The sequence below is a fragment of the Salvia miltiorrhiza genome, chromosome 2 (assembly GCF_028751815.1).
Source record: "Salvia miltiorrhiza cultivar Shanhuang (shh) chromosome 2, IMPLAD_Smil_shh, whole genome shotgun sequence".
NCBI lineage: Eukaryota > Viridiplantae > Streptophyta > Magnoliopsida > Lamiales > Lamiaceae > Salvia > Salvia miltiorrhiza.
This window is the reverse complement of record NC_080388.1, coordinates 17,877,951-17,950,039: the sequence shown is the minus strand read 5'-3', so window position 1 is coordinate 17,950,039 and position 72,089 is coordinate 17,877,951. Positions and strand designations below refer to the sequence as shown.

Genomic DNA, 72,089 nt, shown 5'->3' with positions numbered 1-72,089 from the left:
TGATTGGCGCCTCCTCCTCTTTTCTGTATTATTAAATACAGCTGTCAGCTCTCAGGAAAACAGACTGATAAAAATTAGGGTTTTGAGAGCAGAGGGAGGCGCAGGAAACGTGTGTGGCCATTCTGTCTTGGGAATTTCCATAGCTCGTTGTCCATCCAACGTTGGGAATTGAGCGGGATACAGTCGAGAAGATCAGAGCTGGAGTCAGATTCTTTCGACGCGATCATCAACAGTTTGTGCATCCGATTCTCAAGTAAGTTTTTCCTAACACCTGTGTGCAGCTGTTAAATTCATAGGAGCATATTAGGATTTAATCGTTGTATGATGAATTAATAATAATCCAAGAAACGATCATCGGGCAATCGAGTATTAATTCAATTTAATATTCCTTCACGTTGATGATGTGCTAATTATGGGTAGCTATAATAAAATCATCGTAGAAACTAAGGAAATGTTAAAGAAGAACTTTGACATGAAAGATATGGGATTAGCGGATGTGATTCTAGGAATTAAGATCCTTAAAACACCCGAAGGAATAGTCTTATCACAATCTCACTATGTTGAGAATGTGCTTAAGAAATTCAAAGCTTTCGATCTACCTCCGGCTAAAACACCTGTTGACTTAAGTATACACTTAGCCAAAAATCGAGGAGAACCCGTATCACAATCGGACTATGCTAGAATTATTGGAAGCCTAATGTACTTATCAAATTGTACGAGGCCGGACATAGCATATTCTATTAGCAAATTGAGTCGGTTTACAAGTAATCCCGGAAAGGATCATTGGACTGCATTGATAAGAGTGTTGAGATACTTAAAACACACAATATCTCATAGTATACACTATTTGAGATATCCCGCAGTTTTGGAAGGGTATTGTGATGCCAATTGGATATCCGACACTAAAGACTCTAAATCCACAAGTGGGTTTATATTTACCATTGGTGGAGGAGCAATATCATGGAAGTCTTCTAAGCAAACTTGTATAGCCCAATCTACAATGGAATCATAATTTATTGCTTTAGACAAAGCCGACGAAGAAGCCGAATGGTTAAGAAATTTCTTAGAAGATATTCCCTGTTGAAAAAACCTTTGCCTCCGGTTATGATACATTGCGATAGCATGGCTGCCATAGGGAGAGCAAAGAATAGTTTGTATAACGGTAAATCTCGACATATTCGTCGAAGACATAATACCGTTAGACAATTGATCACTATAGGAATAATGTGCATTGACTATGTAAAGTCAAAAGACAATATTGCGGATTCGTTTACTAAAGGTATTAATCGTGATCAATTGTATAACGCAATAAGGGGAGTGGGATTAAAATCCACACGTTAAGAACTTTCATAGTGGTAACTCAACCATGATGACTGGAGATCCCAAGAACATGGTTCAATGAGACAACTAAATTATGGAAGTTCAAGTTGAGCACTTGAAACTTTCAAAATCCATTCTCATAGTTGCTCAAGTGCAAAGCCTGTAGCTTGTGGTAAAGGGTAAGCCGTCAAAAGCTTTTAATGATTCATATAGCCTTATTAGGTGGAGTATGGCAGGATACTCTTTATAGGAGATCACCTATACAAGTGAAGAAGTGGGGCCGCTTCAAATTATCGATAACACTTGTGAATCCAAGAAATGGTCCAAGGCCAGAAATGGACACAACGTAAGAACGAAAGATATTAGATCTATTATTGTGTGTATGTTGTTGACTTGGTTTACACAAAAGTTGACCGGTTCAAGACATCGCGTTCACCGAGCAACAAGTAAATCCGATGGCATTACACTAAGGAAGGTTCAAAGCTAACAACTACCTATCCTGAAGCAATAATAGGTCGTCGGGACTTAGTTTTTGCATTTGCATTAATCATCATTCATGTGGGGGATTGTTGGAATAAATAGCTTATTTAATGCCCTAATTACTTTGGTAATTAATGGAATTAAATGATATTTTTGGAATCTACATGTTGAGTAGATTAATTTGGTATGTTTACTTGTTCAAATCTGTAAAGAATTGAATGAGTAATTAATGCCCGAAGATATCCATGGTTCGGACCACCTGTTTGCCCAAACAGTACACGTGGTGACGGTTAAGGACCGAAGAGACACAACGGTTCGGACCACCTGTTTGCCCAAACCTACGTGGCAGCGGTTGAGGACCGAAGAGACACGATGGTTCGGATCTGTTTGTCCAAACAGGGCACGTGGCGACGGTTCAAGACCGAAGAGACACGCCAGTTCGGACCTCCTGTATGGCCAAACAGTCGCATCAGTTCAAGGAAACCCCTGGACTACTATAAATAGAGCCTTCTAGAATGAGATTAAACATACCAACGAATTCAGATAATCAATTTGTCATATTAGTTTAGTTTACATACTCAGTCCCGAGTATCAAGCCGTTCGACCGGATAGCGAACTCCTAGTGCTAAGGACTCGTCTATCATCCCGAAACCGTTGTATCTTGGGGGCAATTACTGTAGATCCGCGAGCACAGAGCGGAAGTAATTTTGCCTTACGGAGAGAGAAATTATTATTGCCTCGGTTCTGCATCCTTACATTTATCGTCATTCTATTTTCTACACTACCAAATAACAAGTTTCTCGGAGTTCAGAGGTTTAGTTGCACACACAGTGAGTAAGAGGGGTTATACGCTATAGGGGCTACTACTTCGGGGGCCAATCTAAACCTTTTCCCTTTAAAATTTTTAACTAAAAATAATTTATAATTATTAATTATATAGATAATGACTTAACCTCAAACCTACAAACATAGTTAAACAACTAAATACAAACTACTTAAATTCCGTGCCGAAAAGAAATGCCTCAAACTCGGCAGGACAGAGGGAGTATTTATTTATTTATATAAATATATTTTTTACTATTTTTTATAAATTTAATTTTAGATTGATGTTTATATATGTATTTAAATGAAATATGATTTAAATTTACTTTTTTTAATTTTAAAATTTTTAAGTGACATGTTAAATTTTGATATATTGTCTAAATAATTGTGTGATAGTTACATATAAAAAAGATTTTATACTGTTCTTTTTATGGAATAAAATAGAAAGAATATCATAAAATTTGTATTGGTATATGCAACAATTAGTTTATATATATAAAAAAATCTTAAATTGTGATGTTGTTATCAAAATTATAGTACTTTTTATTTATATAATTTAATTATTTGTATACGATATTCATTAATTTTTTTAGGGTCGATACTCATTAAATTTAATATTATACTTATTAAGTTGATAATAATATTATTATACAATATTTTAAATAAAATAATAATTAAATAAATAAAAAATTAATTTTTTTATTAGTCGGTCGAACTAAAAAATAATGATATTTTTATATAATTTATTTAAGAAAATATATAAAATATACCTTGATTCGTGCATCGCACGAGAAAGCATACTAGTTATCTTATAAGCGAGTATTTCACAAAAATAATTCAATTATGATTTTTTATTTTTATTAGGGTTAAGGTGCAAATTCACCCTTGAAGTAGAGGCCCCTAGAGCGTTTATCTCCTCATTCTCGACTCTGGCGCAAACACCTTCTCATAGTTCAAGAAAATGGTACAATTAAACCCAGACCTCTAACGCCGTTAAATGTCTGGATTTAATTGCACCCTCTACTTCAGGGGTGGATATGCACCTTTTTTTTTTTTTTTTTTTCAATTTCGGCAACCCACCTCCGACATCAGCTTAGCCGCCTCCGTACTCATCGGTCATGTTGGCGGTGGGCAGTCGACTTGCACCTTGTCAGCTCGCATGCACCCAATCTCTTGGTCGTCGATGCTGTTGTGCGGGGCGATGAAGAAGCTGATGGCATTGCTCATGTTGGCGGTGGGCAGTCGACGACCAAGAAATTGGACGCGTGCGAATTGACAAGGTGCAAATCGGAGCCGATGAGTGCTGAGGCGGCTAAGCTGATGCCGAAGGTGGGTTATCGAAATTGGAAGAGAAAAAAAAGGTTAAGATGCATATCCACCCCTGAAGTTGAGGGTGCAATTAAACCCAGACGTTTAACGGAACTTAACGGCGTTAGAGGTCTGGGTTTAATTACACCCTTTTTTTGGACTATGGGGAGGTATTTGCGCCAAGGTCGAGAATGATGGGATAAACGCTCTAGGGGCCTCTACTTTAGGAGTGGATCTGCACCTTAACCCTTTTTATTATTATATTATTTTAATTTCATCCTTTTTTTTTCTCTCTAACAATGATTTTTTTCTCTCTCACTAAAAATTCTCTATCTAACTTATAAGCTTAATTATCTAAACATTCTGACAACTTATAATTTCTTAAAAAACTACTCTCTCCGTCCACGAAAAAACTTCCTAGGAGGAAGTGACACGAGTTTTAAGAAAAAAATGTTTAGTGTATTAAAAGTGAAGAAAAGTTGTTGAGTGTATTGGAAATGATGAAAAGTTGTTTTAATTAGTATTGAGAGTGATAAGATATAATTCAAAAATAAATAGGAAGTTTTTTATGGACATTCTAAAAAGAAAAAAATAAAAAGTTGTTTCGTAGACGGAGAAAATATATCTTATAAACTCTTGAAATATCTTACAAATTTTTTATATCATACGAATTTTTTTAAATAAGTTTAGCCAAACACTCCGGAAGTACAAATATGAAGACGAAACCAGAAGCTAAGTAAGAAAAATGAGTTTGTTTTTTAATTGAGCAAAAATCCTATTCACAAAGTATCAGAGGTGTTATTAAGGCTACATAGCCTAGTATCAGCAACATGCTTCTAATAAACAAACTTAAAAGCAATCTCCACCATGCACGTGGCAGGAATCAAGAACAGACAGCTTCACCAATAAATTCCAGCTAGCTCTTCACGCATGCAAACGCCTTTACTACAAAAGTTGAAGACCTTGTCTGTGAGTAATAAATGATGGCTGAAAATTCTCTTTTCGAGACCAAGAAAGTGACGGGCGGTTCCATCTGCAAGCCCTTCATTACGTCCATATTCGTCGGAATCATTCTGATTTGGGTTTACAGAGCAACTCACGTAATCCAAAATGGGAGGCTTGTTTGGATGGGAATGCTTGCAGCAGAATTATGGTTCGGCTTTTACTGGATCCTCACTCAGTCCCTTCGCTGGAATCGCGTTCATCGCCGCACCTTCAAAGACAGGCTCTCGCAGAGGTTTCCTTTTCTAGCTTAGTTTTATATAAATGCCTATGCCTTTTCAGTGTGTTGATTTCTTGGTTTATGAATACTGAATAGGTACGAGAATGATTTGGGTGGTGTAGACATTTTTGTGTGCACAGCTGATCCGAAAATAGAGCCGCCGATGCTGGTGATTAACACTGTTTTGTCAGTGATGGCTTACGATTACCCGCCGGAGAAACTAGCTGTGTATCTCTCCGATGATGCTTCCTCCGATCTCACATTTTATGCTCTCTTGGAAGCATCCACTTTTGCTAAGCATTGGTTGCCGTATTGCAAGAAATTCAAAGTCGAACCGCGGTCGCCACAGCCCTATTTCAGCTCAGAGTCTGCCCATTTGGAACCTTATCAGGCTCAACGTTTCGCTTCACTCAAGGTAATGGATACTCTCATATTTCGAACGGCATTGCCAGGTTTTTTTAAAAATTAATAATTGAATTTAAAGACTGCGTCGTGATGGACTAGAACGACCTTTCGCTTCAGGCATAAACCACTCTACACACATAGATATTGCCACTTTTGATGCTGCACAAGAGCTATAGGCTAAACCACTTTGCTAGATTTTGATATGGATTCCCCTTGTAGAATTGACGGAGTTAAGTGTAGTGTTCGCTTATTTTGGGATAATTGCCTCAAATGCACCAACTTTGGTTTTACACATAAATTTTAAATTTTGTCCAATTATACACCAACTTTTACCTTTTCTTTAGTCACAAATTCCACGTGGAAAATCAAGATCGTTATCTGAATCTGGGATTTGGGAGATAATCCAAAATAAGTAAAGTTTATATATTTTGGGATAAATTCCATGTCAGTTTTGATTTCAGATTTATGAGAAGATCTAAAAGAAGAAAGGCCTGCGGCTGTGTATCAATTTTAAAGTTCATGTATTTTGCGACGAGTTTTAAAGTTTATGTCCAAAATAAAAAAACGATCCAATGTTCGTGTATTTTGAGTCAATTCACTCTTTATTAATTTATTCACTGTTTCCTTGTAGGGCATGTTCTCTTTGGTTATAAAATTATCATGGAAAATAAGTGATAAACAAAATTTCACCACCCTTTAAATTCTTCCTTACTTTTTCTTCATTTCCTACAAAATAGAATTCTATTTTGCAGAAAATGAGGGGAAAAAAAGAAAGGAATTAAAGGGTGAAATTTTATTTATCCCTCATTTTTCATGATAAATTTACAAAGAAAGATAACACACCCTTATTGTTATCCATATTAGTTTGAGATCGATCTCGAGTTATGTGTGTCAACAAAATGTTTCTACTTTCAGAAAATGTGTTCTTCCTTTTTCACTTATAATGCATGGCAATTCAATTAGTTTTAACTCTTTTCCTTAATTTTTCCATATATGCACTGAAAGCATATTCTAACCATTTTGCTAAGTGTTTGTGCAGAAACTGTATGAAGATATGGAGAACAGGATTGAGCTAGCAAGGAAACTCGGGGCGGTTGCCAAATCTGCACTTATAGAGCACAAAGGATTCTCTAGTTGGGATTCTTATAGTTATAGGTCGCAAAAAGATCATGATGCCATGTTGCATGTAGGAGCCACATTACATCTCTGAAAATTTGTTTGATATTGATCCATAAACCGAGTTCTTTCAAGAATCTACAGGATGACATCTTGGTGCTTTCTGTTTATATTTTTCAGATACTAATTGATAGGGACAGAGAAGCAATGGATATTGAAGGGTGTAGATTGCCAACTTTGGTGTATTTGGCAAGGGAGAAGCGCCCCCAGCATTTTCACAATTTCAAAGCAGGAGCTATGAATGCTTTGGTGAGTTAGCAGTTTCTGAATATCAAATGGTTTTTTCTGCCTTTTAGATACATAAGTTAAAAATTGAGATTCTGCGAGTCATCAAAATAAGAGAAATTCTTCACGAAACAGATTATTGCGCAGCTGTTATAGTTTTGCAACTGTATCATGTGTGTAGATAAGGGTGTCCTCAGAGATCAGCAATGGATCTATAATTCTAAATGTTGATTGTGACATGTACTCTAATAATTCACAATCAATTCGAGATGCACTGTGCTTCTTTTTGGACGAAGAGAAGGGCCACGAGATTGCTTATGTACAATTTCCCCAGAAATTCCATAACCTTACTAGGAATGACCTCTATGGAGGCTCCGCGAGAGTTATGTCTGAGGTGAGTGCATAATTTTCATGATATCACTGAGCATACCGTAATCGTACTTTGTTTGCTTGTTTCCAATGATCTTTTGGCAATTCAGGTTGAATTTCATGGTTTGGATGGTTGTGGTGGACCTTCGTACGTTGGAACAGGCTGCTTCCACAGAAGGGACACTCTTTGTGGAAGAAAATTGAGCGAGGCTTCCATGTTCGAGTTCAAGGGAATGACCAATTCCAGAAGTGGAGAGAGTGGTGCTGAACTGGAAGAACGAGCCAAGGCATTAGCAAGCTGCACATATGAGCTCAACACTCAATGGGGCCACGAGGTTTCTCTCTCCCCCACCCTCTCTTCTGCAGGCATATATGTTATTTGTTATGTAAACATAAAATATATGACAATGTCGATGGCTCCATTACTGAACAGATGGGCTTGAAGTATGGCTGCCCAGTTGAGGATGTGATCACCGGGCTGTCAATCCAGTGCCGAGGGTGGAAATCTGTCTACTTCAACCCTGAAAGAGAGGCTTTCTTGGGTTTAGCGGCAACAACCCTTGATCAAACACTAGTACAGCATAAGAGATGGTCAGAAGGAGGCCTGCAGATTTTGCTGTCGAAATACAGCCCCATAACGTATGGACTTGGAAGGATAAACGCCGGCCTAATAATGGGGTATTGCACCTATGGCCTCTGGTCGGTTAATAGCTTTGCAACGTTATACTACTCTATCATACCCTTCTCTCTATCTACTCAAGGGAGTCTCCTTGTTTCCACAGGTACACAAATATATATGTTATGATTTGTGACTTTTGTGTATCAACAAATAGCCTTTTTATGTGATGTTCCAAACAAAAAGTATACAGGTCTCAAGCCTGTGGTTTGTTCCCTTTGCCTACGTGATGATTGCTGAGCACGTATATAGCTTTCTCGAGTATCTCTGGTCTGGAGGGACGGCCCTAGGGTGGTGGAACGAGCAGAGAATGTGGCTCTACAAAAGAACAAGCTCATATTTGTTTGCAATGACGGACACAATATTGAAGCTGTTCGGAATTTTTGATTCAGGATTTGTGATCTCAGCCAAAGTGTCTGATGCGGATGTGTTGGAAAGATACGGACAAGAGAAGATGGAGTTCGGAGACGCTCCTCCCATGTTCACCATACTGTCAGCACTAGCAATGCTCAATCTGTTCTGCTTGGTTGGTACGGTGATCAGAGTGACCCGGGCAGGCGAAATCGAGTCCTTCCATCGGACCTTGGCTTTGCAGATTGTTTTGTGTGGAGTTCTGGTTTTGATGAATTTGCCACTGTACAATGCTGCTTTTGTTCGAGCGGATAAGGGGAGGCTGCCGAGCGTTGTCACGTTTAGAAGTACGTTGGTGGCTCTTTCTTTGTGTAGCTTGTATTCGTTGCTGTAGAAATATTTAATTATGCTCATAAATTGTCAGCCAGAAATCTTGACTTCTTGGAGTAGCTATACATGGTTTTGGATTTATCAATGACCAACCATAATCGGTCATGGCTAAACGATAAAGAAAAAAACAATAAAAAAATATTAAAATCAAAAGTGCTTAATTAGGTTGCAGAACAACCTTTCTAACCTTAATTCTTGTGTTGACATGTGGCAAGTGCCATCATTCATGTGGCATTTTATAATTAAAAAATATGACAACAAATAATAAAATATTAAAAATATTTAGGTTGTAGTAGGTTATTGATAAAACATAAAGATTGTTAAAGGTTGTTAAATTATAGATTGTGTATAAGGATGGCGCCGCTCTTTGAGAACCGAAAAACCTAGCCCTAGTTTCCGATGGTTTCGACGGTGGAGGTTTCCAGCAATGTTTCTCCACAAACGTCGGGCGCGTCTCTTCAACAGCGCTCCCCGACTGTTCTTTCTCTCCAGAAGTTCCCTCATCCTGCTGCTCAGCGTGAGGCTGAAGGCTCCAGCGACGAGGCTGCTGCGCTGATTGTGGCTTCCGCCTCTCCGACAGCAGACAGAGGCGCCCTCAATCTCCCTTCGATCTCTGCAAATTTTGAACGACATTTGAAACCCTCTCTAAATGGGGTTACTAAGCAAAACTTTCAAGTTAATCTCAGGAACACGGTGAATGTCCCTGCTGCACCTATTTCTGTGAAATCGATTGAGCAACAGAACGTTTCATACGCTCGGATTACTGCCCCTCCAACTGTTCGACAGCCGGATTTACCAAATTTCGTGCCCTCTGTTCGGTTAGGCATGGTGATCAGGGTACTCTTGTTATACCACGTGATATATATTCAGGTTTCTCATTGAAAAAGTTTAAGCATGCTCTTATAGGCAGACTTTTGTTGAATAAAGGCGATAAGCCGAGGCAATCTCGTGAGTTAAAGGCGGAACTTTAATCACTTTGGAAAATTTCTTCTCCCTAGCACTTGATGCCGATGGGAAAGGGTTACTATACTCTCAGATTTCAGTTTCAAGAGGATAAAGCCACTGCCAAAGCTAATCTTTTATGGGATTTATCTGTCGGATCGCTTTGGTTACGTGATTGGGTACGTTACTTTAATCCCTACAAGGAACCTTCTTCTCTCGCTCAGGTGTGGGTTCGGATTTATTATTTGCCTGTGGAGTTTTGGCATCCTGAAGTTATTTCGGGTATTGGAAGTTGGCTTGGACAACCGTTGAAAATTGATGGAAATTCTATGACTGAAGATGTAGGACACTTTGTGCGTATGTTGGTTGAAATTGATTTGGCACAGCCTTTGCCGGTAACGCTTAATATTGATGGAGGGGACTACGCGTTTCCGGTGGAGTTCAGTTATGAATATCTTCCTATATTTTGTCATCGATGCAAGATTACGGGCCATTCGATGGAGAAATGTCGCAAGGGTGACAAATCACAGGGAAAGACAACAGATGAGGTGGAAAAGGGGGACAAAGGACCGGAAGGGCACGCTGTTGGAAAGGCGGTGGTGCAAGCTTCGGTGTTGCATGCTAACACTGAGGCTTTGGAGGTGGTAGATAAAGTTGTTGAGGTGAGGTCTGCTCTGACAGAGCGTGCTCAAGTGGAGCAGACCATGGGAGAGCAGCAGTCTGGGTCCTCTGGGAATTACTTTTCCCCTTTGGTGACGGCGGAGCAATCAAGTGAGATGGCTGACCATAGGTTATACGGGCCGGATTACGGCTGTGTTGAAGCAGATTATTCAACCGGCTAATAGTGACGAGGAGGTGGACGAGGATCTTGAGATGGAGACCCCGGCTGGGAAGAATGTTATAGACTCTTATACTCCAGATTTCGTATTAGTCGGTTAGAGGAACAGGTTAGCCAGGGAATGCAACTGCTTGTTGATCAAGCACCGCCTAAACGACGGGGACGTCCTCCAAAGGGTATGGAGCGTCCGCGCTCCCACAACCTTTGGAAGATAGCATAAAGAGTCGACTCCGTAATGCGGAGGAAATGGGTTATAAGCCGAGGGAGTTTGTTATCGATAATAGCAGAAGTGCTAGTATCTGTGTTATGAATAATATCTCCAAAGGACGTTGGTCGGATGAAATGGAGAAGGATGACTTCTGCAACAACATGGATTAGTGTTTTTAGGTGTTTTTGCGATTGAGTTTCTGTACGCTGAAGTATTAGGCTTCATACGTTTCTTTTGTTTTTTTCTTTCCTTTGATGAGCTCCTTCTCGAGTCTCGGGCCCCTAGTTTGCGTCCTTGTGCTTTCACGGGTTTTTTCTTTTTCTTTTTTATATAAAACTTCAATTTAATAAAAATAATAGATTGTGTATATGGAAGAGAAAGAAATAATTTTTTTATTAAAAAGCTGGGTTGATGTAGATTGTTGATAAAGATTAGCGCCAAATTTAGCTCCAAGTTAGGTTAGTGTAGGTTGTTAATTAAGCCTGAAAAAGACTGGTGTGGTCATTATCGCCAAATTTATCATTGTTTTTCTTTTCGATTGCACAGGAGTACGTCATGATATCGTAGCGAAAAATTTCGGTACGATAACGATATCAATCTTCTTTGATATATTAAATGATTTTGAAATGTAATTAAATGTATTACTCCATCCATTCCCTCTATCTTGATTTGTATTCCTTTTTTAGTTGACCCAACTAGCTTGATAAATTTTGTTATATGACAAAAGTTTTTCCCTTTATTCACATTTTTACTTTTTCACACACCACACTTAATACACTAAATACTAGTACGAGCATTTATATTTTTTAACTAAATGTTTGAAATGTAAACAAATATATTTATATAAATATGAGCTACATCTATAGTTTTATTTGTATATGTGTAGACTATAATTAAAATTATAAAAATAACTATAAATCTAGAATAAATTACAATCTATGTTATACTCCCTCCGTCCACAAAAATAGTCATAAAAGGGGACAACACGAGTTTTAATAAAAATAGTTGAATGTATTGTGAGCGGATAAGGGGTCCACTTAAAAGTAGTATTAATAATGATAAGTAATTGTATTTGTTAGGTCCCGAAAGGTCTAGAATAGGTGTATGGAGGGGGGGAATACACCTATAGGCTATTTTTCAAAACACACAGAACAACCTTTTGAAGTTAACTGAAAATGTATCAACTGATACTCACAGTTAACGAAAACTCAGTTAAACAAAAGTTAAAGACTGATACTGAAATTACTTCAGTAAGGATATCAGTTAGGCTCAAGGCTTTAACTGATATTTGCGTAGAGCTTCAGTCTTGATTTTAAAACAGAGGAGTGTTATGAATCTTACTGATTATCCGAAGATTTATCAGTTAGACTATTAACACTGGCAGCGGAAAACTTATCTTTTGAAATAGCCTTTGATTATCACGTTGTCAGGTTGTAGTTTCACTTTGCTATTAATCAGTTTCAGTTAAAGAGACGTTTGTGCACAGATAAGAAAGTAAAACTGAAAACGATAAACTGACAAAGGATTTTTACGTGATTCGGAACAAGTTCCTACGTCCATGGTCAGTTGATCACACAGACAATCACTCTGGGCTTGTGCTTACGGTTGCACAACAAACTTTACAACTGAAAATTAGATTTTCAGTACGAACACACTGGGTTGGATTTCTCGCTCACTCTTAGCACGCTAAGACACAACAATGCCTTTTCAGTGGATGACTAAGATCTCTTAGAGTCAGAACACTGGTCTGAATTCTGCTCTACTCAAACACTCTTTTTCGCTAACTTGAAAGGAGGTTCGAAGTACCAACTAGATCATAGAGAACAGGCTCTCTGTAATCGGAACTTAAGCTTTGGATATACAATGTATTTGCCTAAGAGAATGTATGAAATAAGTAGTCTAATTTTGGGCTTTGAGTATCTCTTATTCGATTCAAATCTTTGAAGGCTTTGAATGGCTGAGTTGCAATTTTGGCAGTGTTTCAGCTTGTGCTTTTGAATCGGTTAAGGTTGAAGTGATTCTCGAGCTCTATTTATAGGAGAGGTCTTGAATAGATCCGTTGGCGGAGATGGTCTTAAAGAATTCATTCGTTGTGAGAGTAATTCGAATTTGGCTGAAGCTTCAATCTTCGAGGTTCCTTGTTTGGTGAGAAACGGCGTCTTAGGTATAGGAGGTAAGACGCCTCTGAAAAGTAATCACCAAAAAAGAATGCTCTGCAGAGAAAGGACGATCCTCAATATCTCTGCATTTAATGCAGCTGTACTTGAAAGTGCGTGGCTTCCTTTTAACTCTGGAGATTCAGTCTGAGGAAGAAATGTCAACTGATAGTTGACTTGAGTATCAGTCTGCAAAATCCACATAGCCAGCATTGATGAATCAGTCATAACTGATTCTTGAGTGAGAAAAACTCGTTCAGTCAAAACATCAGTATTTTACTTGGCCTTTTATTGCAACTTCAGTTGAGTTCTTCAGTCTTCAGTGTTCAGAACACTAGACAAACTAGAAAGTGAACTCCAACAGTTGAGTTCTGAAAGTTCTAGTCTATTTCAACTAAAACCTAAGGATTTTGGTATTATCAAAACTAGGGCTAGGATATTTCATTAAGTTCCCAACAGTATTTTTGGTGGAGAAAGGGCTCACCATGTGATCAGAAGCTTCTAAAAATGGAAAGTGATTAATTTTTGTGAACGTCCCAAAATGACAAAATAGAGTATCTTTTGTGAACGGGGGAGTACAAATAACTAATAAGATAAAGATAATTATAAATCATAATTAGATTTTGAAAATAAATGAATAATTAGATTTTGAAAATAAATGAATGAAGTAAATATAAAACTCAAACAATAATTACATGATCAATTAAGTTATTAATACAATTGGAAGATAAATATACTTAATTATAATATATAGGTATACAAGTATGAACTATTGAGTTACGTAGTTATATTTATACAATTGATCACTATTTTATTAGCAATAAAAATACCGCAACTAACACGGTGTAATCGTAGTAGAAACAACAATCGAGTATCGTATCCACATGGATTGACACAACGAAATGACTTTAGCTATCCCCTAAACAGACTATAACAGTCGATAAGAGGTTTGGTTCACACTAAACTTAAATAGCAACAAATAAAAGCACGTAAAAAATCAAATATTAAAGACAACTGATCCTAGGGTAGTAAATTCATTAATTAAATCTACGCAATAAATCTATTAATCCTATGTACCAGTTTAATCCACTTATGATGAGAGATCACTTAATTAATCAATCACTCTCGCTAGAGCAGCAACGATCGTAGATTAGTAAATTCTCTATCTCCGTTAGGTCTACTAATTCCCAATAGCTCCTAAGAATAGCTCCCTATGATCCACCTATCTCCGCTAGGTCTCAAGGTTAAAATCATATAATACATTCCTGAATCCACTAAACAGTTATCTCCGCTAGGTCTCAAACCGAATAGCTAAACATGCAAACTATTGATCAGATAATTCACAAGAAAACAAGCACCAGGAATTATGAATCATAAATTGGAAGGCACAAAGGTATTAACAAATAAATCACATAAATTCAATCAACTATTTACAAACCCTAGAATCAGCTAAACGAAACTAGCCAGACATAATAAAAGAAATCATAAACATAATTAAAAAGAACACAATTGGAAGAACTGAATTATATAAAAACCGAATAAGAACAATTGTAGCGCTTGAATCTTCAATCTTGTGGAAATCCAATCAAAGCAGTAAAAACTGGAAAGCAATAAATTCTAAAGCTATGAAATTGAAAAATAAAAGCTGGGAACCCTAGATAGGTCCAAATAAGACCTATTTATAGTCTTAGGGTAAAACACAGAGTTTTAATTCGAAACTAACACTGAAAAATAGAAAAACTTGCAAAACCGGACGTCCGGCGACCCACCCGACGAGCTACCCGGTGGTCGCCGGCTCAAGCACAAAAACCCTTCATCACGCGGCGATTGTCGCTCATCTTCCAACGTTCCAGAAGTCTCGCGACCCAGACGGCGAGCGTCGGCCTTGTCGCCGGCTCCAGTGCAAAATCTCCTCTTCGGGCGGCGGATCATTGGCCAGGTCACCGGACGTCCCTGCTGCCCGATCCGTTGCTTCAGTTTTTCGAGCCCTTCGAGCTCATTTCTTCGATTCTTTCACCCGTTGCACTCCTAACTCAACTCTTGGATCTTCATTATCTAAATTTAGCTTTCAAAAACTCTCAAATCTATCAAAAGAAAACCAAAACCATACCCAAGCATAATATCTCAAAAGAATATGAAACTTAAACAAAAGATATCACAAACAAGAATAATCCTAGCACATTGAGTACTCAAACACTCATAAAAATAATGCAAAATGGGTGTTTATCAACTCCCCCAAACTTAACTCATCGTTCGTCCTCGAATGATGGGAAGAATAAAATCAATAAACACGAATGGGTAGAGTTCTAGATCATAGATGCTTCAGAAAAAATACAGAACGATGGAACTTTCAAATCCTCAACAATTAAGCACAATAATTTCCCAATAAGCGTAACCTATAGCAAAATCAACCTCAACATGCCAAACAATTGAATCTCACAAGTATGTGTATCACTCAACTCTCAATTTGATGGAACGGGACGTGTATACTCTCATCGAATTCAATGCAATGTAGATCACTTACCATAAGCTTGCCAATCGTCTACAATCTTCATCGCTAAAAGTGTGCCAGGACTAAGATCAAAAAGGTCTTTTTCTTTGGGTTATAATGTAGGGACATTGGTTAAGGTAGGGAAATATAGGCTAAGTGACTCAAAAATATATCAAGAACACTAACACTTTATAACTTCGCAAAACAAGTATGGGATAAATTCCATCTTCCTCCCAACTATGCCAACATACTCAACACAACTCAAGGGATTTAATCATCACAATTCAAAGCTAAATATTCTTTTATGCTCTCCATTTATTTTCAACAAACAAAGTCGATTTTCTAACAAATATCTCAATATACACTCGACTTCACAAGTTTTTTCTTTTCTTTTTTTCCTTTCACAACTCTTTTTTTTCTTTTCTTTTCACAACTTTTCTAGAGCTCATAAGAGTAAATAGTAATACAATATTATCCCTTTTTTTTCACAACCCACTATGATATTCACCACACAAAGATTCTCATATACTACATCACCCCCTATCATCCAGCTAAGGAATAAAAGCTAAATAGGCTCAAAGTGAATAACAAAGGATAATTTTTCATTTAGGACAGTGTTTGGAAAAATAATGTGGCTAACAAAAGATGGCCTAAAATCATCTCCTAATCCTGGGCACAACAGCAACCTCAATACAGAAACCAAGGCAAGTTCTAGAAGATCACCACATGCATGACAAAACTCACAACAAATAATAAACTGTGTAAGATAAACAGTTATGGCTCAAAATCTCACATGTTTATTCAACGTCCAAAAGTCAAGGTTAAAATCACTCTAGAATTATGCATATTAGTTCCAATTATGCTCAAATCATCAAAGAAAATCAAACTCCAATTTTTTTTTCATTTTTTTAATAGAAATCATCATTGGCATCTCGCCAGAAATCTAATGGAGCGATAAACAACTCAAAAGCATTGTTAAAAGTCACAGTCAAGCAACACCAAACAGAAATAAAAAATAGGATACATGCCAGACACCAACAATCTACGAATACTGACCCATAACGAGCTAAGCAGCTAGGCAGACAAAAAGAGATAACTAAAAATAATTAAGCAAAGATAAAGAAAAATGCAAAACATAACCATTCTCCATCCCCCTCCCCCAAACTTATTTAAGAGCATAAGCTCGAAAATAATTTTGGAGGGAAAAATAGATAAGGTTATGTTATGCATACTCACGTATGATCGCAAAAATGTCGTCTCATGTCCTCCTCAAACTGCTGCTGGCGTCTGAACTGCTCTCTGTGGTACACAAGCTCACTCCTATCATGAGCCTCAAACTCTGCTCGGCTTCGCTCAGCTTCATCCTGGCGCCTCTCGAAGTCCTGCTGGGCCATCCTAGTGGCAATCACATCGCCACGCAAGACAGCATAATGGGCATTTAGCCTACCCATCATCTCGATCAAAGACCCCATGTCGGATGGTCCTCCTGCACCTGCATGAGGGTGTCCATCATCTTCTTCTTCCTCATTGTCTTTCTCCTCGTCGGCATTCTCCACCACCGGTGCCTGCGCTCTGTGGCCGGCTCTTCCCCCAGCGAGTGCCCTGTGAGCCGGTGTGTCCAGCCTCCAGTTCGCTTGATCATAACGGCCATAGACCGTAGTAAGAGCTGTGTTTGGGAGGGGAAATGATCTCTCGCCTTCTGAACCAACTTGAAAGGTGGCTTGGGCTTTGAGAGCACCCTCATGTCACACATCCGGCGGCCATGCAGAAGTATATCACCTTTCAAAGTCGGCCATCCTGCAACAGTCGGGCACACATGTAGAGCAATAGGAGTAAGCATCCCTCCTATGGTAATGATGCCCTTGGGGGCTCGGGCAATCTTGTACAACTGCTGCACTAAGATATATGCGAAGTTGATCTGCTTTCTGTTGAGCATCGCATCGATGATGTACAAGTCCATCTGGTTCACATTGTTGTTCTCCTTTCGGGAGAGAACAGTGTGTGCTAGGATCCGGTGAACCATCCTAATGACAGGATTTTTGATGAGTGAAGCTTTTGACGTACTAGATTCATACTCCCCAGCTCCGGGTCGCACCAAATCACTCCATAGGTCATTTGCTCTAAAACCAGCCAGATGGGTGCCCACACACTAAGTTGGGCAGTCAAACAACCTATTGATTCTGGTCATATCAAGATCTTCGTACCATGTATTGTTCAACTGGAATGCCAAGAGATCGGGTTGGTGCATATTCATCAAACGAGCACATCATCTCCAATGTGGCCCTCTCATGAGTTGGACACCCTCCTTCTAGAATCCGATCCCATCCTATGTTGTCGAAGAGACGCCGCACATCATCATAGACACCCATCTCTTGAAGTAGGGCGGTGTCAGCATATCGCGTGGCCTCTATCTTCCTGTTGTATAGCTATGAAAACTGGGGTCTGTCCACCTCATTTATAAGCACAACTCGATGGTGCTCCGGTTGATCCGGTGGAAACGTCCTACTAACCGATGCAGCGGCTTCGGCGGTCCTTCTCTTCTTAGGGGGCATGGTACCTACAATAATTCATAGTCAATTTCCATGTACCATCAAACAAAACCAAACGAAAGATATAGCAATAACGTCTCTAACTAGCAAGATCACCATACTAGACTCATCTCCCTATCCCAACTTTACTACTTTCATCTCCCAAAATCAAGCACAAGAACACCACAAAAAAAAATCATGTACATTCTTCCCATTCAAAAGCAAAGACTCCCATGCTACACTACTCATGTAAATCATCCAACAATTCTAAGCAAAAATCAAACATGAGTAATACCTACTTCTCCTCTTATATGCAAACTAACCAATCACACCAAAATTCCTCATCAATTCCATATGCTAGCACCAACATAAATCATGAATAAATTGCAGAAGAAAATCAATTAGTGTCTAGCATGCTTCCTTTCACAACAAAATCATGAGATAAGTAACCTTCACTATACAAATCCTACACATAATTTCAAGCTAAATTACCAAGCTAAGCATAGCAATGTCAAAATCTTAGTGATAATAACAAGAATAACCATAAAATCAAAAGATAAAAGTGAGTTACCTTGTGTCTTTAGCAAAAATTGAAGCAAAAAAAAAAAAAAAAAAATCTAAAATCCCCCAAACTTGGATATTGATCCTCAAGTGGAAAAACACTCAAATTAATCGGATGGAAAGCAAGATTATGTGATGGGTGAGAGATGTGTGGAAGGAATTTGATGGATTTGAAGTAGATTGAGAGTAATTGAAGAAAGAAAATTGAAATTTTCGTGGGTTTTGAAAGGTGGGATAAAAGGAGTTGAAAAGTGGGAGAAAAGGGAGAAGAAAGGGGTCAAAACCCTAAAATTTCCTGCAAAACGCGGCCCCGATGACCTGCCCGGCGATCGCCGGCTGGGTCGCCGCCTTACCTTGAAGTTTAAGCCTGGACCCGGCGAACGCCTGGTGATGTGCCACGACCCAGAAGCCTCGGCGACTGATTCGTCTTCGACTTTTGGGCCATTTGGCCCTATTTTTTCTCTTTATTTGTATCGGTACAGGTCTGTCAGGGGGAAAAACGAAGTTGTGAAGGAAGGAAGGTCAGTAGAGCGGAAACGGAAGAAATGCGGTCAGAATGGGCATTACCGAGCCTGGATTGCTAAGTCATGTTTACCAGCATGGAGCTTCGGCCAACAAGTACCTCTCCAATTCAACTTGGGGCATGGGAACCTGGAGCAACCCACCTGGTATAAGTCACACCAAAGAGAGCAATCCGTCTGATCGTTACCATGAGAAGCAGACAGCCAGAGCCATAAAAGGAAGGTTAATCTCGGAGATCTCGAAGAAATAAGTAGAAGGTGGAAGAAAAAACTGGAAGGATCGAAGGAATGGGAAAGGTTGACTAAGCTTGCAGCTGGACGCCATCTTCAATCAGGATCAATCAAAGATCGAGCTAATTAAGGAAAGAAGATCCCGGCGAAGATTTGGAACCGGCGCAGCTAGGGTTAGGCCTCTACCATCTGGAAGTATAAAAGACTAATGGTGTGCAGCGTGAAGAAGCTCTTGGCACCTTGAAACTCTTATTTTTACTTTAGTATTCAATTAAGTTCGCCGTGTGTGGCATCCGAAACAATTTACATTTTCGTGTTTTTCTTCTTTTCCGTTGTGTTTCTACTTTTGAACAAGTTCGAAGGCTTGAAGCCTAGGTACTATTTATCTATTCCAGTATTTCTTTTCGTTCTGTAATGTGTTTAATCCCTTTTGCATTTATGAATTGTGTTATGTGTGAGTAATTCCCTTGGTGAGGTTTTAGGGGGTGGAATTAATTGTTGTTAACATGTAAACATTCGTGAGGCACTTGCTCTTTCGGTTGAATCTCGTGGTTCCGGAAGGATCTGTTCGAAACCATGGGCAGTAGGGGCCTAACGGGTGATCCCCGTTCGGTAAAACGCTATCCATGTTGAGCAAAGGTCAGGGTATACCAAGGTACAACAATCAGTATGCCCAAGACCGAGTAGCTAAGCAGCGTCAACAAAAGGCGTTGTAGATCCAGAAGGTGGGGAAAGGGTTGATGGGATACACTGCCCTTCCTCAGTCTTGGGCTTCTCTAGAGATTATCCATCAACTGTGACGAGGCATAAAGCCATGGTTATCAAACGAGGAAAGCAATCTCGACGCCGTAGCATGTCTATGACTGGTCGGCTGACAAAGCCGGAAATAGTTGAGTCCAGGAGGCATGTGTCACTAAAAGCGTGGAGTTGGGGACCTCGGGAGAGAAGGTTGTTGAGGGTCATACTTGGTGAGTAACGGGTATGACTACTATCTACGGAGAAGTGAAGCACTGCCTTGTGACCGGGGATTGTGTGACCTTCGGACCAAGTGACCAAAATGAATCAACCATCCTATATGTGAAGTATAACCCCTTGAAACGCCCCAATGTCTTTGGGCCACGCCTTGGGCTTGTATGGATCATAGACGGATCATCAGTGTGCCTATGACCGAAACGAATGTTAACAACAGTTATGACCTAACCGAATAACCTCACCCCTTTGTTATTATTGATCTTGTTTATTTCTTGTGCAGAGTATACAGATTGAGAATTGTGACACCTCAGTTTGTCGTAGGAGAACAAAGTGGTTCCTCACTCCCTGTGGGATTCGACCCTACACTTACCGCTAAGGCTAAGTTCTTATTGTGAGAAGTAGGAGCGTGTATTGTCTGTACTGGGCATACATAGGTATTTTGTCCACACCGCACGACGGGTGTGTGTCAAAATTGGCGCCGTTGCCGGGGAGTGACGCGCAACAATTTTGTTCTCTCCTCATTCCATCTTCCGCTACTGGTGTATGCGTGGAACTCATAGAGCTGTAAGAGCATTGGTGTTTGACCCCGATATTGATCGTACAGAAAGACGACTGCGCGCAGAAGCACGAATAGCGAGACGCGAAGCTATGGCAGAAGCCGAACAAGCAGATGCCGTACCGGAGCAGACCCTCAGACAGTTGGCATACCCAACTAACCTCAACTTGAGGCCGAACGGAATCACCTTACCCGCAAATCCGTTCGCACCTCGTCGGTATGACATGAAGCCCTCATTGCTTCAAATCTTACCAAAGTTCAATGGATATCAAGGAGATGACCCTCATACTCATCTCCAAGATTTTGAGATGACAATCATGCACCAATCAAATGATGAACAGCAAGAGTATGTCAAGTTGATACTCTTCCCTTTTACCCTGGTGGACAATGCAAAAAGATGGCTGTATGACCTACCCGAGGGCAGTGTCACTACATGGGCACAACTGCAACAAGCCTTCTTGGAAGAATTCTTCCCAGCAGCACGAGTGGAGCGGATGCGATGGGATATCCGCAGCATAAGGCAAGATGGGCTAGAATCCTTCTACGAATACTGGACGAGATTCAAGAGAATGTTAAGCAATTGCCCCCATCACCAAATCTCTCCGAAAGATCAGGTGGAGAGCTTTGTAAAGGGCATGCGGAGGAACGATCGCAGTCTAGTCCTAGCAGCCTGTAATGGATCATTGATGAGCAAAACCCCGCTGGAAGTCTTCCAACTGTTGGGCACCATGGCAGAAGAATCACGCGATGAAGGGCATGAAAGGAATCTGGAGAAACCAAGGAAAGTTGAAGAGAAGGAAGGGATGTCTAATCTGGAGAAAACTATGGAGAAGAGCATGAACGAACTCAAGGAACTTCTTTCGGGCTTGACTATACCAAAGAAGATTCGCCAGTGTGGCCTTTGCGATGCCACTGGACACCAATCTGAAAATTGTCCAAATTTTGGTGAAGATATTGTTGATGTCAATGCCATTGGAGGACATGATGGGAATCCACGGAAGTACGATCCTTATGCAAATACTTACAATCCTGGGTGGAGGGATCACCCCAACTTTCGGTGGAAGCAAGATGGTCAGCCCCAACAGCAGAACAATATGGGCGCACCAGTGCAACGTCCTCAGTATAATCAGAACCAGCATCAACAACAGTACCAGTTAGGACAACCTCAACACCACAACCAGAATCAGCAACAACCTCCTTACCAACCTCCACATCGGAGAGCACCTTGGGAAGAAGCAATTGAAAGCATGGCTAAGGAGAGCGAGAAGTTTCGCAATGAAATTCGTGCCGGCATGAACCAAACTAAGCAGCAAATTAGTCATTTGACTAAGGCAGTGGTCAAACTAGAGGAGAACGCTGGTAAACTCCCAGCCATGGGAATCAATCCCAGAGAGCATGCCCAAGTGGTTTTAACCGAGTTTCCTGAGGGGGAAGAAAAGGAGGAAGAATTGTTAGCAGAAGATGAATTGCTTCGAGGAGGCTGGAATAAGGACGGGAAGGGTCCAACTGATGAACAAGCTGGAGGTAGCAATCCAACCGAAGCACCCTACCCGGGACGCTTGAAACAGAAAGCTAGAGAGAAGGAAGCAAGTGAAATGATGAAGATGTTTCAAAAGGTTGAGTTGAGCATACCTTTACTCGATGCTATCAGGCAAATCCCCAAATATGCCAAATTCTTGAAAGACCTTTGTTCAAGAAAAGTCAAAATGGAGGAAGAAGTTCGGTACGTGATGGGAGAGTGTTTCGGCAGTGATCCAACGGAAGCTACCCACTAAACGAAAGGATCCAGGGATGTTTACCATTCCATGCAACATAGGAGGAACCAACATGGATAAGGCAATGATAGATCTTGGAGCCTCCATTAATGTGATGCCATTGGCTGTGTACAAGAGATTGAATATTGGCGAGATGAGGGACACCCGTGTGGTCATACAGTTAGCTGACAGGTCCAACGCTTACCCTGAAGGAGTAGTGGAAGACGTGCTGATCAAGGTTGGGGATTTGATTTTCCCAGCAGACTTCTATGTTCTAGATACCGGACCTGAAACTGGAGAGAATGCCATACTATTGGGAAGGCCGTTCATGATGACCGCCGGAACCAAGATCGATATGAAAACCGGAATCTTGACATGTGAGTTCGACGGAGTTCAAGTGGAATTCAATATCTATGAGACCATGAAGAGGAAACAAGCAATGGAGACGGTGGACATGGTCGATGTATTTGAAACCTCGGTGCAAGAACAAGGAATTACTTTCGGTTCCAGGGATACCACAGAGAAGGTGATTCAATATGGTCTGACTGATCGGGATGCTGAACATATGGAGGACGATGAAATGAAGGAAGCTATCATGGAGCTCTACTCCCTCCGAGAAAGCACTTTAGAAGCCGAGGTGGAGGTAGACCAGAAGATCAAGGAATTAATCCAGGAAGTCTATCTAGCTGGGGGAACAGAGGCAAGCAAACCGGAGTTATTGGCTCAGTATGGGCAGAACGAGAAGCTGTTACCTTCAATTCAGAGTGCACCCGTTTTGGAGCTCAAACAATTACCTAAGCATTTACAGTATGCTTATTTGGGACCAGAAGAGACGTTACCAGTTATCATCAGTTCTGATCTACCCGTCGTGCAGCAAGACCGATTGGTCAGAGTATTACGAGAGAACAGGAAAGCCATCGGTTGGACCTTAGCTGATATAAAAGGCATCAGTCCTACGGAGTGCATGCATCACATTTACCTTGAGGAGGGAGCCAAACCCGTTCGAGATTCTCAAAGGAAGATGAACCCGGTCATGAAAGAGGTAGTGCTGAAAGAAATTCTCAAGCTGTTGGAGTTGGGAATCATCTATCCCATATCCGATAGCCAATGGGTGAGTCCAGTCCATGTCGTACCGAAGAAGTCAGGGATACAGGTTGTGGAGAATGATCAAGGCGAGCTTGTGCCCACCCGATTGCAAACTGGATGGAGAGTTTGCATTGATTACAGGAAGCTGAATGATGCAACCAGGAAGGACCACTTCCCACTGCCCTTTATCGACCAGATGTTGGAGAGATTGGCCGGTAATGCCTATTACTATTTTCTAGACGGATATTCTGGATACATGCAAATTTTTGTGGCACATGAGGACCAGGAGAAGACCACTTTCACCTGCGTATTTGGGACATTTGCATACCGGAGAATGCCGTTCGGACTCTGCAACGCACCGGGAACTTTTCAACGGTGTATGATGAGCATCTTCTCCGACCTATTGGAGAATTGCATTGAAGTATTCATGGATGACTTCACCGTATATGGTAGCTCTTTCGACACATGTTTGAAGCATCTAGAGCTTGTTTTGAAAAGATGTGTGGAGAAAAGCCTAGTCCTTAATTATGAAAAATGCCATTTTATGGTAAGGGAAGGAATAGTGCTTGGGCACGTGATTTCAAAAAGGGGTATTGAAGTGGACAAGGCGAAAGTCGATTCCATCACCAAATTGCCCTACTCGACGACCGTAAAGCACATACGGGCGTTCCTAGGCCATGCAGGCTTCTACCGGCGATTTATCAAAGATTTTGCCAAGATTGCCCAGCCTATGACCAGACTTCTTCAACAAGATGTGCCGTTTAAGTTTGACGATGATTGTAAGGAGGCATTCACAATTTTAAGAAACAAGTTGGTGTCGGCCCCCATTATTCAACCACCGGTGTGGGACATACCGTTCGAGATCATGTGCGATGCCAGCAACCACGTCGTTGGAGCAGTACTGGGACAGAAGAAAGGCAAAGAGAGTTGCGTGATTTATTACGCATCCAAAACACTGAATCCAGCACAATGCAGCTATACCACTACTGAGAAAGAACTCCTAGCGGTGGTATTTGCCATGGAGAAGTTTCGTTCCTACCTTTTGGGAACAAAGGCGGTGGTCTACACGGATCACGCCGCGTTGAAATACTTGATGGCCAAGAAGGAATCCAAACCTCGACTCATCAGGTGGATTCTACTACTACAAGAGTTCAATATAGAGATAAGGGACAAGAAAGGAGCTGCGAACCTCGTAGCAGATCATTTGAGCAGGTTGCAACTGGAAGAAGATGACGGTATGCCCATTACCGATACCTTTCCAGACGAGAGACTATATTCCATGAGCATCCTGAAGGAAGAAGAAGAACTGTGTACTCTAACCAAGCAGGAGCCCTGGTATGCGGATATAGCTAACTATCTGATTACCAAAGAGTTACCCTCAGGATTGACAAGATTCGAACAACGGAAGTTACTCGTGCAAGCACGATATTATTACTGGGAGGATCCATATCTCTGGAAGACTGGAGCAGATCAAGTCATACGGAGATGCATACCTGAGGATGAGCATGCCCAAATTTTGGACATGTGTCATGGAACAGCGAATAGCGGACATTTTGGAGGAAAGCGCACGGCCCACAGAATCTTGGAGAGTGGATTCTACTGGCCCACCATATTTGCGGATGCAAGGAAATGGGTACAGAGCTGCCCGAAGTGCCAGATGACTGGAGGTATTACCGCAAAGGATGAAATGCCACAAGTTCCGATCATGCCGGTCGAAATTTTCGACGTATGGGGGATTGACTTTATGGGACCCTTCCCAAAGTCAAAGAACTACGAATACATTTTGGTGGCAGTGGATTACGTATCAAAGTGGGTTGAAGCCAAGGCAACCGCAAGCAATGATGCTCATACCGTGGCAGGATTCCTGAAGGAACAAGTGTTCGGAAGATATGGTATACCCAAAATTCTAATCAGTGACCAAGGGTCTCATTTCTGTAATGCCATTATCAGAGCACTAACCAAGAAGATGGGGGTGACACATAAGGTCACCACTGCATATCACCCCCAAGCAAATGGCCAGGCCGAGATTTCCAATAGGGAGATAAAGAGCATCCTGGAAAAGGTGGTGCACCCCAACCGTAAGGACTGGAGTGACCATTTGGGGGATGCGTTATGGGCATACAGAACTGCCTACAAGATACCCATTGGAATGTCCCCGTTCCGCCTGCTTTATGGGAAAAGATGTCACTTACCTGTGGAAGTTGAACATAAGGCGTACTGGGCAATCAAGCAAATCAATCTCAGTATGACCCTAGCTGGAGAAGCAAGAAAGTTGCAGCTGAGTGAGTTGGAAGAACTTCGGTTGGAGGCTTACGATAATGCGGTGCTCTATAAAGAGCGAACCAGAAGGATCCATGATGCAAAGATCAGGAAGAAGGAATTCTTGGTGGGACAAAAAGTCCTACTTTTCAACTCACGCTTCAAGATGATGGCTGGGAAGCTTCGTTCAAAGTGGTCAGGACCATTCGTGATCAAAGGAATCTTTTCAAATGGAAGCATTGAAGTATATGATCACAATGGAGTTGATACGTTCGTGGTGAATGGGCATCGCCTAAAGCCCTATCATGAGCTTGCTGAAGTAGGAAAAGAGAAGGAGGAGTGCCACCTTCTCGACCCTGAATACGAATGAAGAGTGAAGGAATGTCGAGCTCAAGACGAGAAACAAGAGCGCTTGCTGGGAGGCAACCCAGTGTGGTTACTTCGGTATGGTCTATACCGAATTTTCTTTTTTCTTTAAAGTTGTTTTGTTTTTGTTTGGATGCACTAACATGCAGGAAAGTCGGACCGAGATAATTTGGAAAGAGGCCCAGAGGTTGATCCAAGCCCACTTTGCGTCGCAAAGTGTGTAGGTGGAGAGTTAGGGATTGGAACGGTCTGGAAGAAGGCTTACAGAGGGAGATGACGCGAGCGTGTCAGAGGCAGGCGGCGATGTGACTACAACTCTTCGGTTTCCGCAGAAATTTGAATTTCAAATTTTGGCCAAGTTTTTATTTCCTTAAAAATTCTTTTTCTGCCATAACCGTCACACTTACCATATTCAAAGCCTCAACCCACGATATTCCTCCCCACAAACCCTAACCTCCGAAAAAAAAAACTGCTACACCACGATCACCACTCGCCTCAAACCCTAAATTCCCATAATTACCGATCACCCTTCTTAAAGACCAACCTTGCCTCCAAAAACCCCACAAAATCCGAAACTTCTGCACAAATCCTAAGTATTTTGATCTCTGCAAATCGCAATGGCCAAAACCAAAGGAGGAGCAGGCTCCGGAAGCAACCAACCGCCGAAGAAGAAAGGCGCCAAACTCCCACCTCCAAAGCGTACCACAAGGCGGACCGCTTCGGAGGAGGCCTCCACTAAAATCACCGAAGACCCTTTGCTGGAGATCCAGCCCGAGGACAAAGGGCGTGCCGAAGTCCTCCAACAAGAGGAACGAGAAGTAGCAAGAGCAGCCGCCGAGTCGACGCAACCGGAAGAGGGAGAGCCCGAGCTCACCCCTCCTGCGAAGAAATCAAAGAAGGCTCAGGCGAGCAAAGCAACTCTGGCGCGACCCACTGTCGCACCACCACCTATTCAAGCTCAACCGCAACCACAATTTCCAGAAACCTCCATGCAGGAGGGGAAAACAGCTTCCGAGGAAACGGAAGCGGAGGAGGAGAAGGGCGAAGAAGAGAAGGTGGACGAGGAAGAGGATGATGAAGCAGAGGAAGGTGAGGGCGTTCAGGAGAGGGAAGTAGAAATCTCGACACCCCAGAGCAAGAGACCCAGAGTAAAAAGAAAGCTAGATGTTGCCAAACCCCCACTACCAGTTAAGGCCAAACCGGCACCGGCAGGCAGTAAGACCCGAACAAAAGCTGAGCAGAGTAGGAAACCAAGGAAACCCACTGCAGCCGAAAAAGGGAAGGCCAAGGAGATGGAGGAGCCGATGGAAGTAGACCCAGAGAGAACCGAGACGGTGGAAAGCTCCAACTCGGAGGATGTGGTCGCCCCTGCTAAGCCGGTGACGAGCACAATCACCTCAAAACCTATGGGCGTCAAGCGCAGGGAGTGGTACGACCCAACACTATGGAGACGGCCATACCGAGGGACAGTCAGAGGTATGCCGTTTTACAGAATCGGGAGATAACTCATTGGTATTTTCTGGTGACTGAAATGTTGGAGAGTTTCGGAATAAAAGAACGTGTGGAGGGATATTTCGAGAGCATTGGTTGGGGGAAGGTTCTGAAGTGGAATGTGTTGGCGTTCAAGAGTTTGTCGGAAGAGTTCATGAGTACGGTAGAGTTCAAGCCAAAGGGAAATTACTCAATCGAAACACCAGGTACCCTCCGCTTCCAATTGCGAGGGAAGGTGTTTCCACTGTCCATCAACGACTTGAACATCCAGCTGGGAGTAATAGAGGACAAGGAAGTGTACGATGATGAGTATAAATAAGCTGAAACCATGGCTCCACCGGAGTGGCGCAGTCAGATTGACCAGTACTGGTCCCAACTCTCAACGGGGGCCAAATATGTGAAAAATATCAGCAAATCCAACGAACTCCGCGACCCAGCCCTGCAGATTTGCCATCGTTGGTTGGCCTATAACATCTATGGCCGAATTGAGGGATCCAACGTCGTCACGCAACAAGAGCTCTTTGTGCTCTGGTGCATGGTGGAGAGGAAGAGGGTGAACTTTGGGTTCACTGCTGCACTGCAATTTCAGTATGGGGTAACCCATACCAACAAGTATCTCTCCTTATGCCCACTGGTGACTCTCTTGGCGAAGAAGCTTGTGGGTTTCAACGAGGAAGTCCCGGATGAGGCAGCTGCGGCAGAAACCCGACTCTTTGATATCGGGCGGTTGGTGCGTTGGCGGATTGTGGAGATGAATGAAGGTGGTAGCTACCGTTTGGTCCAACCAGAAGGCAGCTCAGTTCGACCTGAACCGAAGGGTGCACAAGAACAGGGAACTTCTCGCCCAATCAGTGGCGAGATTATCAAGCTGACGGCCGAACTGAAGGAAATCAAAGACGAGCTGGTGATGCTGGGAGGAGAAGTGGCCACGTTGAGGGATACTGTGGAAGAAGGATTCAAAGTGATGGAAGCTGGCTTTAAAGAAATCAAGGAGATGCTGACTGCGGAGGCGAGATCCTCCGGCCGAAACGACTAAGTACCTTTCCCCTGAACTCGTAGATTAGGTTTTATTTTATCTTTTGTTTTTCTTGTTTTAGTGTCTGTTTAATCTGTTTTTGAGTCGAGTCTACTTGCATTGTTTGATGGTGAAAGATTGTGCATGCTGATTTCTGTTTTGGTATGATTGGTGGATTGAGTATGAAATGCATGATGGTGGTTGTGAGGATACTAAGAATACCCCACCGGTGAGATCAGGGCCAAATTAAAAAATGCATGTTTATGAAGAGAATTTGCTGTGACTAGGAAATCCAGACTTTGTTTGAGGACTCATTTTGCTAGTACATGACTTGTGTGATTTGGGCACGATTCTTTGATTTAGGGCTCCAGATTTTTCTTTGATATGCAATGTGAAAAATAATCCCTTGTATGCCAACTTGAGCCGAATTCATTCTTTCTTGAGCTTTGTTAAATGCTATATCTAGGAGAAAGAATTTATGAAGTGAATAAAATGGTGAACAAGGAATTACAGGAAAGAAAGAAAATCTGGGCACAAAAAAATTGTATAAAAATTATTGCCCACAAAAGAATCCAAGGAAAGATGAGCCCCATTGAAAATGGGGGAATAAAGGGTTGGTTGTAGATGTACTGAATGTGTATACTGAGTAAGGGTGATACTGAAATTAGCCACTGAACCATATATACCTCACCTTAGCTCCGTATGCCCCATTACAACCCAACAAAGTCCCTTTGATGAGTCATACTAGTGTGCTTAACTTGCAGTCATCAATCAAACTCTTAGAGGAACTAGCACAGCAAAATATGAGTGTAAACACTTAACCCGGTGCTTGAGCAACAAGAGAGGCTACCATCACACTTTATGCATGATCATTACTCTGGTTTGTGGTCTGTTTGAACTGAATGATGCATGTTGGTATGATCTGATCCTGAAATCTGTGCAAGTTTCGTGTCTTTTAGTTTTATTCCTTTTCTTTCAACCTTTTCGTCCGTGTCTTCTGTGAATCCACCTACATACTTGAGGGCAAGTATGCTTTAAGTGTGTAGGTGTGATGCGTCTTCGACTTTTGGGCCACTTGGCCCTATTTTTTCTCTTTATTAGTATCGGTACAGGTCTGTCAGGGGGAAAAACGAAGTTGTGAAGGAAGGAAGGTCAGTAGAGCGGAAACGGAAGAAATGCGGTCAGAATGGGCATTACCGAGCCTGGATTGCTAAGTCATGTTTACCAGCATGGAGCTTCGGCCAACAAGTACCTCTCCAATTCAACTTGGGGCATCGGAACCTGGAGCAACCCACCTGGTATAAGTCACACCAAAGAGAGCAATCCGTCTGATCGTTACCATGAGAAGCAGACAGCCAGAGCCATAAAAGGAAGGTTAATCTCGGAGATCTCGAAGAAACAAGTAGAAGGTGGAAGAAGAAACTGGAAGGATCGAAGGAATGGGAAAGGTTGACTAAGCTTGCAGCTGGACGCCATCTTCAATCAGGATCAATCAAAGATCGAGCTAATTAAGGAAAGAAGATCCCGGCGAAGATTTGGAACCGGCGCAGCTAGGGTTAGGCCTCTACCATCTGGAAGTATAAAAGACTAATGGTGTGCAGCGTGAAGAAGCTCTTGGCACCTTGAAACTCTTATTTTTACTTTAGTATTCAATTAAGTTCGCCATGTGTGGCATCCGAAACAATTTACATTTTCGTGTTTTTCTTCTTTTCCGTTGTGTTTCTACTATTGAACAAGTTCGAAGGCTTGAAGCCTAGGTACTATTTATCTATTCCAGTATTTCTTTTCGTTCTGTAATGTGTTTAATCCCTTTTGCATTTATGAATTGTGTTATGTGTGAGTAATTCCCTTGGTGAGGTTTTAAGGGTGGAATTAATTGTTGTTAACATGTAAACATTCGTGAGGCACTTGCTCTTTCGGTTGAATCTCGTGGTTCCGGAAGGATCTGTTCGAAATCATGGGCAGTAGGGGCCTAACGGGTGATCCCCGTTCGGTAAAACGCTATCCATGTTGAGAAAAGGTCAGGGTATACCAAGGTACAACAATCAGTATGCCCAAGACCGAGTAGCTGAGCAGCGTCAACAAAAGGCGTTGTAGATCCAGAAGGTGGGGAAAGGGTTGATGGGATACACTGCCCTTCCTCAGTCTTGGGCTTCTCTAGAGACTATCCATCAACTGTGACGAGGCATAAAGCCATGGTTATCAAACGAGGAAAGAAATCTCGACGCCGTAGCATGTCTATGACTGGTCGGCTGACAAAGCCGGAAATAGTTGAGTCCAGGAGGCATGTGTCACTAAAAGCGTGGATTTGGGGACCTCGGGAGAGAAGGTTGTTGAGGGTCATATTTGGTGAGTAACGGGTATGACTACTATCTACAGAGAAGTGAAGCACTGCCTTGTGACTGGGGATTGTGTGACCTTCGGACCAAGTGACCAAAATGAATCAACCATCCTATATGTGAAGTATAACCCCTTGAAACGCCCCAATGTCTTTGGGCCACGCCTTGGGCTTGTATGGATCATAGACGGATCATCAGTGTGCCTATGACCGAAACGAATGTTAACAACAGTTATAACCTAACCGAATAACCTCACCCCTTTGTTATTATTGATCTTGTTTATTTCTTGTGCAGAGTATACAGATTGAGAATTGTGACACCTCAGTTTGTCGTAGGAGAACAAAGTGGTTCCTCACTCCCTGTGGGATTCGACCCTACACTTACCGCTAAGGCTAAGTTCTTATTGTGAGAAGTAGGAGCGTGTATTGTCTGTACTGGGCATACACAGGTATTTTGTCCACACCGCACGACGGGTGTGTGTCAGCGACCCAGAAGCCTCGGCGACCTAGACGGCGAGCGCCGCCCCGGTCGCCGGCTTCTTCACATAAAACCTTCATAAACCGGCGATCCACCCGGCGATCGCCAGCCTGGTCGTCGCCCCTTGAAACCATTTTTTTTTACCTACAAAAACGAAAAACACTAGGAAAAACATGAAAAACAAGAATAAACTAACAAGCCAAACTAACAAAAACGAGAAGAAAACAACGACAAACGAAACAAAGAAAAATAAGCAAAAACTAACAAAGCAACTAAAATTGGGTTACCTCCCAACAAGTGCTAAAATTAACGTCTATAGCTTGACGATACCTCACAATCATGGATCGTTGAATTTGGTGACTTCAAGACCACAATCAACATCCGTCTTGAAGTAATGCTTGAGGAAGTGACCATTAATAGTGAAAGTGGTGCCATCTTTAGCAAATAGCTCATACGTTCCATTCCAATTGCTCTTGTGCACCACATACGGCCCTGTCCACCTTGATTGCAGCTTACCAGGAAACAAACGCAATTTAGAATTATACGAAAGTACCTCTTCTCCCGGCTTGAGTTCCTTGGTGTGAATACTCAAATCATGGAATTTCTTGGCCCTCTCTTTGTAAATGCGAGAACTCTCATTGGCCTCATTCCCCCATTCATCTAACTCCGTCAATAACTCACGCCTTGTATGACCGGCCTCATTGAACTCCAAATTGATTCTCCTCGTCGCCCAATATGCCTTGTGCTCAATCTCAACAGGTAAATGACATGACTTGCCAAAGATAAGTTGATAGGGAGACATACCAATCGGAGTTTTGTAGGCAGTGCGATACGCCTAAAGAGCATCATCTAGGTGCTTCGCCCAATCCTTCTTGTTGGCTACACTTTTCTCCAGAATTTGCTTGATCTCTCGATTAGCCAGCTCTGCTTGTCCATTGGCTTGAGGATGATAAGAAGTCGTCACCTTGTGCTTTACTCCATACTTTGCCAACACACTAGCTAGCCACTTGTTATTGAAGTGCGTCCCCCCATCACTAAGCAACGCTCTCGGTGCTCCAAACCGAGTCAAAATATTCTTTTACAAGAATTTAATGATTACCTTGGAATCATTAGTGGCAGTTGGGATTGCCTCCACCCAACGAGATACATACTCCACCGCTAGCAAAATATAGGAAAACCCACATGAAGGAGGAAAAGGACCCATGTAGTCGATCCCCCACACATCAAATAGTTTCACCTCTACAATGATGTTTTGTGGCATCTCATCTCTCTTCGTAATATTGCCCATGCGCTGGCAATGATCACACGACTTCACAAAGGCATGGTAATCCTTGAAAATCGAAGGCCAATAAAAACCACTATGATTGACCTTCATGGCAGTGCGGTTAGCTGCAAAGTGGCCGCCACTAGGTGAGTTATGGCATTCTTCAATGATCTTTGGCCATTCATGCTCTCTAACACATCGCCGAATAAAGCCATCGGCGCACCTTCGGTACAAATAAGGATCCTCCCAATAATAGAACTTGACATCATGGAGAAACTTCTTCTTTTGATAATGTGACATTCCCTCAGGAAGAACTTGAATCACCAAGTAATTCACATAATCGGCAAACCAAGGATCCTTGAATAAAATAGCCCAAATCTGCTCATCAGGAAAAGACTCATTTATGGCTATCTTTGGATCATCTCCCTCGACCGGATTCTCCAAACGAGACAAGTGGTCGGCTACCACATTCTCACACCCCTTTCTATCACGAATCTCCATATCAAACTCTTGGAGCAGCAAAATCCAACGAATCAAACGGGACTTGGAGTCCTTCTTTGTGAACAAGTAGCGAATGGCGGTATGATCAGTGTAGACAATTGAATGAGTTCTAATCAAATAAGAACGGAACTTATCAAAAGCATACCCCACAGCTAGCAGCTCATTCTCCGTGGTAGTGTAATTCATCTGAGCAGAATCCAAAGTTTTACTAGTGTAGTAAATGACATTGAATGACTTATCTCTCTTTTGCCCCAACACAGCTCCCACGGTCCAATCACTAGCATCGCACATCAACTCAAACGCAGCACTCCAGTCCGGCGTGATCAACACTGCGTAGAAGTCAGTGCAGCTTTCAACTTCTCAAAGGAGACGAGGCACTCATCGGTGAAGAAAAACTTCATATCCTTCTCAAGCAGAGCACATAGTGGCTTGGATAGCTTAGAGAAATCCTTAATGAAACGCCTGTAGAATCTTGCATGCCCAAGAAAACTTCGCACGGACTTGACGGAAGTAGGCGGCGACAACTTCTCTATAGTTACGATCTTGGCACGATCCACCTCCAAACCTTGGGCAGAAACCTTATGCCCCAAAACAATGCCCTCACGAACCATGAAGTGGCACTTCTCCCAATTGAGCACTAGAGATGTCTCCTCACAACGCTGCAATACTTGAGTCAAATTTTCCAAGCAATTATCAAAAGAAGATCCAAAGACAGAAAAATCGTCCATAAATACCTCCATGATATTTTCAATCAACCCATGGAAAATCTCCATCATGCACCGCTGGAAAGTGGCAGGAGCATTGCAAAGACCAAAAGAAATCCTCCTAAAAGCAAAGATGCCATAGGGACAAGTGAACGCGGTCTTATGCTGATCCTCCGGGGCTATCATGACTTGATTGTAGCCCGAGTACCCATCCAGAAAACAGTAGTACTCATACCCTGCCAAACGGTCAAGCATCTGATCAATGAAAGGCAAAGGGAAGTGATCCTTACATGTGGCTGCATTCAAGCTCGATAATCAATACACACGCGCCATCCTGTGACTAGCCTTGTAGCTATGAGCTCATCTCTCTCATCCTTCACCACAGTCATGCCTCCCTTCTTAGAGACAACTTGAGTTGGGCTCACCCACTCACTATCAGAGATGGCATAAACAATGTCGGCATCCAACCACTTAAGCACCTCCTTTCTCACAACTTCTTGCATAGTCGGATTCAAACGTAGCTGCGGTTGCACCTTAGGTTTGTATTCATGCTCCAATAAAATACGATGCATGCAAATAGAAGGACTAATTCCTTTGATGTCAGAAATAGACCATCCTATAGCAGACTTGTATTTCCTCAAAACTCGCATCAATTTCTCCAACTCCAACGGAGATAAATAAGCAGATACAATAACAGAAAAAGTTTCATTCTCACCCAAAAATTGGTACCTCAAGTGCTCAGGAAGTGGTTTCAGCTCAAGTTTGGGTGCAGCTGCAGCTGCAGCTGGTGCAAATAAATCAATTTCCTTCTCCACCGGCTTGCTTCCCCCATCAACATGTTTGTGAATATCCATGTATGGAACAGGATCGATGGGAAGGCTCTCTACAGCCTCCAGCTCTGCAATATAATCCAAAATCTCATCACACGCCTCATCAAGCTCGGAGTAAGGATATAACGAATGTGTGATCCTCTACAGCTGAAGGAAAATCCACTAAAGTTTCAATTAAATTGCAATCCTCAAGCTGTGGCTCGGCTGGCTTCTTCATAGCATCATAAATGGACAACGTCATCTTTTCATCATTGACATGGAAAGTAAGATCTCGATCTTGCACATCTATCAATGCACGGCCGTAGCTAGAAACGGACGCCCCAAGATCAATGGAGTATTCTTGTCCTCCGGCATGTCCAAGACTATGAAATCTACAGGAAAAATAAACTGCTCCACCTGCACCAAGACATCCTCTACAATTCCCTTGGGATAAGTCAGGGAACGATCTGCCATCTGTAAAGCAATGGAAGTAGGCTTGATATTTCCAATCTCCAACTGTTGAAAATAGAGAGAGGCATCAAATTGATGCTTGCCCCTAAATCACAAAGAGTGCAGGAGAAATTCTGCCCTCCAATCACACAAGCGATAGTAAAGCTGCTAGGATCCTTCTGCTTCAACGGTAGCTTTCTCTACAAAACTGCACTACACTCCTCGGAAAGATTTATCGTCTCATATTTTCCCAACTTCTTCTTGTTGGAGACTGCATCCTTGAGGAACTTGGCATAGCCTAGCATATCTCTCAAAGCATCAAGTAAAGGAATGTTGATGTGAAGCTTTGAAAACATCTCCATAAACTTGGCTAATTTCTCATCCATCTTTGGCTTTGCCAGGCGACGCGGAAAAGGCGCTACAGGCTTGTACTCTGGCCTGGGAAACGTAGGAGTAGGAATAGGCTCCTTAACAGCAGAAGTACTCGACGATGCCTTAGAAGTAGGCAGCGAATCACACACAATCGTCTCCAAGTTATCCTCATCCTCCTCAACAATCTCTACACCTTTTTCCTTGCCATCCTGCAGCTCTGGATGATTCTGATACTGAGTCCCGCTCCTTAAGTGAATCGCATTACACTAATTTTTAGGATTGATCTCAGTGTTGCTAGGAAATTTTCCTGGTGTGTGCTGCGCAACTGCTTGGTTGGCCATCTGACCAACTTGAGTCTCCAACATCTGCACTTGCTTGGAAAGTGCTGAATAATTATTTCCAATATGACCCACTTGAGACTCCAAATTGGTCATCCTTGTATTAACAGTTATCTTCATACTTGACACCTCTGTTAAAACCTGCTGCATCATATCCTCAAGCGATCCCTTCTTCGGCTCATTAATAACTCCTCCACTAGACACAGAAAACCCAGGTGGAGGCTGCAAAGCATTATTTGGGTTGCCATAAGAAAGATTCGGATGCGGGCATCCTCCTGGCTGGAACTGCTGCTGGCCCTGCTGATATTGCTGACCTCTGCTATACATTTCTGGTTGTCCTCGTTGGAAATTCCCATAGTTTCCACCATTAATATAATTGATATCTTCCATGCCTGACGGGTCTTTCACAGCTTGCTCAGGATGTCCAACATTCAACTCACTGATCTAAGTAGTCAGCTCTGCCAGCTGCGTAGCAATCGTTGCCTGCTGTGTAACCATCGCTGCCATAGGATCAGAATTGGAAGCAACTGCAACCTTTTTCAATTGTACTCTCTCTGATGGCCATTAAAAACTTGTAGCAGCCATACTCTCAATGATGCTCCATGCTTCGGAACTGCCTTTCTGAAGCAGAGAACCACCTGCAGCTGTATCCATATGCATCCGTGTACGTTCCCCGCAGGCATTGTAGAACATGATCACGAGCGTGCCTTCATCAAATCCATGGCTTGGGCACTTTCTGAGCTTTTCCTGATACCGCTCCCAAGTATCCGCTAGCTTTTCTCCCTCATACTGTTGAAACTGCACGATGTCCATCTTCAATTTCAAAGTAAGGCCAAGCGGATGAAACTTGCGTAGGAACGCATGAGCCAAATTCTCCCACACGGTATTCTTTCCCAACGGCAGTGTATGATACCACGACTTCGCCTTATCCCGCAGTGGGAAAGGGAAAAGACGAAGACGGATAATGTCATCGAGAACACCATTCATCTTTACCGTGCTGCATAGCTCTAGAAAATGCGCCAAGTGCGCATTAGGGTCTTCGATCGCATGTCCACCACATTGACTCTGTTGGACCATTGTGATCAAACCCGTTTTCAGCTCAAAATTGTTAACATTGACTCGTGGGGGTTCCTGGTACACATACTGCGGTATGAACGCCTCATTAATAGCGGGTTGCTTCTGAGCCTCTATAGCCTCCTTTTCATCAAGCAGCTTTTTCAATTGCTCTTGCAGAGCTCGAATTTGAATTTGCTCAGGGGTAGCCATCGTATCTGGCTCAGCTTGATTCTTTTGCGTCTTGAGATTGCACAAAGTAGCGTTGATTTCAGGATCAAACTCAAAAAGAGGATTACCGTGAGATCTTGTGTTCATGTGCAACCTACAAAAACACCACTTATAAATTAGAACAGAAAAATAAAACAAATAAAAAACCTGAACTACTATAAAGTCCTATCAGAAATATAAAAGTAACTTCTAATCAGTCCCCGGCAACGGCGCCAAAAGTTGATCACTATTTTATTAGCAATAAAAATACCACAACTAACACGGTGTAATCGTAGTATAAACAGCAATCGAGTATCGTATCCACAGGGACTGACACTACGAAATGACTTTAGCTATCCCCTAAACAGACTATAACAGTAGACAGGCAAACGAAAATAAAGAAGGTTTGGTTCACACTAAACTCAAATAGCAACAAATAAAAGCACGTAGAAAAATCAAATATTAAAGACAACTGATCCTAGGGTAGTAAATTCATTAATTAAATCTACGCAATAAATCTATTAATCCTATGTACCAGTTTAATCCAGTTATGATGAGAGATCACTTAATTAATCAATCACTCTCGCTAGAGCAGCAACAATCGTAGATGAGTAAATTCTCTATCTCTGTTAGGTCTCAAGAAAATCTACTAACTCCCAATAGCTCCTAAGAATAGCTCCTTATGATCCACCTATCTCCGTTAGGTCTCAAGGTTAAAATCATATCATACATTCCTGAATCCGCTAAACAGTTATCTCCGCTAGGTCTCAAACCGAATAGCTAAACATGCAAACTATTGATCAGATAATTCACAAGAAAAAAAGCACCAGGAATTATGAATCATAAATTGGAAGGCACAAAGGTATTAACAAATAAATCACATAAATTCAATCAACTATTTACAAACCCTATAATCAGCTAAACGAAATTAGCCATACATAATAAAAAAAAGCATAAACATAATTAAAAAGAACACAATTGGAAGAACTGAATTATATAAAAACCGAATAAGAACAATTGTAACGACTTGAATCTTCAATCTTGTGGAAATCCAATCCAAGCAGTAAAAACTGGAAAGCAAAAAATTCTAAAGCCATGAGATTGAAAAATAAAAGCTGGGAACCCTAGACAGGTCCAAAGAAGACCTATTTATAGTCTTAGGGTAAAACACAGAGTTTTAATTCGAAACTAACACTGAAAAATGGAAAAACTTGCAAAACCGGACGTTCGGCGTAAAGGAATGTTAAATTGAATTAACGTTCCGCTTTGCCCGATGATCGTTTCTTGGTTATTATTAATTTATCATACAACGATTAATCTTAAACATGCTCCTATGAATTTAACAGTTGCACATAGGTGTTAGGAATTACTTACTTGTGAAGCGGATGCAGAGGTCGTTGATGAACGTGTCGAAAGACTCCAGTTCTGATCTTCTCGACTGTATCCCGCTCAGCTTTCACCGTTGGATGGACAACGAGCTATGAAAGTCCCAAGCTAGAAATCACCCTACTTTTCCTGCGCCTCCTTTGCTCTCAAAAACCCTAATAATTATCAGTGTGTGTTTCCTAAGAGCTGACAGCTGTATTTATAATACAAAATAGGAGAGGGGGCGCCAGTTTTAGAGTAGTAGGCGATTTCTAGCCCTTCTTGGGCTAGGAGACAGTGGGCCAGTCCAGGGACCAGATACAAGGAATAAAGATGGGCCTCAAATAAATTAATGGCAAAATCTTGGGTACACCCAGGTGCATGGTGCACCCGGGTCGTACCCTGACCCACTTAACCCGTATCTAAACAAAAAAACAAACAATTTATACATTAAAAGCATGAATTAACTAAACTTCCGTCTACTAGCTTAGTTGGCTGGGCATTCATTGCCCTTCCTAAAGGGATGGGCAGTTCGAATCCCCTTGGCTTCACCCCCTTTAGCCCATTTTTCACTTTCTTCTTCTTTTCTCAGTTTCTTTTCCTTCTTTACATAGTTTCTTTTAGCCCATTTTTCACTTTCTTCTTCTTTTCTCAGTTTCTTTTCCTTCTTTACGTAGTTTCTTTCTTCCCCTTCAGCGCATTTCCACTTTCTTCTTCTTTTCTTAGTTTCTTTTCCTTGTTTACATAGTTTCTTTCTTAATTCAGTGCATTTCAACTTCCTATTTTTCTTTTCTTAGTTTCTTTTCCTTCTTTACATAGTTTCTTTCTTAGTTTCTTTTCCTTCTTTTCTTAGTTTCTTTCTTAATTTTTTTTATTAAATGATACTATTATATTTTTATTTGAATTACACTTTTAATTATGTATAACAATACTAATTCTATTATTAAATTATACTATTTAATCCTATAATGATACTATTGTTGTTAATAAATTACACTATCTATATTATTAAATGATACTATTATATTTTTATTTGAATTACACTTTTAATTATGTATAACAATACTAATTCTATTATTAAATTGTACTATCTACATTAATTATTGATACTATATTTATATATGAATGACACTTTTAATATATCTAAATAATACTATATTTATATTTATATTTATATTTAAATGATACTTTTAATATATGTATATTTAAATGATATTTGTAATCTTAAAGTGTCATTCCAAATGTTTTAGTGTCATTTCAAATCATGTAGTGCCATTTGAAATCTCATAGTGTCATAGTGTCATTCGAAACGTTATAGTGTCATTTCAAATCATGTAGTGTCATTTGAAATCTCATAGTGTCATTCGAAACGTTATAGTGTCATTTCAAATCTTATAGTGTCATTCGAAATCATGTAGTTTCATTCGAAATATTATAGTGTCATTCGAATCTCATAGAGTCATTTGAAACATCATAGTGTCATTCGAAATGTTATAGTATCGTTCCAAATTTTATAGTGTCATTTGTATGTCGGAATAATGTCATTTGAAATACTAAAGTGTCATTTGAAATATTAAAGTGTCATTTAAAATATTGTAGTGTCATTCGAAATGTTAAAGTGTCATTTGTATATTGGAGTAGTGTCATTTGAAATGTTATATTGTCATTTGAAATCTTGTAGTGTCATTTGAAATATTAAAGTGTTATTTAAAATATTGTAGTGTCATTCGAAATGTTAAAGTGTCATTTGTATATCGGAGTAGTGTCATTTGAAATGTTATAGTGTCATTTGAAATCTTGTAGTGTCATTTGTATGTCAGAGTAGTGTCATTTGAAATATTAAAGTGTCATTTAAAATATTGTAGTGTCATTCGAAATGTTAAAGTGTCATTTGTATATCTGAGTAGTGTCATTTGAAATCTGGTAGTATCATTCGAAATGTTAAAGTGTCATTTGAAATCTTGTAGCGTCATTTGAAATATTATAGTGTCATTTGTATATCGGAGTAGTGTCATTTGAAATGTTATAGTGTCATTTGAAATCTTGTAGTGTCATTCGAAATGTTAAAATGTCATTCGAAATCTTGTAGTGTCATTTAGATATAAATGTAATATTATTTATTAATGCATATAGTGTAATTTATATAATATGATAGTGTTAGTGTTATTTGTAGAACATAAAAGTGTTCTTTATAATAGTGTTAATGGCATTTTCATGTAGTATCATTTGTAGAACATAATAGTGTTATTTATATAAATGATAGTGTCATTTATCATTAAAAAAAATTGAAAGTACAATTTAAGAAAAAAAGAAAAGAAAAAGAAAAAAAAAACGGAAAGGAAAAAGAAGAAAATTCAAAAAAGGAAAAAAACGGAACGAAATTAAAAAAAGGAAAGGGAAAAAATTTAGCCAAAAAAAGAAGGAAAAAACCAAAAAGAACGAAAGAAAAAGGAAAAAAAACGAAGAGAACAAAAGAAAAAAGAAAAAGAAGAAAAAAAAAGAAAAAAAAAACAAAAAAAGGAACGAAAGGCAAAAACACAAGAAGCATTGGAAACATGTGAAAAAAAATACTCCCTCCGTCCACGAAATGAGTACCCATATTTCCTTTTTTGTCCGTCCACGAAATGAGTACCCATTTCCATTTTTGGCAAGTGTACCCCACACATCTCTTTAATTAATACACTCAAAAAGTGGGACCCTTAAACTATTCACACTACACTTCATACATTTCTTAAAACCCGTGCCGTCCACAAATGGGTACTCATTTCGTGGACGGAGGGAGTAGAACATTTTCGGATAGAATGGGATTCGAACCCGCAACCTTCAGTTATAAGGCGCAAGTTCAAACCAGTTGAGCTAACTCCACTCCCTTGGTAACTAAGACGGAGAGTTTTTATATATAATGTAATTTTAACCGGGTCAGATTTGACCCGGTTGTACCGTATTCCTGGGTGTACACAAGACTAGCCCAAAATTAATTTATCTATGGTCAGCCCAGACCATAATTAATTTATAAATATCAGTTCATTCCACTAGAGAACCGATATTGACTTACCCCTTTATTGCCGGTGTTGAGTCGGGGCTTGTATTTAGACTTATTAAATCCTCGTATTTAAAATATCTGACATCCATTAATTAATTATAGCTTTGACAGCCTCAATTAATTAATCTCTTTGTAATCCTTAAGCAGTACCACTCAAAACTTATTATTTCGCCTGAACTTAATCAACCTGCAGGGTTTAGCGTAATAAACCTTATTGAGCTCCTTAAGGGGATGTCATTATCCTATACCGGATACGGGTACTAATACAGATAATCAAATATCATATATTAACCGCTATCACCCAAGATACAGAGTACTCGAGTTAGTATATAACTTTCACCCATAGTAAGTCAAAGTGATATACGAATTAACATATATATCTGAATACTTATTAGTATTAAGATCTTATAAGTCACCGAGATCTTGATTCTTCACTTAAGTCAGATAGAAGAATACATCTCAACTGTGGTCCTATCAATACGTATTGACGTACCAGTATTGACAAGTAGCCAAGACAAACTACTTCCATCTATACTGCAGCCTAAACCAATAACTTGTCCTAGAGTTATTTCGGCTGTGATCATATTATATTTCTTAAGGTTATTCCAATTATATGGTCTTCTGTGATCTACAACACACCATATAATCTACTTATATAGAGATAAAGAACATACATATGCAATCATGAACACAATCAGATAGGAGATTAGATAGTGAACTTAGGAAACATTGTATACAAGCATAAAACGTTCTTGCTTTCAGTATACAAATCCAACAATCTCCCTCTCGATCTCTCTTCCTCTCTCACTCTCTCTCGATCTCTCTTCCTCTCTCACTCCCTCTCGATCTCTCTTCCTCTCTCACTCCCTCTCGATCTCTCTTCCTCTTTCACTCTCTCTCGATCTCTCTTCCTCTCTCACTCCCTCTCAATCTCTCTTCCTCTCTCACTCCCTCTCGATCTCTCTTCCTCTCTCACTCCCTCTCGATCTCTCTTTCTCTCTCACTCTCTCTCGATCTCTCTTCCTCTCTCGATCCCTCTCACCCTCACGCAGCACTCCCTCCCCTCTCCCCCACATTACTCTTCTCTTCCCCCATAAATGGAGATCACATGCACCATTAAGGAGCCCCTAAAAGGCTAATCTAACTAGCCAACACAATCCCCCTTCTTAAGCTCACACATGCACATGCTCACACCTCTCTCTCCCCCCCTTGCTCGATCTCCCTCTCTCGGTCTCTACCTCTCTCTCACTCTTCTCTTTCTCCACCATTAAATGAGGCATATGTAAGCATGATGAGCCATCTAAGGTCTAACCTATCTAGCCAACATAATCTCCATTTTTAAGCCCTCACAATCACATGCAAATCTTTTTCTCATCTTCCTCCCTCTCGTCTCTCATTCTTCTCTCTCCTCATCTTCTCTCTTCTCACTCTCTATTCCCCTCACTTCATGACATCCTCACACATTTACTACAAGATTGGGCATTAATGGAAAGATCACACCATCAATTCTCATCAATGCCAAGCTTTCTCTCCCTCTCTTCTTCTTCTTTAATTCGGCAGCCCCTCCTCACTCCACCACACTTCTCTCCTTGTTTCACCATTTTTGGAAAGAGTTAAGGAAGCCAAAAGTGTTCTACCTTCACACCAAAGCCATCAAGTGAGCTCCAATCTTCAAGCACAAGCTCCAAGCATACTACGCATCATCTTCTACTCCACCTCCATTGATCTTGTTGGTAGCAACCTCAATCCTCCTCTTATGTTATGTATATACTTTCATGATGTATAAGCATGTATATTGAAGCATATTGAAGCATGATAATCCCTTCTCTCTACTCTTATGATTTTCGAAAATGTTGGTGAAAGAAAGCATATGAACTACTTCAAACTTTCCACTACTCCTCATATGCTCATACACCTCTACATGTTAGATGAATGAGAAAGGAAGATATATTTCTTGAAAACCCTTGAAGGGGTTATATGTTATGATAATTGAAGCATGATGAGTTATTAGTGAGAAAATGCATGAGAATAATGGTGAAATTATAGATCTAAAGTGATATGTATAAATGTTGTTATTTCAACCATTTTGAGAAGTTTTCTTACGTTCTGGACTGATCAGTCGACGAGGTTTCTCTCGTCCAAAACTCTTAAAAATTTTACAGTGTGTAGATATATGTGTCTTGTAAGGTCTGGTAAAATTTCAAGTCATTTGGATTTCGTTTACTACCTTTTTAAAATATAAAACTTTTACTGCACATTTCCGCCGGAAATCTAGAAAGGCAGTCACTTGAGTCACACTTTTCAGTGACTTCCAAAAACATTCAGCCTCCCAAATTTATATGACAGAAAGATACATGTGTTATACAGATGCAGGTAAAATTTCAACCCATTTGGCCAACCGTTACTATTTTTAAAAAATCCTAGCTTCCAGTCGTGCAAAACTGCCGAATCTGGTAGACTGTGGGAAAACACCCATATCTCTTAAACCACTTGGAGTTTTTCACTAGGAGTTTTTCACTCTACTTTTTTTTAAATAAAACTAGATTCAAAGAGGTTTTCAACGGTGTAAGTCTCAAATCCAGGAGATTTCTGAGTGAAAGCAGTTTATTCTTTAAAGCAGAATGGTAAACTGTAGGAGTCCGAAAATTTCTACTTTGAAATTGTTTTGAGGATTTTAAAGTTTTGGTGGAATAATACACCATGCTATGGCATGAAAATGCTACTAGAAAATTTTATATATTTTCCAAAGCTTACATGAATTTTTGAGAATTTACTTACAAGGAAAAAGATTTCAAGTTCATGGGATTATTTTCAAGTCATTTGACTATTGAGATAATTCCTAAATGTATTATGTGGAATGAGTTATTAGTTTGAAGTATGAATGACTAAGTGATTTATTTTGAATGCTATTTACCTAGGATTGAGAGTCTTTTACTTGGATAAGATATCCAATTAAATTGGGAGGTCCAATTGGGTAAATAGTAGAGAAGTTATAAGATGAGATTAAGCATTGATGCAAGTATAAGTATAAGATGAGATTAAGCATTGATGCAAGTATTAGTTAGATTAAATTCTAACTAGAGTTTATTTTATCACACGGCAATCTAAACCACGTGCGCCACTAAAGGTTCGAGTGACGGCCGGCGTTAGTACAACTCTGAGCGTTACGTCATCGACCCCTGAGACAGGTGGGCTTTATTCTAACTCTATTATGGCTAGCTACCATGATAATGAGTTCAAATGCAAAATCTTATGGAAATGAAGCATGTTGAAGTATTATTGATGAATCTTATGAAAATGAAGCATGTTGAAGCATTATTGATGAGTATTATGAAAATTGTCATCTTGCCATATTTAGTATTGATGAGAATGAAGTATGGTATGTTGCCTCTATGAAAGACATGATTATGATCATGATGCAAGATATCGGCCTTTAACTGATTTATATGACAGTAAAGGTTTTGTGCGCAGAGGTGATCGTGAGCCGTCTCTAGTCGGCCGGTCACGGTGATTTGAAGGAGGCCTCCTTCTCTTCACCTAGTATATATATGTTATATGAGTTCTCATAGTTGGCACATACCTTGAATATAATGTCTGCAGACTAATGATATTATTATGATGATGCAAATGAGTTTATGACAGAAAAACATGAACAGGTATTTTTAATCTCACTTAAATCCTGTTGATGCATTGGAAATGGCAAGATTGACATATAGCTCTAAGAGCAACATTTCAATTGTTTCCGGCATGAGTCCACTGAGTGCTTTTTGGTACTCAGCCCTGCATGTATTTCTAAATGTGCAGGTCTGGCTTGGTGCGAGGATGGGTGAAGGCTGTTGGAATTGTCAGTTGGCTGTGTCTTTCCTATGTCTCATACTTATCTGTATAAGCTTTGACTCTATAAGAATTTGAACTCCCTGCTATTTGTCTTCACACATATAGTAACGCATCTCACTGCCTAACTCTGATGAAACTGTTATTTAAATTTGCTTATGCCTGTAATATCCCATAAGGGAAAATACTTCTCAAACCCTTGCTAAGTTTCAACTGCTTATTATGATTCACCCAAGCGAGTAATTATTTTTGGTCTTAAAACCTTTCTTGAGAATGAGTATAAGTTGCAAATGCTTCCGCTAATACAAGATGTATTCCTATTTCTTTCACTATTTCTTTTATTAGTCGTACGATACTTGGTATATGCTATCACTGGCTATATCGGGCTGCGACAGAGTGGTATCAGAGCAGCTCGTCTGCTCTGAGTATAATCTCTTATAGAGTCTCTTCCTTATTGAGTCTAAGCTAGAGTCTTAGACTAAAAGAGTTATGTCACTGACAAGAGCCAACACCCCATCTCCGCCAGCTTGACGAGGTATGCAAGTTAAAGTTTAAAGCTATTTATGAGCATGAGTTATTTACATGCAAGTGATGAAGTTGTTGAGAAAGCAATATTTATAAGTTGAGGAAGAAGCATGATTAGTGCATGATGCAATTTTATTGATACCTTGTTTTGGTTGATTGAATAAGTAAGATGGTGGAATTTTTATTGTAATCAATGTTGATACCAATGCACTACGAGAATCCTAGAGGAACACCGACTGACAAGTATGTTATTGAATAATAAACGAGTAAGTCATTCTTGACTTAGTTTGAGTAACACGAGTTGTTATCTTTCTAATAGCATGGCAGACGGATTCGACATAGTACAGGCTTTCTATGACTGTACCATGGAGCACCACGAGACTATTGGAGAGTTCTTGGCTCGCTTCCACCACAGGTGGATTGATGCCATAGAGCACGGGGTCACGGCTCAGCAGGCCATGCAGATACTACCACATAGGATGCCACCCCACTTGCAGGCCTGGTGTAATTTCATTGCCCCAGACTTCTATAGCCCGTTGGCACCGGGAAGTTTTGAGGTGCGATTCCCGGAGTACCTAACCATTCTGTTGAGCCGGTTCGTGATGTATGCGAACCCACCCTACTTTTATCTGACGGAGAGTAACACCCGAGAGGGTGAGGCAGAGAGCCAGCCTCAGGGTCTTCCTGAGACTGAGGATCCTCTTATGGCATTGGGACTAGAGCTCCTTAGCTCCCAGCCGATTGATGACCCTATTCCATCACTTTCTCAGGGCACTCTGCCCGAGGAAGAGATTTCTCCTATTGATGTCTTGGACCCTCACTACCCCATGTATTCTCCCGGGATGTACTCCCCGACTTTTGGATATTTATCCTTTGTTACCCTGATGACCATCGACACCACTGAGGCCATCGATACCACTGAGCAGCTGATGAGCCCCATCCGTGAGACCCTTCCTGTTCCTCTCCTCCCTGCTGTTGGAGAGGGTGAGATCGCTATGGCCGATGTTGACCCATTCGCACCAGGGCCTTCACGACCCCCGGGGATGGCTAGAGACCCGGAGGACGATGCAGGATCAGTCCCAGTTGTTGGGACTCTCACCTCACAGCCCTTGGATCTTCTTAGCATGGGCTTGGCCTTCGAGACAGACGTTCCTCAAGGAGACCCGATTCGAGAGAGAGCCGCCTTCGACCCTTTTCGTCGTGCCGATTCTGACAGTGAGGACGGCGTGCCTCGTATACCTCGTTTGGGTGATGCTCGAGAGGACGATGGTGATGATGCTACGGAGGATGGGAGTGACGATGGTAGCCGGGAGGATGGTAGAGGTCATGGGTGGATATGGTATTGATATGATGGTATTAAGTAGAGATGCATATGTATATGGTAGCTTTGTTTAGATAGCCCATAGTTTTGGCTGGCAATGGATAGTTCCATCCCAGACCAGGGCTTGTACTTATTTTGTTAGGCCCCTATAGTACACGGGTAACGGATAGTATCTGTACCCAGTGGTAGGGCTGCTTGTACATAGACGCAGTATTGACGCAGTAGCTAGGTCTTTAACAGAGTAGTACTTTGTACTGACCTATAGCAGTTTATAGATCATAGTATACATTTTGTACAAAAGAAGACCTCGCTGAGGCAATTTTCACGGTATATACATGATGGGCCAAAGTGGCCATTTTTGACTAAATGACAAATGTGATTACGTGTTTTGATGCATTGTTATGTTGTAATTGTCAATTTGTATACATTGATTGAAAACAGAGTACTTTGATGCATTGAGTATACTCTATGTGATAATGTATATGTATATATATATATGAGATGCATGATATGTTGTGAATTACTCAGCTATGAGACTAGAGTATGAGAAGCCTTGTCACATAGAGGAACTTATCTTTTGACCCAAACTTGTAGATTGTCATAATGCCTCCACGAAGAGTGTACAGAAATGTACCCGTGAATGAGGAAGAACCCAGAGAACCTACACCGCCACCTCCACCTCAAGATAGGAGAGTGGAAGAACTTTTCTTAAGACAGAACCCATCGACTTTCGCAGGCACGGGAGACCCTGCTGAAACGGAAGAATGGATTCGTGCTATGGAACGAATCTTTCGATTTTTGAGATGCAACGACGCAGAACGTCTTATGTGCATGTCTTACCAGCTTAAAGGAACCGCCGACTATTGGTGGGAAGCAAAGCAGAAAACTATGGCCCCGGAGCAATTAGATGAAATCACTTGGGATCTTTTTAAGACTGCTCTGTGTGAGAAGTTCATACCCAGAAGCTATAGGAAAAAGAAGGAAATGGAGTTTACCACCTTAAAGCAAGGGAATAGAACTGTAGTGGAGTACGATCGACTATTCTGCGATCTGGCCCGCTATGCACCATATAGAGTGGATACGGATGAGAAGATGTCCGAGTTGTTTTGCGCCGGACTGCGACAAGAGATAAGAGTTGTATTGGCTAGTCAAACGGCACTTTCCTACGCCGAGGCCTTGAACAGAGCTCTAGATATGGAGCTAGCAATGCAACCGGAGAAAGCAACACACGCACCAACGCCTCCATCAGCTCAATACACGCAAGCATCAAACACTCCCTACTCTAACCAAGGACAGAAAGGAAAACGCAAATGGGAAAATCGTAGAAATGAGGGTAAAAATCCATGGCAAGGCCAGAATGTTCAGCCTTCATTCGTGAAGGGCGATAAATCGTTTTATGGTGGACCAGCTCCATCACACCCCGGACACCGAGGGATACCCCCTTGTCCTAAGTGCAACAAGTTACACACAGGAGTGTGCAGAGCTGGAAACCCAAATTATTTCACTTGTGGAAAACCAGGGCATTACTCGAGCCAGTGCCCCAACCGATAGCAGGGGATGAGTAGAGGAAGACCCAATTAATTTCCAACCCCACAGCTTAGGGCAATGGAAGGAATTCTTCCTCTACCTCAACCACTATAGCAACAACCTTTTCGCCGTCCAAACCAGCCTCATAAGCAGCTACCTGCACCGCAAGCAGGAAGACCACCGCAATATCAAAGGATGTATGCTATTAATCAGAAGAATCAGGATAAGAACCAAGGAAACCTAACACGTATTGGGGAACTGAAAGGTGTACCCATTGTTATTCTCTTTGATACGGGAGCATCACATTCTTTCATCTCATATACCTGTGTGGATACGTTAGAGCTGAATATAGAACCAACCCGGCTACAATTAAGGGTAGCCACTCCCTTAGGGAAAGTCACCACTGTTACCCATGTGTGTCCTAACTTGGAATTCGAATTAGGACCTCTTAAGCTTAAGGCTAAGACGTTGAGACTTATGCGCATGTGGACCACAGACATCATTTTGGGAATGGACTGGTTAGCAGAACACCATGCGGTGATACAGTGCGAGCATAGACGGATATCATTCCAGCCACCAGGCGAGGAACCTACATGTTTTTATGCCATCAATAGAAAATGAAAGAAGACACCTATCATCTCTGCAGTGCAAGCGAACAAGATACTAAAAGAAAAGGGCGCGACAACATATTTAGTATACTTGAACCAAGAAGAGGAAGCACAAATAAAGATTGAAGATGTACCTATAGTGCGGGAGTATCAAGACGTTTTCCCTGATATTCTACCAGGTCTACCCCCGAATCGACAATTAGAATTCACGATCAATTTGGAACCTGGAGCAGCACCAATATCCAAAGCACCATATAGGATGGCACCAGCAGAATTGCAAGAACTGAAGTTGCAACTACAAGAGTTATTGGACATGGGATTCATTCGACCCAGTGTTTCGCCTTGGGGAGCACCGGTCCTGTTTGTCAAAAAGAAAGATGGAAGTTTAAGATTGTGCATCGATTACCGGGAATTGAACAAGGTGACCCTAAAGAACAAGTATCCTTTGCCACGTATAGACGATTTGTTTGATCAACTTCGAGGAGCACGCGCTTTCTCAAATATAGATTTAAGGACAGGGTATCACCAATTGAGGATACGACCTGAGGATATTCCAAAGACAACATTCCGCGCGAGATACGGACACTATGAGTTCATAGTGATGCCTTTTGGATTAACAAATGCCCCCGCCGTATTCATGGATCTCATGAATCGAGTGTTTCACGAATATTTGGATCAATTCGTGTTGGTATTCATAGACGACATCTTGATTTACTCGAAGAATGAGAAAGATCATGAAAAGCACCTTAGAACTGTGCTAGAGAAGCTAAGAGCTGAAAAGCTTTACGCTAAGTATAGCAAATGTGAGTTTTGGCTACGAGAAGTCAATTTCTTGGGCCACGTCATTTCAGCTGCAGGAATCAAAGTGGATCCTGCCAAGGTTCAAGCAGTGCAAGAATGGAGATCACCAACGACACCTCACGAGATTCATAGCTTCCTAGGATTAGCAGGCTACTACCGTCGTTTTATACAAGATTTCTCCAAAATAGCCAAGCCTATAACTCATCTGTTCAAGAAAGAAGTCAAATTCTTGTGGACAGACGAATGCGAACAAAGCTTTCAAGAATTGAAGAAGAGGTTGACCACTGCCCCGGTACTAGCCGTTCCAGAAGCAAACAAGGAATACACTATCTATACGGACGCATCAAAGAAAGGACTAGGTTGTGTACTGATGCAAGAGGGAAAGGTAATAGCTTACGTCTCGCGACAACTGAGGCCACATGAAGCAAATTACCCGACACATGACCTAGAGCTAGCAGCAATAGTGCACGCATTGAAAATTTGGAGACACCACCTTTATGGAGTAAGGTGTGAAATTTACACCGACCATAAGTCTCAAATATTTCTTTGAACAGAAGGATCTCAATATGAGACAAAGAAGATGGCTAGAATTGGTCAAAGACTATGATTGTAGAATCAATTATCATCCAGGCAAAGCCAACGTCGTGGCAGATGTGTCGCAACCCGATTCCCGACGCTAGTAATAGCGGGGTACGAGTATCGATACGACTATTTTTAAAAGAATAAAAGATTAGATGAATAGGTCAAACATCAAGCGGAAGCTCGCATCAAAAAGTGTTAAGGAAAAATCATCATAAATTAACCCAAGGGTAAAAATGTCAACATCGTCATAACTTCATAAAAATCAGGAATTTCACAAACAAAAACAAAACGGGTATAGCTCATTTTTCGTAAGGAAGAATAATATGCAGAGTATCGCAGCAAAAGGCGAATCGATTATATGTATGAAGACATATAACCGTGAGTACATTGCTTAAATTCAAAAGAAAATCAAAGTATATATCAATCATCAAGACTTTATCGTCAAAATGGAAATGCGATAAAGTAAATACATCCTCTAACAATTCCCCACCAGCACCAGTCCAATCTCGCTCCTCGCTTAGTTTGCACATTTAGAAATACATGCAGGGCGTGAGTACATAATACTCAGTGGGCAAACGCCGAAAAACAAGAAAGGTGCTCTTAGAGCTATATGTTTGAAACTTGCCACATCTCAGCAATACACAGAAATAATGTTAACGTAAATGAATCTGTGCATGCAGTTTTCATAATCCTGATATCATAAAGAAACGATAGCGCTATCAAAGTACTCATCATGTATGTACCACATCTACAACTCATCATCATCATAGGTACTGAGAAGTAGGCCTCCCTCTCAAGTACCGTGACCGGCCGACCCGAAGACGGCTCGCGGTCACCTCTGTGCCCAAAATCCCGCTTGTGGCAGGACCGAATTCGTCTCATCAGTAGAGGGTAACACACAAGCTCAACATCAAAAATTAGCAAGTCAAACAGTTCTCAAACATCATTTATCTTAAAGCATTTGATAAACTCATAACATCATCAAATCATTTTAGAAAGCTCATACGATATACGTATACTCAAAATATTGCCCACCTGAAGTCCTTCGCTAGTTTCGGAAAGAAAACAGGCGACTTACTTCTTCGTCTCGCTCGGCCTTCATAATTCATCATCATCGTCATCGAAGGTTAATGTGATAAAACAAACCTTAGTTAGAACTCATTACTAAAACCAATCTCATCTCATACCATAACTTCTCATTCAACGTCTATTTACCCACTAAAACTCAATCCCTAGGTATACTCAACTTCTAAGGATTCACACGTCCTACTCTCGACTTAACTCTCAACTCGGATCATACTCATAGCATTCAAGCACATAAACAAGCATAAACACATAAGCATATAAAATTCACACATAGACAAGTCAAAAACAACCTTCACTCTGCACTTACTCGACTTCAAAACCTCACCAGACTCGGTACATAACTCCACTGGAGTCGTAATCCATACCAAAAGAAACCTCTTTGAGTCTAAGTTCACATAAAAAAAGTAAAGTCAAAAAATCCAAGTGGTTTGAGAGATATGACGTTTTTACCACGATCTACCATATTCGGCAGTTTTGAGCAATCGAAAACTTAGATTTTTGAAAAATAGTAAATGTTGTCAAAAAGGTCTGAAATTTGGTGGGTACTTAGCTAAGACACTCAGGTCTCAACCATAAAAATTTGGGCTCCAGAACGCTAAGTAACGATACTGGAAAAGGTGATCTTATTGGCTACTCACCGAACAATTCGGCAGGACGTAGCAGTTTTGGTTTTACATTTTATAAAAATAGTAAGTCCAAATGACTTGAAATTTTACCGGTGTGCTCAAAACTCTCAAATATACTTACCATAAAATTTTCATGGTGTTTGGGTATCAAAAACCCCTCGAAAACAGTAGGTCAGTGCGTCATGAAAAACGACTCCGAAACATACACACAAGCAAACATGCTCAACTCAACATTTCTTCAAAGCAAACTCATCAAAGCTCATTTTAAGCACTTATAGCACTCAAAAACATTCAAGTACAACATAATACTCATGATACTCAATCTCGACTCTTTTCTTTCATCATAAACTCAAATCTCATGGAAAACGTTTCAACGAACGCATCAACAAATTCTCTTTTCATTTTCATGCTCGAAATTACTCAAACACTCAAACATGATCTTTTACACCATATAACTCATTATACACATATAGATTCCCTTTTTATCATGTAAACTAAACTCTAATGAAACTTCATGTATCATCATAAAACTCTTAATAAAACATGACAAACTTTCACATAATGGTCATAAAGCAATTAGACCTCATTTTACCAAGCATCAACCTCACATCATATGAGAACTCAAAAACTCATATAAACTAAACTAAATCAAATTTTACTTAGCCAACTAAAGACTTAGTCAAACATAATTAGACACTAATTTCATGCTCAATTACATATATCTTAAGCCAAAACACTTAATAGACACATAGACAAGAAAGTCCTAATTTTTATTAAACTAAACTCATTAAAATTTTATAACACACATGAATCTTTAATCCATTCATAGATCTATCAATCTTAACCCATTTATCTCACATATAAACTATCCATTTACAAATTAGAGCATAGATACACATATCCCTAATTTTATTAAACTAACTCATATCAAAATCATCAATTGACATCATATACTCAATTTACTCCATCAATCATCATCATATACATCTCATGGACTCATCTTCATCATCTATTCATCATTTTAACCATCAACTCAAAAGTTCCCAATTTTGGGTAAACTAAACTCCATCGAACTTTCACATCTCAAGGCACATACTTCACAACACACATCAATCATCAACAATCATCATATAAATCTCATTTTTCACCCCAAATCAAGAAAAGAAAAAGAATAATTTTTGAAGGGGTGAAGACCCACTTTTTTGAAAATTTTGGAAAAGGGGAGGGGGTGATTTTCTTGCTTCAATCTTTCAAGAATACCCACATACAACATCATTCAAGAAAGATTTATGGAATACAAGGTCACTTACCCAAGTTTCTTACCAAGATTCACACTTTCTCACTCTAGCTTTGAAGCTCTTCTTCAAGGATTCTCTTGAATATAAGTAGCTAGAATGTGTTTATGGAAGATTTAAGAGTGGATTGAGGTGTTTGGTAATATTTTTGGAAGCTCCGAAGGTCTTCTTCAATGGAGGAAAATGGAGGAAAGTGAGAGGTGAGGGAGAGAGGTGTTGGTCGAAAATGATGAGTGAGGAGTGAGAGAGGATTTTGCAAGATTGTAAATGATCTTGTAATCTTTAAAGAGGATTTTGTAATCTTAAGGAAATATTGGCAATTAATGCCTTGATCTCTCTCTCTCTAATCTCTACACTCTCTCTAATCTCTACTCTCTCAATCTCTACTCTCTCAATCTCTACACTTGGCAATTTGTGGTATTTAATCACATGGTAGAGAAATTAAAATAATAGTGTGAGAAGGGTGATTAAATAACAATCACAATAATTATGGAAATGTCACTCATTAATAAAATACCATAACATAATTATTCATGTGACCAAAATAAAATAATTATAGCACTAATATTAGTGCACTCACTCAATTATAAAATTCCCCTTCGTAGGAAAAATCATTTAAAAATATTATGCTTGGAAAAATTTTCATAAACCGGCATCATTCGATTTCTCGATAAAAATAAACCGCACTTGCTTTGGAAACTTAATCAAAATTCCAAGTGCTAAAGTCCTCAAAAAAAATCATAATAGCTTGCTCATAAAGATCCACATATTAAAAATCAGATAGTCAAATAGTCACGTAAATTCACATAACATCACATCAAAGCAGTCGGCAAACACAAACAAACTAGACGTCTCTCCGACTGACTCTTTTTATCAAGGTTCCTCACTCTTTCTTTCTAGACTCTATTTCAAACTCATTATTCCTATTTTCTTAATAGGACAGTCAAACTCTGATAATTCGGTATCCGGTAACTCTATTCCCGGTAGTTGGAAAATAAAATAAAATCTCAGCTCAATTCAATCAGCATCTCTATCTCAACTCATTTCTCAAATCTCTTCACTCTAACTCTATCATTGGTTTATTCCCTCATAACTCTATTTAAAGACAATCTGTCTTATCCGCTCATAAAAATATAGTCTCGTATTTCGACACCTTAGTACTCTCGTTAGTGTTAAGACACTATTTCTCAATAAGGAAAAGTACGGGATGTTACAAGATGCCTTGAGCAGAATGGAACGAGCCAAGTTAGGATGTATCCTAACTAAGGAAAATGACTTGGTCAGGGAATTCGAAAGGTTAAGGTTGGAAGTGGTATTTCCACCGCAAACCATAGATTTGATCATGGCGACACTCAGTGTTTACCCCGACCTAAGATCAAGGATTGTTAGTATGCAAAGAGAGGATGAAAAATTGGAAAGATTGCAAGTGAAAATCCATACCGAGAAGCTTGAGTCATACCAAGAAGCCGCAGATAATGCATTGATGTTTGAGGGAAGAATCTGTGTACCCAATGATGAGAAATTAAGAAATGAAATCATGAGCGAGGCTCATGACACGCCTTACGCAGCACATCCGGGAGGTACAAAGATGTACCAAGATTTAAAAGTAAGATTTTGGTGGGAATGAAGGAATATTAAATTGAATTAATACTCGATTGCCCGATGATCGTTTCTTGGATTATTATTAATTCATCATACAACGATTAATTCCTAACATGCTCCTATGAATTTAACAGCTGCACACAGGTGTTAGGAAAACTTACTTGAGAATCGGATGCACAGATGATTGATGATCGTGTCGAATGATTCAGACTCCAGCTCTGATCTTCTCGACTGTATCCCGCTCAATTCCCAACGTTGGATGGACAACGAGCTATGGAAATTCCCAAGACAGAATGCCTCACACGATTTCCTGCGCCCCCCTCTGCTCTCAAAACCCTAATTTTTATCAGTGTATTTTCCTGAGAGCTGACAGCTGTATTTAATAGAGAATTAAATACGTATGGGGCGCTTCTTTCTTTGTGATAGGCGATTTCTGCCCTACTTGGGCTAGGAGACATTGGGCCAGCCCAGGGACCAGATACAAGGAATAAAGATGGGCCTCAAATAAATTAATTTATCTATGGTCAGCCCAGACCATAATTAATTTATAAATATCAGTTCATTCCACTAGAGAACCGATACTGACTTACCCCTTTATTGCCGGTGATGAGTCGGGGCTTGTATTTAGACTTATTAAATCTCCGTATTTAAAATATCCGACATCCATTAATTAATTAGAGCTCTGACAGCTTAAATTAATTAATCTCTTAATAATTCCTTAAGCAGTACCACTCAATCTTTATTATTACGCCTGAACTTAATCAACCTGCAGGGTTTAGCGTAATAAACCTTATTGAGCTCCTTAAGGGGATGTCATTATCCTATACCGGATACGGGTACTAATACAGATAGTCAAATATCATATATTAACCGCTATCACCCAAGATACAGAGTACTCGAGTTAGTATTTAACTCTCGCCCATAGTAAGTCAAAGTGATATACGAATTAACATATATATCTGAATACTTATTAGTATTAAGATTTATGAGTCACCGAGATCTTGATTCTTCACTTAAGTCAGATAGAAGAATACATCTCAACTGTTGGTCCTATCAATACGTAATGACGTACCAGTATAGACAAGTAGCCAAGACAAACTACTTCCATCTATACTGCAGCCTAAACCAATAACTTGTCCTAGAGTTATTTCGGCTGTGATCATATTATATCTCTTAAGGTTATTCCAATTATATGGTCTTCTGTGATCTACAACACACCATATAATCTACTTATACAGAGATAAAGAACATACATATGCAATCATGAACACAATCAGATAGGAGATAAGAATAGTGAATAACAGGAATCATTGTATACAAGCATAAAGTTCTTGCTTTCAGTATACAAATCCAACAGGGAAGGCATGAAGCGAGACATAGCTTCATTTGTAGAACGATGTTTAGCTTGTCAGCAAGTGAAGGCGTTGCACCAACGGTCTTATGGCAAATTACAACCGTTAGAAATCCTAGAATGGAAATGGGACCACATTGCCATGGACTTTGTCACTGCCACTACTACAAAAGTTTACATACATAACAGTGCATAGATAACGGTTTTTTTCAAAAACCGTTATGTATGAGCGCACTTTTAGGAATAGATAACGGTTTTGGAAAAATCCGTTATCTATGTAGTGTTGTCTATATCCATAGATAACGGTTTTTGAAAAACCGTTATCTTTTTGCGTTATCTATTAGTTGCATACATAACGGTATTACAAAACCGTTAAGCCACCGTTATCTATGACCATCTTTTATAACGGTTTATTCATAACGTTAAAGAACCGTTATGTATAAGAGTCATTTACAACGATTTTGAAACCGTTATGTTTGAGCGTATCTAAAAACTGTTGTGTATAAATTTTTTTATTAATTTTTTTAAAATTATATTATATTATATTATATTAAAAAAAAAGAAAAAGAAAAAAAGAATAGATTTTGCCTTAGGTTATTTCACCTAAACATTTTCACGCCTAACACCTCCGATCCCGCGCTGAATTTTTCGTTCCTTTGCAATTTTCGTTCCTCTGCAAGTTTGGTTCCTCAAAATTTTCGTTCGTCTGCAAAAGAAGGACCACCGTTCGCCCTTCCTCTGCCTGTTGCGCCGCCACCCCTGCTCGCCGAGGCGCCACCCTTCATCTGCTCTCAACATCTGGTCGCCGTCGTTCAGGAAATAGAGAAGCTGACGTCCGCAAAAGGGGGAAGCTGACTTCTGCAAAAGGAGGACGGCCGTTCGCCCTTCCTCTGCCTGTTGCGCCGCCCTTCATCTGCTCTCAACATCTGGTCGCCGTCGCCCGCCCTTTCGCTTTTCGTTGCGCCGCCGCCCATTCTCTTTTCGCCACGGCGAGCCCCTGCTTTGCTTTCTGCAGCGCCAGCGATTCCAGGTTCGATTGAACTAGGGCTTTTTCTCAATTCCCACTGGAAAACAAAAGCCCTAAATTTTTTTAAGAAAGGCCCAAATTTTCAGATCCGGTCAACCCTTCCTCCGATTCCACAGTTCACCGTCGATTTAGAATAGGTGTAAGTGAGTGGCTCCAACTATACTTTTATTCACTATGCTGTTTGCCACACATGGACCTGTATAAAACAGAACATAATACATAAGTATCCAGCAAGGATGCATTGTATTACTCTAATATTCTGCGAGAGCCCTTGAAACTCCAATAGCAGAATTGCAAAAGTTTATGCCTAAACTCCTATTGAACTCACATTAGGCGATAAGGATGCCATATGCTTTATGCTTTACAGAGTGTTTTTGTTCCATTCATATAGGATATGGAAATTTGACTTCCTTTTAATTGGCGGTAGATCAAGTGGTTGCTGGACTTGACCGAGCTGTAAGCACAATGAAGAAAAACGAATGTGCATTGATAACAATATCACCCGAGTATGGAGTTGGAAGCACAGAAGTAAAGATGGATCTTTCTTCTGTTCAACCATCATCAACCATACTGTATGAAGTTGAAATGCTGGATTTCATCAGGGTAATTTTCATATTTTAGGTAGAGAGCCTATGGGAACATTGTTTAAATGGGACATGATGTAGGCTTGTTTTGGAATTCAGATGACAATCTAATATATCTCTACCTTGACTAGTTACTTGTAATACTGATTGTTAGTTTTCTTCCCTGGTTAACTTCTAGGATGGTTACTTGAAAGGAACTCTGTTGCATTCTTAGGTTTTTGTTGTACTTTCATTTGTCTATCAGTTACCACCGGTAATTCAAATAATGTGATTGTGCGACAGAATGATAGCGAGTATTTTTCTGTGTTTGTACCATGTGGTAGATCATTTCTTGCAGTCTCTATAAAATGTTGTCTATTAATGATCGATTTCATGTAAAAAGGAGAAAGCACCTTGGGAATTGAGTACTCCAGAGAGGATTGAGGCAGCTGTCCGGAGGAAAGAAGAAGGCAATCAACTTTTTAAAATTGGAAAATACCAGCGAGCTGCAAAGAAATATGAAAAGGTATGTCAGGCTATTTGCTATGGTAGAAAATAAGTTCGTGCACAATTGTTCGTGCACAATTGTTATGGACTTACAAAAGACTTCGTCTCTGGTACTTGTTTGAACCCTCAAACATTGAGAATTTCCCGAATGTTTTATCAATGATTCTCTTCTCTTTATTCACACTTAGGCAGCTAAATTATGATTTAAGATTCTTGATTTTGTGATTGTGTGCAGATCCTAAATGCAGAATCTTGCAATGTGAAAGCTTTGTACAGGAGAGCTCAGGCTTACACGGGCGTCGCAGAACTACTTTTGGCTGAGCTGGACATTAAGAAGGCCTTAGAAGTAGATCCTCAGAACAGGTATATATATATATATATATATATGTACGACTGAGATTTGATTTTGATAATATTAGCCCCTTATGATGCAAAAGCCCCCTTCACAATCCTGCTTCGACGGTGATTTTCAGGGAGGTGTGGTTGATGCAGAAGAATCTTAAGCAACTTCAAGCACAGAACAATAAGCAAGATGCAAAGCTCTACAGAGCGATGTTTTCATCAAAATCGGAAGATGCTTGTATTGCTGAAAAGGTAAGTTGCTGTTTCTCATCAAATAGCTGATCATAGTCCTTGTAAAAATGGTATTACTCATGCTGACTTCGCGATAGAATCTGTTAATCATAAAAGTGAGATTCTGAGTCTATTGTTCATAAGGAATTAGAAGCATTGCTTAATTGAAGATTAGGCATGGGGATGTGTTATACAATCAGAATTGTTATGACAGTTTTCTTAGGTGGTAAGCATTGCTTAATTGAAGATTAGGCATGGTGGATGCTCACAATGAAATCATGTTTTGTATTCCTATGCTCTAAGACCTAAATTTTAAACTGATCATGTACTGTTAGGCTGATGCTGGAGAGTCACCCTCACTTGTTGCTCGAGGATTCAGCACTGTTCAGGCTGCTAGTGGTGGTGACCAACTTGAAATTCAAGTTCCAGTTGAAAAGGTTCGTTCTTCACTTCTCATCTGCTATCTCTTTATCTATATGCATATATTTACATGTGTACTTATGTTTTGTATTTATTTACTATGTTTGTGGAACTGAGGTGCTAATTATGTACTCTGCTACTTTAGGTTGGTTTAATAATTGGGAAGGGTGGAGAAACTAAAAACTTGCAGACAAGATCTGGGGAAGTCTTTCTTGTCCCAATTTGTTCTATATTATGTCCTTAAGTTAGGCGACTGGGCTCCTAATGTTATAATGGTGGTTATTCAATCCTTGTTTGATTTGCTGTTTCTCTCTCTCTAACAGTGTCAGTTACTCAACATAAGTTACTGTCCATCAACGGAAGAAGATGTTCCCAAAGGGAAGAGTTTGGTAACAATTTCTTTCTCTGCTTATGCACCAATCCAGCAAGTTACAACTATAGAAGGATATGATTGACTGTGTATAACTTCACTTTCAGGTTGTTGTCGCCTACAATTCACTTGGATGGGCCCGTACTGATATTATCAGGATCCCGGTAAGTTATAACATGTTTCTTCTCTCCAACAATCTCTTCAGTTATTTTAGGTTTATAATTCCGCACCTTTTCCCTGCTATAATGGGATAATGAGAATTTGGCATCTTATCTTTTGAGTCGGAACTGACAGATTCGCTCTTTACAGGTTAATGATTATAATCTTGTCGTCAAAGACTCCTCGGGGAATGTTGTTGAGTCTCAATATATAGAAATGGATAATGTGACAAGTGAACTGAGAAAGTTCTATCTGAAGGCATATCTTGGGATTTCAGACATCAGAGCTGCCAAATATTGGCTCGTCTTTCCGGCATCTGTGCCACCTTTGGGCTGGAACACTTACTTCATCTCTAAAGGAACTCAAAAAGGTACTGTAAAGTAATATTTCAACTATAGCCGCAGGTTTCATGCTAGAATTCTCTATACTCGTGTTCTTCTTCACTAGTTCGAGTCACATCTGTTTCTGAAGATTTCTTGTACTTAATGATGCAGGAAGGAGACGAAAATTTATGTCTATGATGGATGTTGCACAGAATGAAACTATCAATATTGGACCAGGAAACTTGAAACTGTCAATTTCCACCACATCAGGGCAACTTACTCGCATCTTCAATTCTAAAACAGGAGTAAATCTCTCTCTTTTTTTTCTCTCCCGCATTGGTCTTGGTTCTGTAGTTAAGCTGATATGAAGCAATGATCTAAATTGCAGTGAGATGCTAAGTCTACATATAAGTCAAGAAAAAATTAGGAAAAAAGAGGAAAACTGGAAGGCCTATTGACAGATTATGTGATAGTTTCTTAACTTGCTTTGTGTTCTTATCCTGTTTAAAGAAACAAGTATTGAAGCAGGACCTTGCTATCATACTACACTAGCTAATTTCAAATGAAATTATTACAACCAACAAATATATATGAATCTTGCTTTCTTTGTTAGATCTACATGTTTCTTCATCACTTGACTCCTGAAGAATGTTTGCTTTTGCACCCGGTTGTGTTTATACCAGGTCGATATACCTGTGCAACAAAGCTATCTTTGGTATGCTTCAAGTCCAGGAGATGCCACCACTCTAGAGTATATATTTTGATGCAACTGTCACAGAATGTATCGGCCATTAATTGATGATGTATACTTGATATTTGGTTCATTTGTATAATAATGTATGAATTTTTTGGATGATATATAATATTGTCATCGTTGATTTTTTCATTTTGTCGTTTTATAAAAATTGCAAAATTTAAAAATATACTACAATTATATAAAGTGCAAAAAACTGTTATAAAAGGTGCAAAAAATCGTTATGTATTCTAATTAAAGATAACGGTTAAAATCGTTATAAAAAGTGCAAAAATCGTTATAAAAAGTGCAAAAAATCGTTATAAAAAGTGCAAAAAACCGTTATGTATTCTATCAAAGATAACGGTTAAAACTGAAACACCCCAATTTTCATAAACTTTTCAAATTAAAAACTTTGAAGAACTAATATAGTGAAAATAAAATTTATTGATTTATAAAGAAAATTTAAACTAATTTCAAAGTCAACTTGCCAAAACTAAAGTAGTAACATGAAAATAAAATAAAACTTAATAAGTTCAACTAAAATGTCCAATGTAAAAGAAATCCTTATCCCTAGTCATTCTCCACTTCCATGGCCACTTCGACTCTGAAACTGCAAAACTGAAACGATAAGGGGTGAGCATATTGAAAATATACTCAGTGAGGAACATAACAAATATCCACATACGTCACATATATAATACTTGCAAACATACGCCAAGAGACCGGAGCCCCTTGACAAACATAATCATAGTTTGAGTCGATGGCTTAAGTCCCATGACCAAACACATACATAGATCAATGGCTTAGGTCCCATGATCGCACATAACATAGATCAATGGCTTAGGTCCCATGATCGCACATAACATAAATCAATGGCTTAGGTCCCATGATCGATCAATGGCTTAGGTCCCATGATCACACATAATAATAAATCAATGGCTTAGGTCCCATGATCGATCAATGGCTTAGGTCCCATGATCACACATAACATAGATCAATGGCTTAGGTCCCATGATCACACATAACAACATAGACATAAGATGCACGTAAACAAGTAATCAAACGCGATAATAAAAACATATATAACCATATGAATAAGCGTAAAATCCCTCACCTAATTCTTGAAATTGATAACTCCCTTTGATGATTTCTACCAACGCATCCCTATATGAACTCTTGAAATTTCTAAAGTTTTCGTCAAACTCGCAGCTGAACAGACCAGTCAGCTTCAAGCCTTCGTTTGAAGCCTCAAACGTCCTCAAATCGTATTTCGCCCAGAAATACGACTTCTTTGTCTTCGAGAGAGCTTTCCGTGGCCGCCTGTTTCGCCTGAATCGGAGTTCTGTGGAGGAAGTTATGGCCGTTCTCCCGAAACTGCCAGAACTTGATTTCCTGCGAAAAACTGACTCCAGCTCCTCACGTTTCCTGCGCCCCACAGCTCTCCAAAACCCGACTAAAATTTACTGTTGGCTTCGAGTTTCTATGTCTAGGGTTTGTAAATTGATTTCATATTTATACTAGTCTTTAAAGAGTTCTAGTTCTAATAGGAAACAAAAATAATAATAATAATAATAATAATAATAATAATAATAATAATAATAATAATAATAATAATAATAATAATAATAATAATAATAATAGTCTAGATAAAATTAATGGTGCATATCTATATGTATCATGTAATTATTTAAAAATAATAAGCTATACACGAAAAAATACTAATAATTAAACTTATATAATAAATCTAAATATTTGGGGTGTTACAACTTCCGCTGCGCATACATAAAAAAAAGAATATATGATTATTGGGAGTGCAGTACGTTTTAAAAAGCAATAGGATTAGATTTGATTTCACATGCATTAAGAGTTGGTATTTTTTGTTTTATAAATTTTTAATGGTTTAATACTTAAAAGGTGAATACTGTATTGGTTTTAAAAACTTAAGTTATGACTTTCAAAATAGGTTAAATTACTTACTTCTCTATTTAGAAAATTCGGTTATCTATGGACGGGTTTACAGCTAATTTAATCTATTTATTTTAGGTTGTGGGTGAAATAGTTAATTACACGATATATTTTGTAGTATTATTTAATGTTTCGTCTACAGAACCTTATATTTTTCATACGCTTAAGATTATATATATATAGGAATTTAGTTTAAGTAATTATAGTATGATTCATATTGAAATGTTTTATCTATTTAATTAGGTGCGGTGCGATTAAGACCTTCATTCCGGTTTTTTTAGTTAATTGCCTTCGACTTTAAGGTGAGGGATTTTACGCTTATTCATATGGTTATATATGTTTTTATTATCGTGTTTGATTACTTGTTTACGTGCATCTTATGACTATGTTGTTATGTGCGCTATTTAACTAATATACAAAAAGTAAATTGTTCGGTTCTTATTAAACAAAATTTTCCGTTCTGCACAAATAAATTTGATAAGTATAAAGTTGGTGAACTAAGCATTGATATTGATGAGTGGAAACTTAAATATATTAAACAAACTTCGAAGAAAACAAACTTCAATTCCAAACTAGACTAATTCGGTTTAAAGAAAATTCAGAGAATATGGCTATACATAATCTAAAAACTATGCGAAGAAAAATTAAAAGAGAAGGATGTGTACCGATTTTTACTGCCGTCTTTAAGTTCTGCGTGTGTGTGTGTGTTTTTTTTTTTTAGGGTTTGAAAATTGGTCTCATATTTATACTAGTCTTTAAAGAGTTCTAGTTCTAATAGGAAACAAAAATAATAATAATAATAATAATAATAATAATAATAATAATAATAATAATAATAATAATAATAATAATAATAATAATAATAATAATAATAGTCTAGATAAAATTAATGGTGCATATCTATATGTATCATGTAATTATTAAAAAAAATAAGCTATACAAGAAAATACTATTAATTAAACTTATAAAATAAATCTAAATTATCGGGGTGTTACAACCTGCCCCACTTAAAATAATTTCGTCCTCGAAATTCTAATCATGATTCTTGAGCCATAAAAACTTGTTCTATTGTGAGGTAACTTGTTACTATATTAATCTCTATTCTGTAGCAGTAGAACTTATCGTACCTTTTCAAGGTTTTTCTGCCTCGTCCGGCCCTCCCATATGGTATAATCGTGCATTTCCTCGCTTTTCGGGTTCCTTCCTTCCTTTATGAGGGCACATCGTCGCATTGTGACCCGGTTCGTGACAATAATAACATATTCCAGATCGATACAAACATTTTCCGTGATGGTGTTTGTTACATTTCGGACATTGGGGGTAGCTTAGTTGGGGTGCTTCATTAGGTTTGGGCTCCACTCTCTCCCTCTTATTTTGCGTATCTCTTCCTCCATCGCTTGGATCCTCCCATTTCCTCTTTTCATGCCTAACTATATTCTTAGGCGGTGGTTTATCCATCTCTAATCCTGCCTCAACTTCTTGCGCTCGCCTCACGGCCAAAGCATAATCTTGAATTCCTTGAGCCGCCAAAATTCCTCGAATTTCTGGTCGTAGTCCCCTTAAGAACCTATCCGCCTTTTGGTCATTGGTGTTGACTAGGCGTGTGGCATAGCGTGACAGTTGGTTGAACTTCCTTTCGTAGTCGGTGGTGGACAGCTCTCCTTGTTTGAGATCCAAGAATTCGGCCTCCTTTTGATTGCGGTAGGAGCGTGGAAAGTATTGATTGGTCACAATCTCCTTGAACCTATTCCATGTCAACCCTTGTCGCGCTTGTTCGGTCATTGATCGCTTGTAGGAATCCCACCAATGGCTAGCATCCTCGCAGAATTGAAAAACAGCACATGAGACTTTGTGGGCATCAGTGCACTCGATATGTTCAAAGATTCTCTCCAGCTCTCTTATCCATTCCTCCATTGCTAGTGGTCCGCTCCTCCCATCAAATCTTGGTGGGTTATAACGTCGAAACTGCTCTACGACTATGCTTGTGTTATTGCGTTGTGGATTTTGTGCACCTTGAGCTTGTTGTTGAAAGATTCCTTGCATTGCTGTGATAAATTCTTGCATCATGTTTTGTTGATCGGCAGGGGCTCTACGAGGCGGCATGGTTCTCACTTAAACAAGAAAACAAGCACGTTCAATTTCTAAGCGAAACCTAAATTATTTAAATCGCAACTTCTCACTTAATCTTTCATGTTCCTCTTGAAATTTCATAATTCGTGGGTGTAGAGTAACTTCAGCTCTAGTCGGGGTTTGACGTGTTCGGGTCATGTAAACAATTAACTATTTCTAAAGAAGCTAAACATAATAGTACTAGAACATAAAAGCATCATAAATTATGTCATGTAAAACATCATATCTTCATATACTTGAACAATTAAAACACATACCTTGGAGTCGATGCAGCACATGAGTTTCGAATGACTAGGCTTATCTAACCTTTTAAGCTTACTTAAACCTTTTTGAAAGCAAAACATTTTTTTTTAAGGCACGAGTCTACAGGAACGTAGACCCGCTCTGATACCACTATTTAACTAATATACAAAAAGTAAATTGTTCGGTTCTTATTAAACAAAATTTTCCGTTCTGCACAAATAAATTTGATAAGTATAAAGTTGGTGAACTAAGCATTCATATTGATGAGTGGAAACTTAAATATATTAAACAAACTTCGAAGAAAACAAACTTCAATTCCAAACTAGACTAATTCGGTTTAAAGAAAATTCAGAGAATATGGCTATACATAATCTAAAAACTATGCGAAGAAAAATTAAAAGAGAAGGATGTGTACCGATTTTTACTGCCGTCTTTAAGTTCTGCGTGTGTGTGTGTTTTTTTTTTTTTAGGGTTTGAAAATTGGTCTCATATTTGTACTAGTCTTTAAAGAGTTCTAGTTCTAATAGGAAACAAAAATAATAATAATAATAATAATAATAATAATAATAATAGTCTAGATAAAATTAATGGTGCATATCTATATGTATCATGTAATTATTAAAAAAAATAATCTATACAAGAAAATACTATTAATTAAACTTATAAAATAAATCTAAATTATCGGGGTGTTACAACCCCGATAATTACACATAACAACATAGACATAAGATGCACGTAAACAAGTAATCAAACGCGATAATAAAAACATATATAACCATATGAATAAGCGTAAAATCCCTCACCTAATTCTTGAAATTGATAACTCCCTTTGATGATTTCTACCAACGCATCCCTATATGAACTCTTGAAATTTCTAAAGTTTTCGTCAAACTCGCAGCTGAACAGACCAGTCAGCTTCAAGCCTTCGTTTGAAGCCTCAAACGTCCTCAAATCGTATTTCGCCCAGAAATACGACTTCTTTGTCTTCGAGAGAGCTTTCCGTGGCCGCCTGTTTCGCCTGAATCGGAGTTCTGTGGAGGAAGTTATGGCCGTTCTCCCGAAACTGCCAGAACTTGATTTCCTGCGAAAAACTGACTCCAGCTCCTCACGTTTCCTGCGCCCCACAGCTCTCCAAAACCCGACTAAAATTTACTGTTGGCTTCGAGTTTCTATGTCTAGGGTTTGTAAATTGATTTCATATTTATACTAGTCTTTAAAGAGTTCTAGTTCTAATAGGAAACAAAAATAATACTAATAATAATAATAATAATAATAATAATAATAATAATAATAATAATAATAATAATAATAATAATAATAATAATAATAATAATAATAATAGTCTAGATAAAATTAATGGTGCATATCTATATGTATCATGTAATTATTTAAAAATAATAAGCTATACACGAAAAAATACTAATAATTAAACTTATATAATAAATCTAAATATTTGGGGTGTTACAACAAAGTCTATGTAACACCCCAATTTTCATAAACTTTTCAATATAAAATCTTTGAAAACTAATAGATAAAAATAAAATTTCTTGAATTATAAAAGTTTAAATCAATTTGAAATCAACTTGTCAAAACTAAAGTAGTAACATGAAATAAAATGATAAACTAAAAAAGTAACATGTTTCAACTTAAATTTCTATGGAAATACTAAATCTCTATTCATTCTCGACTTCCATGGTCAGCTCGACTCCAGAACTGCAAAACTGAGAAAATAAGGGGTGAGCATATTGAAAATATACTCAGTGAGGAACATAACAAAATATTCATATATGTCACATATATAATTAAATCACATTATCATACTTGCAAACATACGCCAAGAGACTAGAGCCCCTTGACAAACATAATCATATTTTGAGTCGATGGCTTAAGTCCCATGACCAAACACATACATAAATCAATGGCTTAGGTCCCATGATCGATCAATGGCTTAGGTCCCATGATCGCACATAACATAGATCAATGGCTTAGGTCCCATGATCGCACATAACATAGATCAATGGCTTAGGTCCCATGATCGCACATAACATAGATCAATGGCTTAGATCCCATGATCACACATAACAACATAGTCAAGGATGCACGTAAACAAGTAATCAACGCGATAATAAAACATATATAACTATATGAATAAGTGTAAAATCCCTCACCTTAAAGTCGAAGCTAAATAAATCAAATCCGGAATGAAGGTCTTAATAGCGCTGCACCAGAAGAATTCGTCAAATCGCAGCTGAACAGACCAGTCATCTTCAAACCTTCGTTTGAAGCCCTAAACGTCCTCAAATCATATTTTGCCCAGAAATAAGACTTCTTCGTTTTCGAGAGAGCTTTCCGTGGCCGCCTGTTTCGCTTGAATCGGAGTTCTGTGGAGGAAGTTATGGCCGTTCTCCCGAAACTGCCAGAACTTGATTTCCTGCGAAAATCTGACTCCAGCTCAGATCTTCTGCCTACACGTTTCTGGCCCTCTCTGCTCTCTCTAAAACCCTAATTAATTAGTGTGTCCGTCTCCTTTTAGGGTTTGAAAATAGATCCCATATTTATACTAGTTTTTAAAGAGTTCTAGTTCTAATAGGAAACAATAATAATAATAATAATAATAATAATAATAATAATAATAATAATAATAATAATAATAATAGTAATAATAATAATAATAATAATCTAGATAAAATTAATGGTGCATATCTATATGTATCATGTAATTATTTTAAAAAATAAGCTATACAAGAAAATACTATTAATTAAACTTATAAAATAAATCTAAATTATCGGGGTGTTACAACCTACCCCACTTAAAATAATTTCGTCCTCGAAATTCTAGTCACGATTCTTGAGCCATATAATCTAGTTCTATGGTGAGGTAACTTCATCCTTCGCACGTGTTCCACGAACCCGTAGTCGCTACTCCATGTATAGCAGTCGTACACCGATTGCAGCCTCCTAATCCTTTCGTATCTCTCGCATTGTACACGCAAGAATTCACAACGTTCACTTAATCTTTCATATATTCTTCGCGCAATTTCTCAATTCGTGCTTGTAGGGTACTTGAGCTCTAGTGGGAGTTTGACGTGTCCGTACCATCTAACAATTTCACAATTTCAACTATTTCTAACGAAGCTAAACATAATAGTACTAGAACATAAAGGCATCATAAAAAAACGTCATGTAAAACATCCTAACGGTCGTATACTTAAGCAATTAAAACACATACCTTGGAGTCGATGCAGCCCATGAGTTTCGAATGACTAGGCTTATCTAACCTTTTAAGCTTACTTAAACCTTTTTGATAGCAAAACATTTTTTTTTGGGCACGAGTCTACAGGAACGTAGACCCGCTCTAATACCACTATGTAACACCCCAATTTTCATAAACTTTTCAATATAAAATCTTTGAAAACTAATAGATAAAAATAAAATTTCTTGAATTATAAAAGTTTAAATCAATTTGAAATCAACTTGTCAAAACTAAAGTAGTAACATGAAATAAAATGATAAACTAAAAAAGTAACATGTTTCAACTTAAATTTCTATGGAAATACTAAATCTCTATTCATTCTCGACTTCCATGGTCAGCTTGACTCCAGAACTGCAAAACTGAGAAAATAAGGGGTGAGCATATTGAAAATATACTCAGTGAGGACATAACAAAATATTCATATATGTCACATATATAATTAAATCACATTATCATACTTGCAAACATACGCCAAGAGACTAGAGCCCCTTGACAAACATAATCATATTTTGAGTCGATGGCTTAAGTCCCATGACCAAACACATACATAAATCAATGGCTTAGGTCCCATGATCGATCAATGGCTTAGGTCCCATGATCGCACATAACATAGATCAATGGCTTAGGTCCCATGATCGCACATAACATAGATCAATGGCTTAGGTCCCATGATCGCACATAACATAGATCAATGGCTTAGATCCCATGATCACACATAACAACATAGTCAAGGATGCACGTAAACAAGTAATCAACGCGATAATAAAACATATATAACCATATGAATAAGTGTAAAATCCCTCACCTTAAAGTCGAAGCTAAATAAATCAAATCCGGAATGAAGGTCTTAATAGCGCTGCACCAGAAGAATTCGTCAAATCGCAGCTGAACAGACCAGTCATCTTCAAACCTTCGTTTGAAGCCCTAAACGTCCTCAAATCATATTTTGCCCAGAAATACGACTTCTTCGTTTTCGAGAGAGCTTTCCGTGGCCGCCTGTTTCGCTTGAATCGGAGTTCTGTGGAGGAAGTTATGGCCGTTCTCCCGAAACTGCCAGAACTTGATTTCCTGCGAAAATCTGACTCCAGCTCAGATCTTCTGCCTACACGTTTCTGGCCCTCTCTGCTCTCTCTAAAACCCTAATTAATTAGTGTGTCCGTCTCCTTTTAGGGTTTGAAAATAGATCCCATATTTATACTAGTTTTTAAAGAGTTCTAGTTCTAATAATAATAATAATAATAATAATAATAATAATAATAATAATAATAATAATAATAATAATAATAATAATAATAATAATAATAATAATAATAATAATCTAGATAAAATTAATGGTGCATATCTATATGTATCATGTAATTATTTTAAAAAATAAGCTATACAAGAAAATACTATTAATTAAACTTATAAAATAAATCTAAATTATCGGGGTGTTACAACTTGATCGGCAGGGGCTCTACGAGGCGGCATGGTTCTCACTTAAACAAGAAAACAAGCACGTTCAATTTCTAAGCGAAACCTAAATTATTTAAATCGCAACTTCTCACTTAATCTTTCATGTTCCTCTTGAAATTTCATAATTCGTGGGTGTAGAGTAACTTCAGCTCTAGTCGGGGTTTGACGTGTTCGGGTCATGTAAACAATTAACTATTTCTAAAGAAGCTAAACATAATAGTACTAGAACATAAAAGCATCATAAATTATGTCATGTAAAACATCATATCTTCATATACTTGAACAATTAAAACACATACCTTGGAGTCGATGCAGCACATGAGTTTCGAATGACTAGGCTTATCTAACCTTTTAAGCTTACTTAAACCTTTTTGAAAGCAAAACATTTTTTTTTAAGGCACGAGTCTACAGGAACGTAGACCCGCTCTGATACCACTATGTAACACCCCAATTTTTCATAAACTTTCCAATTTAAAATCTTTGAAAAACTAATAGATAAAATAAAATTTCTTGAATTATAAAAGTTTAAACCAATTTAAAATCAACTTGCCAAAACTAAAGTAGTATCATAAAAATAAAATAAAACTTAATAAGTTCAACTAAAATGTTCAATGAAAAATCCTTATCCCTAGTCATTCTCCACTTCCATGGCCACCTCGACTCTGAAACTGCAAAACTGAAACGATAAGGGGTGAGCATATTGAAAAATATACTCAGTGAGGAACATAAAAAATATCCATATATGTCACATATATAATCAAATCACGTTATCATACTTGCAAACATACGCCAAGAGACCGGAGCCCCTTGACAAACATAATCATAGTTTGAGTCGATGGCTTAAGTCCCATGACCAAACACATACATAGATCAATGGCTTAGGTCCCATGATCGATCAATGGCTTAGGTCCCATGATCACACATAACATAGATCAATGGCTTAGGTCCCATGATCGCACATAACATAGATCAATGGCTTAGGTCTCATGATCGCACATAACATAGTCATAAGATGCACGTAAACAAGTAATCAAACGCGATAATTAAAACATATATAACCATATGAATAAGCGTAAAATCCCTCACCTTAAAGTCGTAGGCAATTAAATAAAATCCGGAATGAGGGTCTTAATAGCACCGCACCTAATCACATAAAATATAATTACTTCAATATGGACCTAACTAAAACCTTAATCTAAAATTCTATAAATAAATATATAATAAAATTTTGGTTGAGTTACATAATAAAAACTTTAAAAGATAAAATATACACACTGGATTACTTAAACTAAATCAAAAGAAAGAAAATTATTATTATTGCAAAATTATTTATTTAACAATCCAAAATCAACTGCCACTTTAGATTTCTAAAAAAAATCGAAACTATATATATATATATATATATATATATATATATATATATATATATATATATATATATATATATATATATTAATCTTCTGAACCAATATTACTAACCAAATTATTAAACAATCTTAACACATCAAGCCTAATTCACTCAAGTCATAAATAAAGCTTAAAAGCTTACATACAGAGATCGAA

At 39.3% G+C, this 72,089-nt stretch overlaps 4 protein-coding genes, 1 long non-coding RNA gene and 1 pseudogene across 6 annotated transcripts; 4 read left to right on the top strand and 2 right to left on the bottom strand.

Moving 5' to 3' along the window:
* The first annotated feature begins 4,828 nt into the window (after positions 1–4,828).
* On the top strand, positions 4,829–8,836 carry LOC131011440 (cellulose synthase-like protein E1; annotated as a pseudogene).
* Positions 8,837–9,754: 918 nt separating this feature from the next.
* On the top strand, positions 9,755–10,528 carry LOC131008083 (uncharacterized). The gene has a single exon (XM_057934982.1). It carries the CDS (start codon positions 9,755–9,757, stop codon positions 10,526–10,528), a length of 774 nt encoding a protein of 257 aa, XP_057790965.1.
* Positions 10,529–26,830: 16,302 nt separating this feature from the next.
* Positions 26,831–27,718, top strand: LOC131008082 (uncharacterized). Its single transcript, XM_057934981.1, has one exon. The coding sequence runs from the start codon at positions 26,831–26,833 to the stop codon at positions 27,716–27,718; it is 888 nt and encodes a 295-aa protein (XP_057790964.1).
* Positions 27,719–59,789: 32,071 nt separating this feature from the next.
* Positions 59,790–61,625, top strand: LOC131011439 (probable alpha-mannosidase At5g66150). Of its 2 annotated transcripts, XR_009096927.1 has the most exons (6): positions 59,790–59,909; positions 60,038–60,281; positions 60,370–60,426; positions 60,572–60,791; positions 60,916–61,049; positions 61,428–61,625. XR_009096927.1 is itself a non-coding variant. In XM_057939238.1 (5 exons), the coding sequence occupies exons 3-5, from the start codon at positions 60,638–60,640 to the stop codon at positions 61,506–61,508; spliced, it is 369 nt and encodes a 122-aa protein (XP_057795221.1). In that variant the 5' UTR covers positions 60,036–60,281; positions 60,370–60,426; positions 60,572–60,637; the 3' UTR covers positions 61,509–61,625. The 2 variants fall into 2 exon arrangements, 1 of the variants encoding a protein (XP_057795221.1); XM_057939238.1 differs by lacking the exon at positions 59,790–59,909 and having other exon boundaries at positions 60,036–60,281.
* Positions 61,626–61,906: 281 nt separating this feature from the next.
* On the bottom strand, positions 61,907–63,047 carry LOC131011438 (uncharacterized). Its single transcript, XR_009096926.1, has 2 exons — positions 62,595–63,047; positions 61,907–62,098 (listed from the first exon to the last, which is right to left on the bottom strand). It is a non-coding gene; the product is annotated as an uncharacterized LOC131011438 (long non-coding RNA).
* Positions 63,048–64,576: 1,529 nt separating this feature from the next.
* LOC131008081 (uncharacterized) lies at positions 64,577–65,548 on the bottom strand. The gene has a single exon (XM_057934980.1). It carries the CDS (start codon positions 65,546–65,548, stop codon positions 64,577–64,579), a length of 972 nt encoding a protein of 323 aa, XP_057790963.1.
* Between the last annotated feature and the right edge of the window lie 6,541 nt (positions 65,549–72,089).

Bases quoted from the DNA above. Each gene is read 5' to 3' on its own strand.
- LOC131008083 (XM_057934982.1), top strand. From the start codon at position 9,755: ATGGGAAAGGGTTACTATACTCTCAGATTTCAGTTTCAAGAGGATAAA.
- LOC131008082 (XM_057934981.1), top strand. From the start codon at position 26,831: ATGGCCAAAACCAAAGGAGGAGCAGGCTCCGGAAGCAACCAACCGCCG.
- LOC131011439 (XM_057939238.1), top strand. From the start codon at position 60,638: ATGGATAATGTGACAAGTGAACTGAGAAAGTTCTATCTGAAGGCATAT. The intron at 60,792-60,915 runs GTACTGTAAAGT...TTAATGATGCAG, and splicing joins CTCTAAAGGAACTCAAAAAG to GAAGGAGACGAAAATTTATG. The intron at 61,050-61,427 runs GTAAATCTCTCT...TGTTTATACCAG, and splicing joins TCTTCAATTCTAAAACAGGA to GTCGATATACCTGTGCAACA.
- LOC131008081 (XM_057934980.1), bottom strand. From the start codon at position 65,548: ATGCCGCCTCGTAGAGCCCCTGCCGATCAACAAAACATGATGCAAGAA.